The sequence below is a fragment of the Lissotriton helveticus genome, chromosome 5_1 (assembly GCF_964261635.1).
Source record: "Lissotriton helveticus chromosome 5_1, aLisHel1.1, whole genome shotgun sequence".
Taxonomy (NCBI): Eukaryota; Metazoa; Chordata; class Amphibia; order Caudata; family Salamandridae; genus Lissotriton; species Lissotriton helveticus.
Genome location: NC_136065.1, coordinates 545,332,145 through 545,404,233, shown reverse-complemented (window position 1 = coordinate 545,404,233; position 72,089 = coordinate 545,332,145).

Below are 72,089 nucleotides of genomic sequence, written 5' to 3'. Positions count from 1 at the left end.
CAACTACACCTCAGCTTTCTGGTGCTGCTCAAAGTAAAAAAACGCAGCCAGCAAATGTCTCCACAACTAATCCTCTGGCCAATAAATCCTCTGCCTCTCAGAAGCCTGTGGAGACAACCAGACCCCATCAGGGTCCTAACAAACCCAACAAACCCATGTACGATAGGTCTCAAGCGCATAGAATTGACTCACATAACCACCAAACAGCTTATCCCCACAATAACTTTAGGGGAGGATATATCGAATTGCCACCAGATGCTAGTCCATTTGTCATTGTCCTTACTGGTGTCCCCGAATTACAAAATCACAACGAGGAGAATTTTGCTTCTTTAAAAAACAAGGTGATTTATTGGTTAAATTCTAATAAACCGATTCCAAATCACATGAGAAGCAAAATTCTGATGGTACGCAGGGTGCCATGGGTTGGGCAAATGACAAAGTCAGTTCCGGGCGACTGTATAGTTGTCTCCTTTGAGGAACCATATAGTGCGGAACAAATCTGTGCATGGAAATCGTATGGAGACACATTCCCTATCACAGCTAGACCCCTTTCTTTTTTTTACCCTCCCCCGAGAATTCCAAAGTATGGCCCTGGCTGGAACACTCCCAATCTGTTTCATGGATACGTACCAAACACGGCCAGACAAGCTGAGCGTGATGTGTGGTCTGGGGTCCCAACATTCAATAGGTTCAGCAGTTTGGATGCAGTGGATTGACTTGAATCCATGCCTAACTGTATTCCTATGCTGTATGATCTGTACTGCACATTGGGAGTGGGACAGGACCCTCATAGACTAGGAACAACTATTTCACACAACCAAATCAGTTTTGAAGGTAATTCAGTATGTACCAGCAGACCGAAAGAACGTCCTGGTGAAACTCTTAATTGTACAGTAGGGGCAGTGGTATCAAATATAGAGAATCAAATTATTAATACACATTTAAATACTATTGCTCCCTTGTCTGCTTTATATTTGCCTACTGTTAACTCTAACCTTTCTGATAAAGCACTAATTCCTAAACTGAAATTCTTATCTTGGAATATTGCTGGGGTTGGCAAAAATTTGAAGGACCCTGATTGGGCGGATTATATTGACTCTGGTGAAATCTGCCTTTTGCAGGAAACATGGGCCATGGATACCCCGCATAGGATGGGCTTTAAAACCTTTGACAAAGTGGCAACTCAATCAGAGAGGGGAAGACCAGCTGGGGGTTTAATCATTTGGATTAAAATTACACTAACTGTAAAGGTCGAAAGTATAGACATAGGAACTCCTGATATCCTAGCCTTAAAGATCACTACTACAAAGGGGCATCAATATTACATCATTAACATTTACAATAGACCTATAGGTCGTTCTAGAGTTTCACCCACGCTGGAAATTTTGGATTCCTTCCTAAAAACAGTAGTCGGTGATGTCCCAGTAATTTTGGGGGGTGATTTGAATTGTAATTTCGAACCTATTTATGGCATTACTGAAGCCCTCGAGGATGAAGACCATGCCTATAATATCCCCCAGCTCGAAATTGCCAAACATGTCAAATGCACCACCCTAGCAGTCCAACTTCTAAGGCTAACAGTTGACCACGGTTTGCGAGCTTGCAATGGACGCTTTCCCTCTGACCTATCCAAACAGCCAACCTTTGTTAAATCTGAAAGTAGGCTTGACTTTATTCCTGTATCATTGAGCATTTGGCACTTTATGCTGGATTTTAGAGTATCTAACAGGGATGAGAGCGATCATTTTCCCCTGGAACTCCATATTGAAGCACATATGTTCAGTGATTTCATGCCCATTGAAGTTGCAGATGCACCATGTGAAACTGTACACATCAATAATAATAGACGCGCCCTAAAATGGCCGCATCTGCTATCAGATGGCACATCCCTTGCAGCTGCTTACTCTCTCTTTGACTCGATCTTCGGCTCCATAGCTGGCTATCCTCTCCTAACTGAGAACCATGCACATTTTGTTGAATTGCACAAAATCTTTTTTGACCAACTTAAGATTTACATGACCAAAATGCCAAAGAAGCATCAGCAAAATATAAGGATGGGTTGCCATGGGAAGCTATGGTTTAATCGTTCGTGTAAGATGGCCAAAAGGAAACTTCTGACTGCAATCAAAGAGGGCTCTAAACTGGATGTTAAACTTGCAAGGGAAGATTATAAACACGTCTTAAAGGATTCCAAGAAAGCCTGGGAAGAGCTTCTCTGGGCAGATATGCTGGCTGCTGCTAAAACTAATGACAATGTTGGCTTTTGGAGGTTGGTTGCAAATGGGGGGCACGCAGGAAGAGCAGTTAAGGACACTTTTCTGGATGAACTAACATGGGTTAACCACTTCACATCCCTGTACAAACAATATGGCAGTGCCGCTGTTGAGGACACATGGTTACCCCCACCTCCGGAATGCCTTGATTTCACATTGGAAGAAACAATGAAGGCAATTAACGAATTAAAAAGCAGTAAAGCCCCCGGTCCGGACAAAATACCTGGTGACCTTTACAAACATGCAATCGAAGTTTGGGCTCCTTATATTAATTGTTTATTTAATGTTTTGTCTAATGATTGTTCATTTCCTGAAAGTTGGCGTGCAGCAGAAGTTGTTTTAATTTTTAAAAAGGGTAGCAAATCTGATCCCTCTAATTATAGACCGATTAGCTTAATGGACACCCTGCAGAAACTCTATGCCAAGCATTTATTATTTCGAATGAATGACTGGCTGGAGGAGTCAAAATTACTTACTAAATTTCAGGCAGGCTTTAGGTCTAAGATCAGTACACTAGACCAGGTCTTCAGATTCTGCTGTATTTACTGGAAGTACGTACATATTAGGAAGGGTCATTTGTATGTAGCGTTTGTAGACCTTAGAGCTGCATTTGATCTTGTTCCTAGAAATTTGCTCTGGAGTTCCTTAAATAAAGCCGGGATGCCCGGGTGTCTGTTAAGTCAGATAATTGAGTTACATGCTAGAAATCATGCCAACATTAGATGGGGACCGAATGGCGAACTGTCGCGCGATATTCCAATTGAGCGCGGCGTTCGTCAGGGATGTGTCCTGGCCCCCACTCTATTTTCCATATTTGTTAATGATGTTCCCGAACATCTAAATGCCTGTAACAACGATTCACCTCAACTAAGTGGAGAGAGAGTACCTGCGTTGCTCTTCGCGGATGATACCATCCTTATTTCCCAGACCAAGAGGGGCCTCCAGATACTCTTAAACTCATTTAGTGGCTACTGTGAAAAAAAAGGCTTAGAAATAAATACTAATAAAACTAAATGTATGGCATTAAACCCTAGCAGACCAGATAGAGGGATTTTGACTCTGAACGGACAAACCCTTGGGGTCGTTGATAACTTTTCTTACTTGGGGGTGGTAATCGACTCAAAGTTAACATGGAAGGCCCAAATTGAGAAGAGTAGGGTGGTATATGCTCAAAATGTCAAACCTATAATGAGTAAATTGAATGCCAGTATTAGTAAGAGTGCTACACCTGCTCTTGAACTCTTTAAATTTAAAATCCAATCTGCCACTCTATACGGGGCTGAAATATGGGGTCCCTGGGCTAGAGAGTGCTTCCAAGGATTGGATAATAAATTTATGAGATCTATTGTAAGGGTTCCTACTAGCACACCCCTAATCCCCCTCCAATTTGACCTACATTTTAAACGAACTGATCACTTCACAATTTTAAGACCCATGATGTTCTGGATTAGAGTTTGGTCCACCCCAGAATTGTTGGACTATAGGAATAGCCTTCAAGAGGTATTAAACCTCGATACTTTTAATTCTATCCTATGGTTTGGCCACATACAAAAATGGTTTAGATTGCTGGGGTTGTACTCTTTTTGGGAACACCCTGAGAACCTGCCACCATCTGCAAAAACCATGGTGAAGAGAGCTTTCTGGTCCTATATGAATAACAAAGTTGTATACGAGAGTATAAATGGGACTCTAACTAAAGAATTCCTATTGTTTAAAGACGAACCTTGTTTCGAAACATTTGTGGATGAAATTGAGCCTCCTGTGGCTAAGACCCTCTACCTGAAATTCAGATATGGGAATCTTATGTTAACTTCTAATCTAGAACGATGGTCAAAGAAAAATGTGGCATGTACAATAGACAATAACAGAATATGTCCTATGTGCTCAGCCTCCTGTTTGGAGAATGAAATTCATATGCTCTTTGTATGCAATGCCTATGTAAAAGCACGAAAAAAATGGTTAAAACCTATGTGTGCTCTCCTAGGAACTAGAAGTTGTCATACTGCATATAGGATTGTTAAAACGGATACTGCCCAGTTTATTGTGTTTAGTTTAAGCAGATTTTTAACTTCAGTTTTCTTTATTCGAAAAAAATTGGGTCAAACGCTTTGAAAAGTTGTGTCAGATTCTCCAAGTAGGTATGCTCTGTATTGCACTCCTGTTGCTAAATTGAATCATGCCAAATGAACTTTCTTTGTTGTTAAATTGTGTTATAAGTATACTGCTGATTTGTGACCTTTTATTAAGAAAAATGTCTATGCATGTTTTTTATGAACTGATAATTGGAATTCAAATTCTTTTTGTTTTATGCATGTACATACATGTGTCTTTTATGGCTATTTTGCCGAAATAAAGATTTTAAATAAAATAATATAGTACTGCACGCTAAAGCAGAAAAGTCAGCACAATTATGATAGAATACAAAAGAGAAAAAAATATATATACTTCTACACTCAACAAACTCGTAAGCAGAGTACACAGTTTAATTTAAAAGCACCCTACCACAACTAGTTTTTGAAACGCATTCTACAATAAAATGCATCACAAAATAGGCTACATACATGGTGACTCAATAATGTCACAAAGAAAAAAGAAGGCCACTCTTACGCTACCAGGAAAACACAACAAAAGTACAAGGCCCAAACTTCCATTGTAGTGATTTCTTAGTTGCAGGTCTAGTTGTCAGATCGACACACACACTCCCTTATGGCTGGTATACACCCACACCACAACCATTCAGCGCATCCGTCACTACACACGTGGCCCTATCTATAACAAAAGACGGAGCGCACGTGTTGTACGCCATTTTAGAATTGTTCCCAAAGCACGGAACAAGGGGCCCACTACTACATGCATGGCCTCTTTGGTCACTGAGTTAGTGGTGCCCGAAGCACTGAGCGGGTGAAGAACCTGTGATGATGATGATGATGGGAGCACGAGTATGTTGTTAGCCATAGAGATATCAAGACTCGGCACCATATATGAGACTTCTTTGTTGGAGATCGTGACTACATCATGAAGAAACTGTCTTTTTCACAAAAGGTGAGCAGTGACACTTGAGTACGCATCAGAAGGAGTCAAACAGTTGTAGCTGACTACATACACAAATGCGACTTAATATTTTAGACGAACCCACTCCTATATAATGTATTAATTTTCCCAATAGCAGTAAGGTTTTTATAATCACTGAAATGTCCGGAATGTATTCACAATACAAACAGGGACATATTATCAAGGACCGGTGTTAAAATCAGCCGCGGCCTGTGGTGGGAGTTGCCGTGGGGCAGGCAGGCGGGGCGGGGAGATAAAGAGCAGAATCTGGATGATTGCAGGTAAGCAAACAATTAAATTAATAAATCGAATTTCGTAGTGCGCCCTGCATCGCAAAATGCGATGCAGGGCGTGGAACAAAATTCATTTTATTAATTTATTTGTTTACTTACCTGCAATCATCCAGATTCCGTTGCTTATCACCCCGACCCTGACCCTCCCCCGCCCTGCCTGCCTGCCCCACCGCAACTCCCTCCAAGGGCCGCAGCTGGATGAAATTATCGCTGTTTTATCGGCAGGAAACTGCCGATTAAACGGCGATAATGAGCTTGATAATACGGCCTTATTATTTCCCATAGAAGCCCATGTTAACACCAGAACATGGGCTTCTGTGTGAATTAACAATGGTGAATTATGAAGCTCATTATCGCCGTTTTATCGCCAGTTTTCTGTTGATAAAACGGCGATAATTTTATCGCCGGTCCTTGATAATATGCCCCCTGGTACGTAGAAATATGACAACGAACATCTATAAAAGCGCAATGTTATCTAAATCCAAATTAATGTAGCAACAATTACCAATCATAACATCTTTCTTTTAATTTCTTTTAGATGTACAACTTCACGATGAATTATGTAACAAGGACAACGGAAATAGCACAAGGTGAGCAAAGCAGCTTGTTTCTGAAACAACAAGTTATCTGTAAAAGGAGAGAATCTATAGTATACAGCAGGCGCGCAAAACAAACATTGAACTAACAAGGCTTCAGCTAGGATGACATACCTTCCCGCGCCCACACACAGTTGCACCCGAGTACGTCACAGGTCTTTTAAAGACATTTTGCTTGTTAATGAGGCTTTGATGTCCCCCCTGCTTACAGCCCCTGTAGCTCCACTCTTCTTTTTGTTTGAACTTAAGCCCCCCCGAAAATTTTGACTGTGGTTGCACCTCTGGCTACACATACCTGTCGTGTGTGTCTCCCACGTTTTAATGTCCTTTTTCCTCTTTCTCTTTCTTACTCTCTCACATCGTTTCTCTTTCTTTTTTAAAGTTTTGGACACTACAATCTCCACTCTGCTATATACAACCTTATCTGATTTGAAGTAGTTAACTGTCTTGATTACAGTGAATACTTCTTTCACACGTAGAGCACCATCTTTCAATCACCCCGATTGGCATTAGGTGACAAAGAATTGATGGCCATATTATCAAGCAAGGGCGATACATTATCGCCGCTTTTATCGGAAGGAAACTGCCAATAAAGCGGCGATAATGGGCTTGATAATATGCCCTTCTGAATTCCCATAGCACCCCAGATTCTTGTGTTAACCTGGGCTGCTATGGGAATTCACAAGGACATACTACCAAGCACATTATCGCCGCTTTATCGGCAGTTTCCTGTGATAAAAGCGATAATGTATCACCCTTGCTTGATAATATGGCCCTTTGTTTCCTAAACAACAACAAATTATTTGTGAAAGGAAAGACTAGGTACTCTGCAGCAGCTTCACTGTGTAGAAATGTATAATTACCTCCAAGCAGTAACAACAGGTAGGTTACAAAATTCTGACAAACAGATCTACAAGCTTATTACGCCACTTTTCTGTCACTTTTAACATAAGGAAAGTGACGCTAGGAGCTAGTAAATCTGCATCTGACTTTTCAAGAAAAACTCTCAACTCCAAACTCTGCGACTCAATGGGCTGCAACGGTCAACGTACGGAATATTAAGAACCCACATTAAAATTCACTTTTGACAGTAGTTTTGCAACTCAGTTTACGATGATTAATCAAAATGTCCTTTTGTTTCCTTCACCAAACATCCTTCAGAAGCAATCATAACGGCCTATCGAGCAACAGCAATGGAATTGTCGGCAATGTATTGAATATACTTTGACATATAGAAGCAGAGTTCAAGTCAATTGGTGAACTCCGGTGGCCGCACTGTTTATACAAGGTCTGCACAGCAGCCTACATATACAATCTCTTCATAGCAATGCATTAGAAATAAGTCGGCATATTTACAATCCCGTTATGCCACTTTTGCGTCAGTAACGCAGTAGGCCCTTCCATATAGACACCACTTGAACGCGGCACTAAAACAAGTGAAATGTACCAGGCACACTGCATTCGTAAAACTGTAGTGTTACCTTTATTTGTAAAAGGAGAGAGTGCTTAGTGTACAGCAGCTTCTCTGTGTAAAACCTATAATTACCTCCGAGCACTGACAACAGATAGGTTACAACAGTCTGACAAACAGATCTACAAGCTTATTACGCCACCTTTGAGTCACTTTTAACATTGGTAAAGTGACGCAAGGAGCTTGTAAATCTACGTCTGACTTTTCAGGAAAAAATCTCAAATCCAGACTCTACAAGACAGTTTTAATGTTGTTTTCTCTCTCTTTCTCTCTCTCACTCTCTGACATCGTTTCTCTTTCTCTCTTAAACTTATAGACACTGCTGTCTGCTTGTAGAGGAATTGCTCAAAACAATTTGTGAATTCAACTGGCTGAAGTGTTTGGCCGCAGTGTTTATACAAAGGTAAGCACAGAGGCCTAGATCTAAAAAGGCTTCATAGCAATGCATTAGAAATAAGTTGGCATATTTACAACAGATAGGTTACAACAGTCTGACAAACAGATCTACAAGCTTATTACGCCACTTTTAACATGGGGAAAGTGACGCAAGGATCTCGTAAATCTACGTCTGACTTTTCAAGAAAAACACTCAACTCCAGACTCTATGAGACAGTTTTAATGTTGTTTTCTCTCTCTTTCTCTCTCTCACTCTCTGTGACGTCATTTCCCTTTCTCTCTTAAACTTATATAGGCTGCTGTCTGCTTGGACGTGTAGAAGAATTGCTCAAAACAAGTTGTGAATTCAACTGGCTGAAATGTTTGGCCTCAGTGTTTATACAACGGTAAGCACAGAGGCCTAGATCTACAAAGCCTTCATTGCAATGCATTAGAAATAAGTCGGTATATTTACAACCCCGTTATGCCACTTTTTCGTCAGTAAGGCAGTAGGCACTTCCATAGAGACTCCACTTTAACGCGGCACTATAACAAGTGAAATATACCAGGCACACTGCACTCGTAAAACCGCAGTGTTCCCTTTATTTCTGAAAGGAGAGAGTGCGTAGTGTACAGCAGCTTCTCTGTGTAAAATCTATAATTACCTCTGAGCAGTGACAACAGATAGATTACAACAGTCTGACTAACAGATCTACAAGCTTATTACGCCACTTTTCTTCCACTTTTAACATGAGGAAAGTGACGCAAGGTGCTTGTAAATTTACTTCTGACTTTTCAAGAAAAAATCTCAACTCCAGACTCTGTGAGACAGTTTTAATGTTGTTTTCTCTCTCTTTCTCTCTCTCACTCTCTGTGACATCATTTCTCTTTCTCTCTTAAACTTATAGAGACTGCTGTCTGCTTGGACGTGTAGAAGAATTTCTCAAAACAAGTTGTGAATTCAACTGGCTGAAGTGTTTGGCCACAGTGTTTATACAACGGTAAGCACAGAGGCCTAGATCTACAAAGCCTTCATTGCAATGCATTAGAAAAAATTCGGCATATTTACAATCCCGTTATGCCACTTTTTCATCAGTAACGCAGTAGGCACTTCCATAAAGACTCCACTTGAACACGGCACTATAACATGTGAAATGTACCAGGCACACTGCACTCGTAAAACCGTAGTTACCTTGACTCGTAATGCTTCAGTTCATTTACTCACATCTACATAATTCTAAACTCTTATTTTCTTTTTTCTTTTGCAGATTACCAATCGGACATCTTTTGGAGTCCATTTAACAATTTGTTTATAATATTGTTTTTTGTTAAAGTTATTTTTCTAGTTGCTTCTAATATAGTTATAATTAGGTTTCGTTTACAGTTATTGTTTTAATAAAAGTTAATAAAAGAAACTACATACTTCTTTTATTTTGTGGGGGGGTATGACGATCCACAATAAAAATAATGTTGAAATACTATAGTAAGATGTTAAGATGCAATGCAGGGCGCGGAACGAAATTCCTTTTATTAATTTAATTGTTAACTTACCTGCAATTATCCAGATTCCGTTGTTTATCACCCCCCACCCTTCCCCTCCCCCGCCCCGCCTTCCTCCCCACCGCAACTCCCTCCACGGGCCGCGGCTGGCACTGTCCATTGGGGGGGAAACAGCCATTGCAACGCGGTCATAAGCACTCGTGATCGTCACCACAAAGCCATTAGCACACATATAGCTTTACCACGTAGGCCTTTACCACTCATGCTTTTACAACTAGTATGCATTTACCTCGCATGATAAACGCATAATCCTAATAATGTCTTTGTGTTGATGAACGCACGTTTTAAGGGCTGTGGCTTACGTCCTTCAAATTAGTTTTTAGGTATACGTGTGACCAACTCTGATAACATCAGAGGCCAATGAAAAACACCGTGGTGCCTATGGCAGGAAATCTTATCGATCACAGAGAAGATAAGCGGAGGGTAAAATGAAAGTAACAGATATATTAAAAATAACGGTGAAAAACTACTAAAATGGCAGTGGACGGAGTACGTAATCAACGTTTTGCGCTTCGGCACTACGTTTCAAATAAAGATAGATAAAATATGATTATTAATATATTACAAAGGTACAGCAGCGGATGACACACACGACCCAGGAAAAGAAAGCAGCAAATTTAATACCTGAAATAAAGTAAGGTTTGCTTGTTGACCTTGAAGAAAAAGAAAAAAAAACATGGGCTTCGAAACGAGGCTGCACATGCATCGAGAGTACAACTGCTGCACAAAAAGAAAACGGAAAGTTTTACATACTATCATAGAAATATAACTCTTTTTTTGACCAGTAAACTTAGGTGCATATTATTAAGGACCGGTGTTAAAATTATCGCCGTTTTATCGGCTGGAAACTGCTGATAAAACAACGATAATGAGCTTGATAATACGGCCTTGTTATTTCCCATACAAGCCTATGTTAACACCAGAAAATGCGCTTCTATGGGAATTAACAAGGACGTATTATCAAGCCCACCCTCCCAACATTAATAAAAAACCCCAGACATTGCAGGTACCCGGAGCTGGAAGGTCATTTTACATATTACTGCCCCAGAAAGGTGGCGTTCCCCGCGACGTGTACGGGGAGAGAGGGAGGGAGAGCTCAAAACACATTTTTTTTAAAAAGCCCTGAGGGGTGCCGCTCCCCGAGACTGCGGGGAGTAGGACCGGAAACACCCCACATACTTCAAAATAAAACCAGAGGAGTGGCGTTCCCCAGTGCTCGGGGCACCTTACAAGCCCCATTATGCAAAAAAATTGCCCCCGTAATTTGCCGCTCTGGGACCTAATGAATAAAACGGACTTCTAGTTTTTTTTCACCTTTTCCACCGCTTACGAATACTGCACGAGTACCCCGCGATTTTTTATTAAAAAAAATAAAAATTGAGCCTAAAGATCCATGTACCACCCCCTGAGCAAGACTATAGGGTCAGAATGTTTCTACCCTTACCCTTAACTAATTTCTCAACTTTGTTTTACTATTTTCTTGTGCCTCGGTTCTACCGAGGCACAAGATGGCTGCCAACACTTCCTGGTTTTGAGTGTTGACAGACAGTTCACAGGCCATCAGCATGCAGCTCGCGCTCGTAATTGAACGGATCTCCGTCCGCATGTAGAACTCTGTCTCTAGATATTGCTATGATTTTACTTGTAATTTTCTCAGAAACTACTGAACGGATTTACACCATTTAACAAAAAGCACAATCTGCGAACCGAACTCTACCTCTCTGCCAAATTTGGTGTAATTCCATTTGGGCTGTAGCCCTGGCTAAAGGTCCCTTTGGAAAATTGCATGGGGAAAACATGTTTTGGGACCCTCCTTTTTTCTCGGCCCCCACTTCACGAATTACCCCCAAACTTTCAGGGAAGGAGCGGACTCGAGCAGGCCATTTTCTTGGAGAAATTTACAAAGATTCGACCACCGGCGCCAAAGTTATTCCAAATAGAATGTTGTGGATTTCCAATAGAAAGTAGGTCCTAACTATAGCTACCTAAACTTAGGTGCATATTATCAAGGACCAGTGTTAAAATTATCGCTATTTTATCGGCTGGAAACTGCTGATAAAACGACGATAATGAGCTTGATAATACGGCCTTGTTATTTCCCATACCTGCCTATGTTAACACAAGAACATGCGCTTCTATGGGAATTAACAAGGACGTATTATCAAGCCCACCCTCCCAACATTAATAAAAAAACCCAGACAGTGCAGGTACCCGGAGCTGGAAGGTCATTTTACATATTACTGCCCCAGAAAGGTGGCATTCCCCGCGACGTGTACGGGGAGAGAGGGAGGGAGAACTCAAAACACATTTTTTTTTAAAAAGCCCCAAGGGGTGCCGCTCCCCGAGACTGCGGGGAGTAGGACCGGAAACCCCCCCCACAAACTTCAAAATAAAACCAGAGGAGTGGCATTCCCCTGTGCTCCGGGCACCTTACAAGCCCCATTATGCAAAAAAATTTGCCCCCGTAATTTGCCCCCCCGGGACCTAATGAATAAAACGGACTTTTAGTTTTTTTCCACCTTTTCCACAGCATACGTGTACTGCACGAGTACCCCGCGATTGTTTTATTAAAAAATAATAAAAATTGAGCCTAAAGATCCATGTACCACCCCATGAGCAAGACTATAGGGTCAGAATGTTTCTACCCAGCCCCCTTTCCTCATTTCTCAACTTTGTTTTACTGTTTTCTTGTGACTCGGTTCTACCGAGGCACAAGATGGCCACCAACACTTCCTGGTTTTGAGTGCTGACAGACAGTTCACAGCCCATCAGCATGCAGCTCGCGCTCGTAATTGAACGGATCTCTGTCTGCATGTAGAACTCTGTCTCTAGATATCGCTATGATTTTACTTGTAATTTTCTCAGAAACTACTGAACGGATTTACACCATTTAACAAAAAGCACAATCTGCGAACGGAACTCTACCCTTCTGCCAAATTTGGTGTAATTCCATTTGGCCTGTAGCCCTGGCTAAAGGTCCCTTTGGAAAATTGCATGGGGAAAACATGTTTTGGGACTCCTTTTTTCTCGGCCCCCAGTTCACGATTCACCCCCAAACTTTCAGGGAAGGAGCGGAATCGAGCAGGCCATTTTCTTGGAGACATTTACAAAGATTCGACCACCGGCGCCAATGTTATTCCAAATAGAATGTTGTGGATTTCCTATAGAAAGTAGGTCCTAACTATAACTACCTACTGGCGACCGCCAGTAGGTGATATATATATATATATATATATATATATATATATATATATATATATATATATATATATATATATATATATATATGTATATATATATATGTATGTATATATATATATATATATATCCGAACAAAAACCTGCGTGTTTCACTTCAGCCACCGGAATTCAACACAGCGACCAAGGTATCTTGCTCTAAATTATTTTATTAGCATAATCGGAGGGCTATGACGCGTTTCGGCAGGATCCCCTGCCTTGACAGCACAAAGAGCCAAATTCCCAAAATGCATTTAATTGTTTTCCTACCACCACGTGATGCTGGAAGACATAGACAAAACACTACATATCTCAGAAGAAAGTTAATTGTTTATTCATTCTTGCTCAATTGTTAACTATTCGTTATTTACGTATCACATTTTTTAAAATACATGCTCTGTTGCACTAATAGCACTGGGATTAAGTGTATACAGTTACACATACACTCTGGGTCATGTATTTTTTACAATCATTTTTCTTTTTTTCTGTTCTACTACAATGAACTCTATTGTGCCACACGAAAAAACCAGGACAGAGTGTTTCAATGATTGGATGTATTGATGTTATTAAAAAATGTCTTTATTATGCCTGGGTGTTGTGGATTTGGATAATCTTTAATTGCTATCAAGCAGCGCACACTGTATATTTACCCAGTGCTCGATGTAAATAATATCAGGTTATTACTCAAAACGAGTACGTTGTGACTTGTCTAGACACTGTTTGTATGGGTTGTGCGCTGGTGACTGGTGTATAAATCTGCGGTTGTAGTTTCTCAATGGTATTCTATGATTGTACAATTAGAGGGGAGGACAAAGGTGAAGGGCAAGTGCTATATATCAATTTGGGGGCTACTTTGTTGCGAATTCATGTCTGGTCAGCCTGCAGACTCTGCACTAATTGTCTGCCATTTGCAATCTCCATATACTTGTTTGATATCGTTTAGCACGCATAGTGATGGCAATGGCTGGCTGTTCTCATGTCTGTGGACTTACATATATTGATGTGCAAACTTGCAATTGTTAAACCCTAACATCTAATATTTATTGTTAAAATGTGCAAAAAACGCAATAAGTACAAACATGTAGATTAAAGTAGTAACTGCCTGTTCTCAGGCGTACAAAATCGCATACACTTTTGTGCAAATTTGCAATTGTCTGACCCTAAGGTCCAATATGTATCATTATAATGTACACATGTATCAATTATGTGCAAACATGCATGTTAAAATAGTAGCTGCCATAGAGAATAAAGTGCTAGTGCCCAATTAAAATCAAGTTCTTGTTTAAATGGCGTGTACTCAGTCTTCTTTTTCAAAATTTGCCACAGTACAGATGCAATTAATGTCTCCTCACACAAAATATTGTTCTTGGCCGGTAAAAACCACAAGCATATAAGTATCCTCAACCGGTTACACCAATAAATAACATAAAATTACTTGAAAAAAGTCTAAAAACACTCCTGGGCTTTACATTAAGTCACACCATGTCTAGTCAAAACATTACACATCTAAAAATTCATCCACGTTTATGAAGTAGTGTGAGATCTTCTCTATTCACTGATACCATCTATCTCCCTACTCGCTGAAGCATTGAGAAGGTATTTGACTCAGTACCCCTACTAGGCTAAATGGATGTGCAGTCCGTCATCGGAGTTGAGGCCATTGGGGCTTTTGAAGTCGAGCATTAGAATGTAGCGAGACTCTAGTTTTCTCAGCTCAACCTCCCTATTGCCTCCTCTACTCTTTTTGTGTACTGAGCCAATAGCGAAGTACGATAAGTCCTCGACTCTGCCTTTGTGGACTTCAATAATGTGGCGAGCAACTGGATAGGCTGGGTCCCTCTTTCTGACTACTCTCAAGACTTGGAGTAATCTGACGTGGGCCATATGGATGGTACTGCCCAAGTATACCATGGGGCACATGCATTGTAGCATGTACACCACATGATCGCTCCAACAGTTCAAGAACCTAGGATTCTTTTAAGGCTTGGTCATTAGCGGCAGCTGTACTTCCTTTTTGTTGACCCCATGCTTACAGGCTTTGCACTTCAGACATTTATTGAAGCCTGGATTGCAGTGGAGAAGAGCTAGCTGTGCACTTATGATTCTGCTCGTTATGCTGTGTGAAATCATGTACATTGGACATATGTCTGGGAAATTAGGCCCATATAGGGCAGAATTACTGTGTATATATATATATATATATATATATATATATACTCCTTTCAGACGTTTAAAAATAATTTTGGTTTGAGATTATATCATTGTTGTTTTCGATTGCCCATCCAGGGCTTTCTTGCAACTGTTAATCAACAAGTGTATGATGAAACTGACCACTTACAAATGGTGGCATGCCTGACTTAAGGCTAATCAGTAGTCCTTTGTTTGTGTTAATGTTTATATGTATTTAAATCTGCCTAATGGCGGCGGCGGCCACAATTTACAAAGGCGGCAGTCGAAACGCGTCTAGTGTGTACTATGGTCAAATAAAAGTTTTTTGGGTCATGTTCCTGTGAGTGCTTGGTACTTTATTGTGCTGCAAAGACTGTGGTCTTGGAGACCAGCGTGGTGTCCGTCATCCCGCAATTGAAGCACCCGGGCGAGAGTGACGGGAGCCTGACGGAAAGTGAGCTTGCATATATATATATATATTCACTGAAAAAACCATAGGTTATAGACCATATATAGTTAGGAATTAGCATTTAAAAAACCTTATTTTACTCACACAAAACCATTGAAATTCCATATATAGTTAGTTGCACTAACTATATATCGCGCACCCGCAATCCACTGCTGATCATGTCACATATTACATCATTCATGACATGGTCAGTGACATCACTGATGACATCACTGATGACATCTCAAATGACATCACTGATGACATCACTGATGACTACATCCAGTGACTGTATAATTCTGTAAAGTTAAAATATGTCTTACATATTGAAGAATGAGTGGATGTATAAGTGTCTTGATGAAGGATTTAGTAGGGGCATGGCTGACTGTATGAGTGACTGATTAAATGTGTCTCACTGAGTGCATGGGTTAGTGACTAAACTGTCTTAATTTGTGCATCATTATGTCTGTTGTTCTGTAAACTGCTGCATGTGTTGATCATTAGCTATATGATTAACTGTATGGGTTATTGATTGGTTGCCCAAGCATTTGCATGGGAGACTGAGTGTGTGTCTGGGTGGCTGGGAGGTGTATGACTCTCTGCATAGATGTGTGAGCAGTTGATTGACTAGATGTATGCGTTCAAAAGTGCATGTGGAAACAGCTGTATGGGCGGTTGACTGTGTGCATGAGTGTATTGGTGAGTGAATGGATATCTCAGTGCTACATGTCAAAGTAAGTACATATGTAAAACACAGTACATGTGAGAGTTGACATATATAAATAACTGTGCATAAGAGCCAGTGAATGTGTGAGTGGCTGTATGGATCATTGTGAACTTGTATCCAGGATTGTATAAGTGAGTAAATATGTTTTAGTATATGTTTGAATAAGTAAGGTGTGTATAACTGTATAGTTGAGGAAATGGAGGTGTGATTGATTCTTTGCATGACTGACTAAGTGTCTGAGTAACTCCATGGATGAGTGACAGTCTATGAGTGTCTGTTTACACTGAGTGTATCTAAGGTTATATTAGAGTCTGAAGAGGTTAATCGTATTATCACATGAATGATGTCATCAGTGATGTGATCAGTAATGTCAAATGAGATGTCATCAGTGATGTCATTTGAGATGTCATCAGTGATGTCATCAGTGATGTCATTTGAGATGTCATCAGTGATGTCATCAGTGATGTCATTTGAGATGTCATCAGTGATGTCATCAGTGATGTCACTGACCATGTCATGAATGATGTAATATGTGACATGATCAGCAGTGGATTGCGGGTGCGCGATATATAGTTAGTGCAACTAACTATATATGGAATTTCAATGTTTTTGTGTGAGTAAAATAAGGTTTTTTAAATGCTAATTCCTAACTATATATGGTCTATAACCTATGGTTTTTTCAGTGAATTTTCAAGGTTTTGTAAATGCTAATTCCTAACTATATATGGTCTATAACCTATGGTTTTTTCAGTGAATTTCAATGGTTTTTTAATAGCAAATATCATAAGCTGTCGAATGTCAAGTACGTGGTAAGTGAAAACATTTTCGTGTTTATGCACACTGATCTGCTTTGAATGGTGCCCCCCCCCCCTCATTTCTATTAGGAGTACTCTCTCTTTGCAGATAGTGAAAGGTAGTTAACGCAGGCCTTTGCCCCCGTTGTAATCCGTCGTGCCTGCTTCTCTCTCCATTTGATTGATTGTTATCCAAGTATTTACTGTTTTAGAATTAGTTCTCTTTGGTTCATTCTCTATTTACAAACAAACACAGAGTCGCAATACTCTGTTTAGTCTTTGCAGATAACGAAAAATCGTGTAAAAAAAAAGAAAAGGAATCGAGCAAAATCAGTAGGCCACTAATGGGATCTCTTTTTGACCTCGCTAAAATAGAAACATTAGGAACAACCCCTCATGACAAATACAAAACTAGTGAGATGAACTGAACTCCACACAATGATGGCTGCAAAACAGCTCGGCTCCGCCACCCACCCCGCCCAAAATAACGATAAAGAGCGGCTGCCATGATTGGTTGCGGAATGACCACGACGGAGCTACGAAATGGTGCTGCTCTCATGCTAACCCCAGCTTCAGTCTGAAACATCCAGAAACACTGTAGACTACCAATTCGATCAGTTCCGGTAGCGCCCCAATGTAACCCGGTAGAGAAGAACTAGCCCTCCCCTCTTTGACTGATGGTTCTTGTTGCCTGTCCCTTCTGTTGTCATTTAACAGAACTATTTAGCCTGCTGAAAGGGGTTGTGTTCCGACCGCTGGTTGGTGGAGACATTTTGACTATATTCTGTACCTGCGTTGTCACGTAATGCGTCATATGACGCGCCGCGTTAGCGCATCCGGAAGTCATCCGGGGCGCGCAGCGCGTAACGTAAGCATAACAAGTCATGTGACTTGTTAATAAAACTTTTCATTGGTTCATTTTACTTTTCTTATTGTAATGATGAAAGGCTTGGTCATATGACCTAAAAATTACGCTTTTCATTACTTCCGAACATTATTTTTTCTTAAATATATGTTATAATGTTCCAGGCTAATGTACTTTCCCGGAAATTTTACAACTGTCCTGCAAGTAAAATATATTCTTTTTTCGAGAAAAAGAGCGTTTCTTCGTCCCATGACGGAGCCGTTGAGCAAAAGAGGGTCGACCTGCTGTCTTAGTCGCCGATACGCCTGAATATGAGATTCTTATCGATCACTTTATGTTGCAGGAATAGAAACACAACAGCCCTTGACCATTTATCTTTACTGCGTTCCTTCGTATTATACCTTTTACCCTTCATGTAATTGGTCTGCTTTATTTCACTTGCCTTTTAATGATTCTAAAACAGTCACTATTATTAAAAACTTTACCAATGTATATACTACTACCATGTTTTCTTTTAAAAACCTTTATTGTGAAAATTTCATTATACAAATACGAGCCTATAACCACGTGGGCCTGCCACGGAGCAAACTGTAATCGTATATGATGAATAGACATTTACACTGTAGAGGAACGTAACGGGCGGGCCATTAGGTTGCAAGAACTAAGGTGTCTAACAGTTACGGAATCGGTGGACGTACATTTTATAATTAAAATACGACAGGGCCAGTTACAATAAAATTATCTAGATATACATTTGCGGGCAAGTACCATGGGTGACGTTAATTCGAACTTTCAACAGTACAGTAATCAATAACACATCAGAACTTAATATCAATAGGGATGTCGAAATATTCAATCAATTCTCGTCCCCGCCCGCCATGTGCTTCAAAACTGCATACGTATCTCGTGATTTCAAGGTTCTGCAACCAGTACACAACAAGGAGTTACGAGTCCCATTTATTCCGGCGCCATTTTGGGCGAGGACGGGCAGGTCCAGGATATAGTCAAAATGTCTCTACCAACCATCGACTATGATGATGTTCATATGCTGTATTTATTAGAGTAACACTCATCTCTCCACATGAAATTAATTTGCCACAATCTAAACATGTCATTTTAATCTTTCCAAAGTTCTTCTAAATATTTGGGACCGTTTCCCTTGCCTCTGAAGCTCTCAGTGCCACTTCTTTGATGAATGTACTAGCAGGTCAGGGGTTCTCCTCCAAATCTCTCTTTTATGCAGCACTATAATTAATTGGTGCCACCTCTCCATATGACGATGCATGGTATAGTTACCACAACTATATTTTTTTTCGGTTCCTCTGGAGAGTTCATCGTGGCAGATGAAGCGTGTAACGTACCGGGCATTTACCTTTTTTTGCATGTACAGGAAAGGAAAAAAAAATCGAGCGTCCGAGTTCTAAGGTGTCCCAGGGCCATTTTAGTGGACCAGGCCCAAATCCAAAGAACAGGCCGCCATTTTGAGAGTCCTCTTGCAGCCGCCTGTCGCTGTAGCATCAAGAGCAGCCAAAACTCAGCTGAATGGCAACTGAAACGGTAAAGGGGCGCCCCACTACAGCAGACGAGCCTCCACCTAGGAAGGCCCATTCACGCCGGCTCCCCCCCCCTTCGGGCACCCCACGCCGTTATTCGGAGCAGTATTGTAGGATGGCCACACCAGTGCGGCAACTTGCTAGACATCACCTCGGTGGTAATCGAATCTCAACGCCTTGTGGTGTCTTCTATTCAGAAAACATTGTTATGCTGCCTTCGACCTATTCGCCGCAAGTGCGCACACAACTCAACTGCATAGCTTGCTAGACACCACCTCGGTGCCATCCGGATCTTGGAATGTCAGCACCTTTTGGTGTCTTCTCTTCAGAAAATATTGTTGCGCTGCCTTTGGCCCCATTCGCACATCAGTCCGCTACTGACGCCATCTCACAGGCTAATGGGGCGCCCCACGCCGACTTTCAGCATTGTAGAATGACCACACCAGTACAGCAACTTGCTAGACATCACCTCGGTGCCATCCGGATCTCGGCGCCCCACTGCAGATGAAGTGCCTCTCAACTATGAAACCCCCACGGTGACATCCGGATCTTGGCGCGTTGTGCTGCCTTCGGCCTATTCGCACATCGGTCCGCTACTGATGCCATCTCACAGGCTAATGGGGCGACCCACACCGAGTTTCAGCATTGTAGGATGACCACACCAGTACAGCAACTTGCTAGACATCACCTCGGTGCCATCCGAATCTTGGCATCTCAACGCCTAGTGGTATCTTCCATACAAAAAATATTGTTACGCTGCCTTTGGCCCCATTCGCACATCAGTCCGCAACTTAGACATCACCTCAGTGCCATCCGGATCTTGGCATCTCAGCGCCTTGTGGTGTCAGTCAGAAAATATTGTTGCGCTGCCTTTGGCCCCATTCGCACATCAGTCCGCTACTGACGCCATCTCACAGGCTAATGGGGCGCCCCACGCCGACTTTCAGCATTGTAGAATGACCACACCAGTACAGCAACTTGCTAGACATCACCTCGGTGCCATCCGGATCTCGGCGCCCCACTGCAGATGAAGTGCCTCTCAACTATGAAACCACCACGGTGACATCCGGATCTTGGCGCGTTGTGCTGCCTTCGGCCTATTCGCACATCGGTCCGCTACTAACGCCATCTCACAGGCTAATGGGGCGACCCACGCCGAGTTTCAGCATTGTAGGATGACCACACCAGTACAGCAACTTGCTAGACATCACCTCGGTGCCATCCGAATCTTGGCATCTCAACGCCTAGTGGTATCTTCCATACAAAAAATATTGTTACGCTGCCTTTGGCCCCATTCGCACATCAGTCCGCAACTTAGACATCACCTCAGTGCCATCCGGATCTTGGCATCTCAGCGCCTTGTGGTGTCAGTCAAAAAATATTGTTACGCTGCCTTTGGCCCCATTCGCACATCAGTCCGCTACTGACACCATCTCACAGGCCAACAGGGCGCCCCACGCCGACTTTTACCATTGTACGATGGCCACACCAGTGCCACAACTTGCTAGACACCACCTCGGTGCCATCCAGATCTTGGCATCTCAGCGCCTTGTGGTGTCTTCAAATCAGAAAATATTGTTGCGCTGCCTTTGGCCCCATTCGCACATCGGTCCGCTACTGACGCCATCTCACAGGCCAACGGGGCGCCCCACGCCGACTTTCAACATTGTAGGATGGCCACAGAAGTGCGACAACTTACTAGACACCACCTCGGTGCCATCCGGATCTTGGCGCGTTGTGCTGCCTTCGGCCTATTCGCACATCGGTCCGCTACTGACGCAAACTCACAGGCCAACGGGGCGCCCCACGCCGACTTTCAGCATTGTAGGATGGCCACACCAGTGCACCTTACTAGACACCACCTCGTGCCATCCGGATCTTGGCGCGTTGTGCTGCCTTCGGCCTATTCGCACATCGGTCCGCTACTGACGCAAACTCACAGGCCAACGGGGCGCCCCACGCCGACTTTCAGCATTGTAGGATGGCCACACCAGTGCACCTTACTAGACACCACCTCGGTGCCATCCGGATCTTGGCGTGTTGTGCTGCCTTCGGCCTATTCGCACATCGGTCCGCTACTGACGCCATCTCACAGGCCAACGGGGCGCCCCACGCCGACTTTCAGCATTGTTGGATGGCCACACCAGTGCGGCAACTTACTAGACACCACCTCGGTGCCATCCGGATCTTGGCGCGTTGTGCTGCCTTCGGCCTATTCGCACATCGGTCCGCTACTGACGCAAACTCACAGGCCAACGGGGCGCCCCACGCCGACTTTCAGCATTGTAGGATGGCCACACCAGTGCTGCAACTTGCTGGACACCACCTCGGTGCCATCCGGATCTTGGCGCGTTGTATTGCCTTCGGCCTATTCGCACATCGGTCCGCTACTGACGCCGCCTCACGTGCCAACGTATTTTCTCCGCATTTTATACCCTATGCCGCATAACAGGTCATGTGACTTGTTTATAAAACTTTTCATTGGTTCATTTTACTTTTGGTTTCCTAATGATGGAAGGCTTGATCATATGACCTAAAAACAACACTTTTCATTGGATGAAAACTTCTTTTTTTTCCCAAACGATGAAAGCCCCACCTTGTTTCTGGATGTTTCAGACTAAACTGGCGTCAGCATGAGAGCACCACCATCTCGTAGCTCCGTCGTGGTCATTCCGCGAGCAATCATGGCAGCCGCTCCCCACCAGAAGCCTGCAGGAGTCGGGGCCCCCAAAACTTTTGATGAATTCTCAAGGCGGAGGGGACGCTTTCGAGAATGGGGTCCAAGACCTAGCAGACAAGCGTCCGATTTCCAAGGTGTCCCAGGGCCATTTCAGTGGACCAGGCCCAAAAAGGAAAGAGCCTGCCGCCATTTTGAGAGTCCTGTGACAGCCGCCTATCGCTGCACCGCAAGAGTGGGCGCAACTCAGCTGAATTGCGGCTTTTGACACAGTGGACCAAAAACGGACGGAATGGCAACTGAAACGGTAAAGGGGCGCCCCACTACAACAGATGACACTCCACCTGGAGAGGCCCGTTCACGCCGCCTCCCCCGGGGCGCCCCACGCCGTTATTCGGAGCAGCATTGTAGGATACCAAAACCAGTGCGGCAACTTACTGGACATCACCTTGGTGCCATCGTTCTGCTGCCTTGGAACTATTCGCACAACAGTTTGCTACTGATGACCCACCCCCCGCGACGCCCCACGCCGTTATTTGCTGGGTGGCAACTTACTAGACATCACTTTCGTGTCATCTAGATTTCGGCGCGTTCTGCTGCCTTGGAACTATTCGCACAACAGTTTGCTACTGATGACCCACCCCCCGCGACGCCCCACGCCGGAAATCTGGACGTTGTGCTGCGTTGGGACTATTCACACAGCCGACCGCTACTTCGTTTTTTTTTCCTTAAAAATGTTTATATGTTATTACTATTTTTGTTTTCTTGTATATATTTATAAATTATTAAAGTTTTATAATCTTACTACTTTGTCGGAGTGCTATATATTTTTAATGTGACACATAATTGTAAAAACTTTGATGTACAAAGAGTCATCCCTGGAATCTTCCGCTTCACGCTCGGTCCCCTCCCCAATCACAATACAGGATGGTTTTCAGATAATAGCAACGCTTCTGCTGTGACGGATCTCATCGAGTGTGGGCCTTGATCTACTATAACTCCTTTGAAGAGGGGTGATTCTTTACAGCTGTGGCCATAAACTACATCTGCAGGGCTAGCTGATAGCCTAAGACCGGCCTGGACAATCGGACACAGAGGAAAAGGAGTGTCAGAGGGTGCGGTAGTGAATAGGGCGAAAGGGAGGTGTCGTGCGGGCACAGGGTGTGATTCTCAGGGAAGAGCAGCGCAGACGGGGGAGGTTTATTACCCATGCATAAGACAGAGAGCGGGGTGACCACTGCCTGGGTGAGATGCTGGCGAGGGTGGGGAGCCATGCTAAGGATCTACAGCGTGCACAGAGTGGGTCTGGTCAAGGCATCTAAAATGGCTGCCAGGCACGACAAAAGTGTGGCATTTGAAAAAAGACAAGATGGCGCAGACAATGTTTTTCAACACTTCCTGATTTCCTTCGAATCGAACGTTAACAGACGTTGGGGCATATTACCAAAGTTAAGCGATATTTATCCCTAACGATGCATTGCAAAAATTTTTTTACCGTCAGAAATTATCGCAGATAAACCTTGCTATTATCAAGGTTTATCGCAAATACGATAAAAAACGACCGCAATGCATTAATATCGCTGAAAACTCAGCGATATTCATGCATTACCGAGCTAATGCTCTTAGCCATGTTATCCACCTCCCATTGGATAACATGGCTAAGAACTGCTCAGGGCAGCTGTTACTTTTTGGAGATATTCGCGCTTATCTCGAATATTTCCAAAAGTTGATAATAGGAGATAGCGATGTTAGCGACTGTTTCCAGTCGCTAACATCTTGGCATGCCCACTTTGCATGTCATTAGTGATAAATATCACTCACATGCAAAGTGGGGCCCAAGATGGTCGCTATCTCCTACTAGCCGTCGCTAACTGGTGTTAGCAACAGCTAGGTAATACAGATATAATTTTATCTCCGCGAAGCGGAGCGCTGTTACAGATATATATCTTGTTTTTTAACGTTAATTTCTCAAAATGCACTGAAGCACATATATTGAGACCTAGCAAAGGCACATCGGGCTACCAGTCCCTAATATTTTACCAAGTTTCGTGCAAATCCATTCAGCCGTTCGATTATTATTATTATTTTTTTTTTTTGCCCGCGGGGCCCTTTTAAAACCTCCACATCAAACCTAGGGGGTCAGCGAGGATCTACTATGCCCCCTTATGGTCATTTGCCCCTTCGCTTTGGCCTCCTCTTGTCTCTCGATCCTACCGAGAGACAAGATGGCGGCCGCTACGGACTGTTTGGAATGTTTACAGACACCGGAGAGCCAATCAGCTTCGCTTCGCAAAGCTCCGTAACGCGAAAAGTACGCGAAGCGGTGCGCTGTTACAGATATATATCTTTTTTTGAACGTTAATTTCTCAAAATCCACTGAAGCACATATATTGAGACCTAGCAAAGGCACATCGGGCTACCAGTCCCTACAATTTTGCCAAGTTTCGTGCAAATCCATTCAGCCGTTCGATTATTATTATTATTTTTTTTTTTTGCCCCGCGGGGCCCTTTAAAACCTCCACATCAAACCTAGGGGGTCAGCGAGGATCTACTATTCCCCCTTATGGTCATTTGCCCCTTCGCTTTGGCCTCCTCTTGTCTCTCGATCCTACCGAGAGACAAGATGGCGGCCGCTACGGACTGTTTGGAATGTTGACAGACGCCGGAGAACCAATCAGCTTCGCTTCACAAAGCTCCGTTGCGCGAAAAGTACGCGTCCTGGAGCGCTGCCCGGTCCGCTGTTACAGATATATATCTTTTTTTAAACGTTCATTTCTCAAAATCCACTGTAGCACATATATTGAGACCTACAAAAGGCACATCGGGCTACCAGTCCCTACAATTTTGCCAAGTTTCGTGCAAATCCATTCAGCCGTTCGGGCTAAAAGTGAGGCCAACCGCCCTATGGAAAACTCAATGTTAAAAACACGTTTTGGGACCCCCCTTTTTTCTCGACCCCCCCTGGACGAACCCCTCCCAATTTTCAGGGGCTGCTCAGAAACAAAATGTGCCATTTTCCTGAAAATTTCAGCCAATTCCGTCCACAAACGCCAAAGTTATTAGACATAGAATTTTCAAAAAACCCATAGAGAAAAAATCCTAACTATATATACCTACTGGCGACCGCCAGTAGGTAATATATATATATATATATATTCACTGAAAAAAACATAGGTTTCACACCAGTTATAGTTAGGAATTAGCATTTGAAAAACCTATTAAATTCACTGAAAAAACCATAGGTTTTACACCAGTTATAGTTAGCTGGAAATTTTACTCGCATAAAACCATTGAAATTCCCTCGTTATAGTTAGTTGGACTCACTATAACTTGCGAGTGCAATACACTGCTGATGACGTCACATATTACATCACTCATGACATGGTCAGTGACATCACTCATGACATCACTGATGACACCATCCAGTGAATGTGAGTCTTTCTGAAAAATAAATATGTGTTATATATGTATATAAAAGTTGATGGAAGAATAAATGTTTAAATAAGTGTTTATATGGATGTTTTTTTTTTTTAAATTGATTGGTTAAATGGTTTATTAAGTGTATCTTAGTGAATACATATATTAGAGAGTAATGTTTAAATATTTAAATATATGTATTAGTGTTTCACTTTGTGTATAAGTGGCTGCATGGGTTGGTGAGTAGGTACATGTGTATGTATATAGGTAATTAGATGTTTTTCTTAGTATCAGTATGAGTGTTTGTATGGTTTGGTGGAGGTATTACTTAGCACATAGATGCATGAATGACTGACTCTCTCTTTGTATGTGTTTTGAAGACAGGATATGTGCAGGACTGTATGGGTGGATGACTGTGTATATGTGTGTGTTACTGAGTGAATGAGTGTCTCACTAGTTTCTTTATCAGTAACTACATATGTTTTAATCTAGTGTATGTGAATATTGATGTATATAAGTGAGTATATCTGAGAGTAAGAGATTGTAAGAGTTCCTATTTAAATTAGTATGTGTTTCTATAAGTGATTGTTTAAGAGAGTAAGTATGTGTATGTTTCCTTCGAAGTAAAGTAGTAGTGTGTGTATAGCTGTATATGCAAATAAATGGATGTTGAATAATTAATTTGCATGTGTGAGTATGTGTGTGAGTAACTTTTGGATGACTGTCGGTGTGTAACAGGATGTATAGGTGTATCACTACATATGATGAGTCAGTATATGTATGAGTGACTATATTGAACTGTTGGTGAATGAGTGCATATGTGTATAGATTGTGGAATTATTGAATTGGTTGTTGTAAGTGATATTGCTAACTCCATTTTTTTGTAAATTTTTGTTTCTATTTTTAAATATTTGTTTCAAGGGTTACATTACAGTGAAAGGAGGTCTGTGACTCTGTCACAAGGATGGTGTCATCAGTGATGTCATGAGTGATGTCACTGACCATGTCATGAGTGATGTAATATGTGACGTCATCAGCAGTGCATTGCATGCGCAAGTTATAGTGAGTCCAACTAACTATAACTTGGGAATTTTAATGGTTTATTGCGAGTAAAATTTCCAGCTAACTATAACTGGTGTAAAACCTATGGTTTTTTCAGTAAATTTAATAGGTTTTTTAAATGCTAATTCCTAACTATAACTGGTGTGAAACCTATGGTTTTTTCAGTGAATTTCAATGGTTTTTTAATAGCAAATCTTTATAGGTATAAAAAATAATACATTTTAAAACGAATTTTATATTGTATAATTATGTCAAAAATTATTATTATTTTTTTTATATTTAACTTGGGGCGCGCCCTGGGGAGCGTACCGGGGAGCGTCCCGGGAGCGCTATTGCCGCGAACGAAAACAACATCGTGACGTATCGCGTACACGCGTGATGCGTCATATGACGCACAGCGTAATCGCAACCGAAAGCACGCGATCGCATACGATCGCGAAATGTCCTGACGCGCTTACGCTACGCACCCGTGGGCGCGCCCCGGAGCGCGACTACTGGCGCGCCCCAGGGCGCGTAGCGTAAGTGCGTCGGGTCATGTGACTTGAAAATAACACTTTCTATTGGTGCAGAACAGGTTTGGTTTCTAAATGAGTAATGCCTGGGTCTTGTGACCTGAAAATAACACTTTCTATTGGTGCAGAACAGTTTTGGTTTCCATATGAGTAAAGCCTTGGTCTTGTGACCTGAAAATAACACTTCTGATTGGTTCAGCACAGTTTTTCTTCCAAATGATAAAAAAAAACACCTTTCTTCCTCACTCTGACTTTGTCCTTTGACTGAGGAAGACCTGTTTCATCTACAGAGACAATTCTTTTGAACTTTGAAATGGCTACTGTAGCAGCAACAGCTGGAGCATCTGCACCACCACCACCACCACAACCCCCAAGAGGACCACCACAACAATATATTGCTGGTGGAGAAGAAGAGGAGGAGGAAGAGGAAGAGGAGGAGGGGAGCAGATGGCTGCCGGAAGAAATTACCCCATACAAGCCAAAAGAACACATTGTATGGGAGTTTTTTTCACTTCCAGAGGGCAAGAAAAAAGTTAATGCGGCTAAGGTAACATGTCGAATCTGTAGTGCAGAACTCTCAAGGGGCAATCCAGATAAAAAATATTCATTTGGTAATAATACCATGATTCGGCACATGACCCGGAAGCATCCTGCTAACTATTCTCGTGCAGAGATCAGGGAACTGGCCAGTCACCTCCCCCAGTGTTCAAGGACCAGCTCCAAAAGAAAGCAATCCACTCAATCGGGACCAGAAACATCAGAGGTGATGCCTTGTATCCAGGAACGATTTGGTACTTTTAGAATCACTTGTACTGAATGTGGCAAGCTCATCGTCTATGGTGAAAAGAGCGTAAAGCTGATCGTCCTTGCTGGTGAGAATCACATTTGCCTAAAAAAAAATAAGTAATTTTTTCCGTTTTTTGTTTTTTGCTCCAATTGAGCCATTTTCAATTCCCTTTCTCTTTGTTTCTTCCCATAAAAAATAAAAAAAAATATAAAACTGTTTTGAAAAGCCAAAAAAAGTACAAAATGTTCAAAAAACATTCAAAAAAATATAAAACAACAAAAAGAATAAAAAAACTGTTCTTTTTAGAACTACCTTTCATTTATAAAATTAAACCTATATTTTTAAAGGATCTCTGTCAATTTTTTGTCCTTAGGGTACGCGTACCGGGGCGCGCCCCCCAAAAAAATAGATTTTTTTTTTTTAATGAAGCAGTTAGCATGAGGGAAGGACACAAAGAGAGTTATGTTAAGAGAAAAAGAGCCTACAAGATGACCACAGAGGAATTGTTTATTACATAGTAAAAAATAGAGAAGGTGTAATTGGATGAAAGTGAGAAAAGTAAAATGACTAAAAGAGCGAAAGAAAGGAAGAGAGAGGAAGAACACTAAAGTAGAGATAGTGTGAGACTGTGATTGGCTGTTAAAAGAAAAAGAAAGGACAGTAAAAAATGGAGAATGAAGGGTAGTGGCGGAACCATGATAAATGAAGAACGATGAGGGAAAGTGAGAAAAGACCAGGTAGTATAAGTAAAGAGGGGTGAAAGAGGGAGAAAAATTAAATTAGGATAACACATGGGGAGTGACAAAGAGAGAGGACAAAGAGAGTAAAGGAAACAGTACCTGAATGGGCTTGAGTAAAACAGCAAAAAAAGATAAGTAATGCAGTGTGTGTGACTTATAGGGAGTCAGTGGGTATAGGTCGGGGTGTGGGTGTGTAAGGTGTGTCTGTGGGTGTGGTTGTGTGGAGTGTTTCGATGTGGATGGAGGTGAGGGTGTGTGAAATATGTGTGAGAAGTGTATGAGTGTGGGGTGTATATGTGTTCGATATATGTGTGTGTATGGAATGTGTGTGTGTGTTTGAGGAGTGTGTGTGGGAGGATTTTTTGTGTGTATGAGGTGTGTGTGTGGTGTGTGTGTGGGGTGTATGTTACAGGTGTGTGTATGTGTTGGGAGGGGGATGAGGTGTATGTGTAGGAGTAAGGTAAATAATTAAGAATAAGAGAATGAGTGAAGAAGCAAAGGAAGGGAACAGAGGCTAAGTGAAGTAAAGAATAGGGATTGAAATAAGTTGAATATGAGAGGGGAAATAGGGAAAGGGGAGTAAACATGTACAATAAGAATAAGTGAGGGAAGCAGAGTAAAGACACAGGAGTGAGGTAGATTGAGAAAATGTTAGTGACCTTAAAGCAAAGGGTGATGACAAACTACATTTTTTTAGTCATACTTACCATATAATAAATGTAACTTTAATTAATTTTTTTTACTACACTTTGTATCTGTGAAAGAGAGAAGAAAAAATAAGTTATAATTAGTAAAATATGTATTTTAAATTAAAAGATACAAAGGAAGAGGTTAAAAATCATAACGTTCTATTTAGAAATAAAGTTAGAGTGAAGGACACAGAAAGGGAAATAAACTAAGGTAGAAGGACAAAAAGAGAGAAAAATAAATAGAAAGAGAGCAAATTACAAGGAGTAAGGCATATAGATTCACTGACAAAAAGAGAGAGAAGAACAGAGAAATGAACTGAAGTTAAGAAAGATACTAAAACAATGTGAGTTAGCAAAACTAAATCAGGAAACAGAAGTAAGTAAAAAGATAATGACTGAGACAGAAAACAGTCTAATTAAGAATGCATTTAGAAGAATGCGGATTAGAAGATAACTGAGAGTAAGTGAAGAACAGTCATAGAGTGAAAGGATGAAGGGAGACAGGATAATATACAACGATTGAGGGAAATGGACTGAGGAAGTTATAAGGTAGACACACTAAGATAAAAACTGAGTGAGGTGGAGTACAATGAATGAGAAAAGGAAATGAGTAAGTGAGCAAAAAGAAGGAAAGAGAGGAGAAGACGACTAAACCAGTGGTACTGAGAGAAAATAATTTGGTGATGAAAGTAAAGAGAAGGACATTGAAAGAAAGGAAATGAGGGATAGTAATGGAACCAGGGGAAAAGAAATGGGATGAAGAACGATGAGAGAGGCGCAGTGAAGTTGTTGTAAAAGAAGTGATAGAAGGTAGATAAACACAAGTGAACATAACACAAGTAGAGTGAGGCACTGAGGACATAGAAGTAGTGAACGAAAAATAGAGAGAAGTGGTCAAAAGTAAGGAACAAACAAAGATAAGCGAGGGAGAGTGGATGATTTATAGTGATAGAGTGCAATAATACTGCTGAGTGAGTAAACAGGAATTACTAAAAGAGCAAAGGAGGAAAATACGGAAAAGAGAAGTAAAGCAGAGAGACTGAAAGCTAAAAAGTAATGCAAGGGAGAGACGGGATGCACACAGTTGAAATGAGAATGAGGGGTTGTTAAAGAAGTGGAGTAAGGGAACGGGGGTTACAGAGAGTGAGAGAAAGACATTATAAGTGAGTAAAAAGAGCTGAAAGAGGATGGAAAAAGGAAAGTAAGTGTCAGAGAATGGGAATACAATTTAATTTACACAATCCAAAGTATAAAATAACTTGTACAACATGTTACATAGTTTATTTTTGCTGTTCTCAGAATATATTGAATTTCACTTAAAACAGTGAGTTCAAATTACTCATCATATGACAGCGGGAAAAAAAAACACAATTTAAAAGATTGTGTTTTAAAAAAAAACTTAAATACTGACAAATGTACGCTAAACTTAGATTGACTTACTTTTCCTTGAGGCCAAATACTGTATCATGGTGGTCCTTTTCTTGTTGGAAAGTACTTTGCTGTTCACTTAAAAATCCATTTCATCGACTTTCTATAAGAAAAGCTCCAAGAACATCTGAAATATTTTCAATATTTTCATATACTCCTTTTTTTCAGTCATGACTCTTTACTCATTCCTGCACCTTTCCATTTGGCCAAATAGTGTCAGATGTATGAGTATATGTTCAAATTAATTCTAAGGCACTCTGAAATGACCTTTTTCCCGACGTTCTGAAAGAAAGGCTCTACAACATTTTCACAATATTTAAGTATTTGTAAAACCATCTCTGACTCACTCATGTTCATCATTTTGTATAATACTAATATCACTTACTATGAGATCCACTTACAGTACCTATATGACAAGTCAATTTTTTATATTACCTGGATCACTTTTACTCAGAATATGTTTTTAAACAGCAAAATAACCTTTATTAACTGCTTCCGTCTTCATTGGCCAATTACTTTTACCTAAATTTGGCTGTAAAAACACTAGGTATGAATTTATAAAGCCAAAAGGCAAACGTTGTTTGAAAGTCAAATGAGTGTCGTTACATTGGGTCCAACCTTTAGAAGTTTTTAAATAGCATGTGTAATGCCCTGAGGTTGTAGAAGGACCATCATGAAAAATAATAGCTACAGTTGCAAAGGTTCTTCCTGATATCGACAACTGAGAAGCCACGAAATTTTTAATAGAAGTTGTCAATTTAGTTCCATCAGGCTACATCGTTGGAACATTAAATTGACATAGTGACCATAATTTTGTAGAAATAATGTGGATAGCATTGTAGACTTACATTGGGTACACACCATATTGTGATCCGCTGCTTTAACTAGATTATTAAAAGGCACTGATTTGCAGTCTGTCAGGAATTTTTAATGTGTATGTTTGCTGTATTGGAAGATGAAGGTGTAGATGTAGAAAATCTTTTTGGCCTTTCTTATCAATGGATGACTGATGGAATTAAATTGACAACTTCTATTAAAAATTTCGTGGCTTCTCAGTTATCAATTTCAGGAAGAACCCTTGCAACTGTAGCTATTATTTATCATGATGGTATTCAACAACATCAGGGCATTACACATGCTATTTAAAATGTCAAAAAGGGTGGCAGCTGTGTAATGATACTCATTTGACTTTCAAACAACGTTTGCCTTTTGACGTAAAAAATTCATACCTAGTGTTTTTAGAACCAAAATTTAAGTAAAGTTAATTGGCCTATGAAGACGGGAGCAGTTAATAAAAGTTAGTTTACTGTTTAAAATTATATTCAGAGTAAAAGTGATCAAGATAATATAAAAAAATTGAGTTGTCATATAGGTACTGTAAGTGGATTTCATAGTAAGTGATATCAGTATTATAGGAAATGTTCAATATGAGTGATCCAGAGATGGAAATATGAATATTTAAACATTGTGAAAATGTTCTATGAGCTTTTCTTTCAGAAAGTCGGGAAAACGGTAATTTCAGAGTTTGTTTTGAGTAATTTGAAAACATACTGATACCTCTGACACTATTTGGCCTTAAGGAAAAGTGAAGGATTGAGCAAAGAGTCATGACTGAACACAAGGAGGAAATGAAAACATTGAAAAATATTTCAGATGTTCTTGGAGTTTTTCTTATAGAAAGTCGATGAAATGGAATTTTTAGAGAACAGCAGAGTACTTTCCAACGAAAAGGACCTTCATGATGTACTCTTTGGCCTAAAGGAAAAGTAAGTAAATCAAAGATTAGTGTACATATGTGATTTGTAAGTTGATATGTTTTTTTTAAACACAATCATGAGTGATGTCACTGACCATGTCATGAGTGATGTAATATGTGACGTCATCAGCAGTGCATTGCACGCGCAAGTTATAGTAAGTCCAACTAACTATAACGTGGGAATTTCAATGGTTTTATGTAAGTAAAATTTCCAGCTAACTATAACTGGTGTGAAACCTATGGTTTTTTCAGTGAATATATATATATATATATATATTCACTGAAAAAACCATAGGTTATAGACCATATATAGTTAGGAATTAGCATTTAAAAAACCTTATTTTACTCACACAAAACCATTGAAATTCCATATATAGTTAGTTGCACTAACTATATATCGCACACCCGCAATCCACTGCTGATCATGTCACATATTACATCATTCATGACATGGTCAGTGACATCACTGATGACATCACTGATGACATCTCAAATGACATCACTGATGAGATCACTGATGACGTCATCCAGTGACTGTATAATTCTGTAAAGTTAAAATATGTCTTACATATTGAAGAATGAATGGATGTATAAGTGTCTTGATGAAGGATTTAGTAGGGGCATGGCTGACTGTATGAGTGACTGATTAAATGTGTCTCACTGAGTGCATGGGTTAGTGACTAAACTGTCTTAATTTGTGCATCATTATGTCTGTTGTTCTGTAAACTGCTGCATGTGTTGATCATTAGCTATATGATTAACTGTATGGGTTATTGATTGGTTGCCCAAGCATTTGTATGGGAGACTGAGTGTGTGTGTGGGTGGCTGGGAGGTGTATGACTCTCTGCATAGATGTGTGAGCAGTTGATTGACTGGATGTATGGGTTCAAAAGTGCATGTGGAAACAGCTGTATGGGCGGTTGACTGTGTGCATGAGTGTATTGGTGAGTGAATGGATATCTCAGTGCTACATGTCAAAGTAAGTACATATGTAAAACACAGTACATGTGAGAGTTACCATATATAAATAACTGTGCATAAGAGCGAGTGAATGTGTGAGTGGCTGTATGGATCATTGTGAACTTGTATCCAGGATTGTATAAGTGAGTAAATATGTTTTAGTATATGTTTGAATAAGTAAGGTGTGTATAACTGTATAGTTGAGGAAATGGAGGTGTGATTGATTCTTTGCATGACTGACTAAGTGTCTGAGTAACTCCATGGATGAGTGACAGTCTATGAGTGTCTGTTTACACTGAGTGTATCTAAGGTTATATTAGAATCTGAAGAGGTTTATCGTATTATCACATGAATGATGTCATCAGTGATGTGATCAGTAATGTCAAATGAGATGTCATCAGTGATGTCATCAGTGATGTCATTTGAGATGTCATCAGTGATGTCATCAGTGATGTCATTTGAGATGTCATCAGTGATCTCATCAGTGATGTCATTTGAGATGTCATCAGTGATGTCATCAGTGATGTCACTGACCATGTCATGAATGATGTAATATGTGACATGATCAGCAGTGGATTGCGGGTGCGCGATATATAGTTAGTGCAACTAACTATATATGGAATTTCAATGGTTTTGTGTGAGTAAAATAAGGTTTTTTAAATGCTAATTCCTAACTATATATGGTCTATAACCTATGGTTTTTTCAGTGAATTTTCAAGGTTTTGTAAATGCTAATTCCTAACTATATATGGTCTATAACCTATGGTTTTTTCAGTGAATTTTCAAGGTTTTGTAAATGCTAATTCCTAACTATATATGGTCCATAACCTATGGTTTTTTCTGTGAATTTCATTGGTTTTTTAACAGCTAATATCTGTAGCTGTAAAATGTATTCTTCTTTAAATCCAAAAATATATTTTATATATTTATGAATAATTTTTTTTTAAAATATTTTTTTTTCTTCGTTCCGGCTTCGCAAATCGGGAAGCTTCCCGTTAGCTGACCTTGATGCCGCGAAATAGACCGCGAGCCGGTAAACGTTTCTTTACCGCAAGTGCCGCGTTACAAAACAACATCGTGACGCCTCCCGTCCGCATGACGTTTCACGTTGTCGCGTGATACGTCATATGACGTACTACGTTAGCGAACTGGTACGCGAAGCGAGTCGCAAAGCGCAGGTTTCTGGAAGCAAACCGGGAGGCCCTGCAAAGCGCTTAACGTAAACACAGCAAGTCCTGTGACTTGGTAATAACACTTTTCATTGGTTCATTTCACTTTTGGTTTCCTAATGATGTAAGACTAGGTCATATAATCTAAAATGAACACTTTTGATTGGTTGAGAACTCTTGTTTTTCCCAAATGATGAAAATCCCTCCTTCTTTCCTCACTCTGACTTTCATCATTGTGAGAGAAAGACCCTTTGTGATCACTGAGCAATGGCTTCTTTAGTAGCTTCAGCTGGTGCTTCCCCACCACCTCCACCACATCCAAGGAAGAGTGGACCACCTGCTCAAGTTATAATTCAACAAGAAGAAGAAGAAGAGGAACAGGAGGACGAGCACGAAGAGAGGCAGTTTTTGCCTGAGCAGCCCAGGACGTCTCACCGGAAAGAAAACTTCATTTGGCAATTTTTTAAAATTCCCAAAGGTCAGAAAAAAGTAAATGCAAGATACGTAACTTGCCTTATATGTCAAGATAGACTGTCCAGAGGGACCGACAAAAAATACAGTTTCGGAAACTACACAATGCATCGCCATATGACTAGGTGGCATCCTAACAACTACAGTGCTGCACAGTTTCGGAACGACCTAGATAATCTCCCTATTATGGCCAGAAGATCTGTTGTACCGGAAGTAACGGGACCAGAGGGCAGGGAGATGGTGCCAAATATACAAATGAGATTTGGTGATGTAAAACACATCTGCGTATTTTGCGATGGATTCATTTCCTACGGAGAAAAAAGCATCACTCTGATCAACAGAGCTATTGACTATCATATGCAAGTTTGTACGAAACGCCCAAAATAATAAATACTTCTTTTTTTTGTTTTGTTGCTCCTGTTGAGCCCTTTACAATGAATCGTTTTCATTGCCCCCTCCAAGAAAAACCCAAAAAAATATAAAACTGTTCCGAAAAATTCAAAAACAGTAAAAAAAATGTTCAGAAAAAAAAAAAAAAAAGTTCTTTTCAGAACTACCTCCCCGTTATTAAAAAATTGGTACAATATTTGGAACTGTGCCAACCTCTATTTCTCTTAGTTCGCTTCCCAGTTCGCTCGCCGGTACGCGAACCGGAAGCGAACCAAAAACAGTAAGTATAAGGGAAGGAAACAGACACTTATGTTAAAAGAAAGACAGCTATAGGGGAGTAAACTAGAGATACTATTACCCGTAATCCACTGCTGATGATGTCACATATTACATCATTCATGACATGCTCAGTGACATCATCAGCAGAGGATTGCGGGTTTTTTGGCAACATGCCTTATCCACGGTTTAATAACGCTGCCTTTTGCTTTATATAAGTTTTCAAATTGTATGAAATATATACCAATAGGTCGTTATGAACCTTTAGGTAGTGCTTTTCTTCATGAGGTCTGGTCGCTTCCATACACATACAGATGTTTCAAAGATGATCAAGAAGTTTATCTGAATGGAGAGGAATGCACTGAGACGCCAGATCATTCACTAATGTGTAGGCACATACAGTTACACGGTTCATGCAACAAACACCGACCAAATATGGCTTGCGTGTTGCAAGGCACGCCAGTTCCTGCTATCATCCCCACGTTCAAGTTGTTGGAAAATGGTAGTTATTTGATGCTCAATAATGAAGATTGTTCTGAGTTAATTAAAAGTATTCCTTTTATCGTAACAGTAAGTGAACGGGTTATTTGCTGCAGAAATGTTCTATTTCCTCCCACACATGAACATAGGGAGTTTTCAATCTGGCCACAAATACCAACCTTGGGACACGTTTCAACGGCATGGCAAGAATAAGAGCTCTTTTGTCTCAGAGAGAGGTGGCCTTGAGTTCGGCCCGTGAAACTTTCGTACTTCACATAGCGAACACCCGTACAGAGGTGCACACCCTTTTCAATTAAGATTTGCCTTTCAATTTCAGCAATATGTTTCCGACTATCTTTAACGCATCCTCCACAAAGTCCCTGGCGCACTTTTTTAAAGTTGTTACCAGTGGTCTCGTGACTTCATTTGAGAAAATCTTTGGAGTCATCCCTGCTTCCTTTCATTCTATTTTCTCCACTCTGGTTCGTGGATTGGCATTTTTACTTGCATTACCAGCGGACGCTCTTGTGCTTTTTTACATTTTTAAATATGGATGTCCCTCCTATGCAACCTCCCACCCTGCAGCTGCTGACACTGTTCCGCAATCGCATGCTAGAATATTATGGCACAATGCCGTTGGCGATATTAAGCACGGCATATGGATTATCTTTTCGATTCTCCTACTTCACCTGTGTCCAGCCTGTATTTCACTGCCTGACCTGTGATTTCGATTGGGCCATTGATTTGTGTCTCTGCGGACCGGTTTCTCCTGACGTCGACTTTAATCAGCTGATGACTCCTATCATTACTCACGAGTTGGTTTGTCCTGGCGAAAGGATTATGGCTGTGGCATTGATGCATGGACTACTTGGTCCCTGGAATTTACTGGCGGCAGCACAGTCTTTCTTGGAACAGAGCTTTCTTGAAAACCCACCGAGCTGTCCTCTGATGGCGATAGAGGATCCGGTGCTGGGAGAGCACGTATGTTCTTTTCCGCTTTTAAATTGGATGGCTGAACTGTTTTCGGATGAAGACGGTGACTTCCTATTGGAGGCTGTTGCAGCTTATTTTGCATACACAGTTATGTCATAGACCTTTTTCATGTTTGATATGCTGAGTACTAGCATTTCATTGACAATTCATTGACTTATTTGTCAAGTTTTTATTATTTACCTTGCCTATTGGCTTAAGACTCGATAAAGTACTTGGCTGTTTTATTTTTCTTTAGCATTAAATTTTCCTAGTTTTTAATGCTTTACCTTGCGGACCGTCCACATATAAACTTGCAATCTGCTCTCATGAGATGGCACTTCTATTATCTTATTCAGTTCGTTTCCGGATCATGTGGAGGTGTCATCTAGGTCCTGGATATCTTTACACCGTGTTAAGTTAGCATGGGCTCATTACCGGTTTAAACGCCATTTTTCCTTTTTTGCAACTTCTGCACACGACACTTAGTTGTTGCTTAAGCTTTCCACCTAGTAGTTCATCGTGGTTTACATGAGAATAATATGTTATTGGTCTACTATCTGCTTTACTTGTTAAACTATATCTGTACAGCGAGTGCTAAAGTTTCAAGAACAACACGATACAGAATTGTTATGAGGTCTGATCTCCACGACTTCATACTCATAACATAAGTGCAACTTCTGCCAATTCTGGGCATGAGGCGGGTTTTATATTGCTTTGCCGAACACACATACACAACAGTTGATGCGGTTCACATGAAGAGAGAGCTGGTGTATGCTGATGTGATTCCTTCAAATCTAAGACACTAAAGTATGGGCACGCCCTAAACCAACACAAGGAGACCTTCTTAGCAAATAATATAATATGTGTATTAGGGAGGGTGAGATATAAGCAGCCGCGGGCCGTGGAGGGAGTTACGATGGGGCAGGGAGGCGGGGAGGGGGAGAAGCAGGGTGGAGCCCTCTCTACCTTGCCCCTCCCCCTCCCCGCCTCCCTGCCCCACCGTAACTCCCTCCACGGCCCGCGGCTGCTTATAAGTGTTGCTAACTCTTATTCATTTACAGCATGTTAACATACTGTCACCATTCGCTTTTTATGTACTAGTAACTATGCTGGTAATTTTGCTACTGATAATATGTGTACTTGTATTCTCCACCCTGCTTCTCCCCCTCCCCGCCTCCCTGCCTCACCGTAACTCCCTCCACGGCCCGCGGCTGCTTATAAGTGTTGCTAACTCTTATTCATTTACAGCATGTTAACATACTATCACCATTCACTTTTTATGTACTAGTAACTATGCTGGTAATTTTGCTACTGATAATATGTGTACTTTTATTATCTAAGGTACTACGCCTGAGAAGACGGCATTAGTAAATAAACATTTCAAATACACATCTGTTCTTCTTAACTCCATGTTCTGGTTTCTAAGAAATCTATAACGACCGACTGTTCATGAGTTCCACGTATCCTGAGGTACTATAAGTTCATATTCTGGATTGTCTAAACATTGAGAGTTTGTTATATCCAATGTGACACTGTACCTAGCTTGCTAAGGAGTTTTTCATTACTAACGTGAGTTTTGGGACACCCTAATTCGCCGAGGTTCCAATCCTCTGTCCACAGTTCTGTGTGAGAACAGAAACCCTGCGACAGGGGCACCCCCGACCCTTGCTGGAGCTTCATCACACTTGCGATACAACTCCAGCAATGCATTCGCCGAGGTTCCAATCCTCTGTCCACAGTTCTGTGTGAGAACAGAAACCCTGCGACAGGGGCACCCCCGACCCTTGCTGGAGCTTCATCACACTTGCGATACAACTCCAGCAATGCGCCACCTTTACGGCACAGATACATCACGCATCTGTGCTGTTTTTGCCCCATGATGCGCCGCATTGTAAATGCAGCACACCATAGGTGACGGAACAGCGGCACAGAATGACTAACACATCCCTGGTGATGCGCCAGTCATCATAAATGTATCCCTATGCTTCTTATCTTGTTAGAGATGAACCGCCATATGTATCATCAAAGTTTTTTGCATTTCCTAAATAGCGAACTTTAAGGAATAAATAGCGATTCTTTACCATTCCTAGTTTGCGATGAGCTATTTGCTAATTAGCCGAATGTAGCCCAATGAAGCCCAATGTAGCCCAATGTAGCCCAAAGATGGCCGCCAGACACACAAAAAAACAAATGTAGCCCAAATATCAGCCAGAGGTAGCCCAACTATAGCCCAGTGACAGAATGACCAATCAGCTTCGCAAACCGCCGTTACGCGAAGCGGAGCGCTGTTACAGATATATATCTTTTTTTTAACGTTAATTTCTCAAAATCCACTGGAGCACATATATTGAGACCTAGCAAAGGCACATCGGGCTACCAGTCCCTAATATTTTGCCAAGTTTCGTGCAAATCCATTCAGCCGTTCGATTATTATTATTATTATTTTTTTTTGCCCCGCGGGGCCCTTTTAAAACCTCCACATCAAACCTAGGGGGTCAGCGAGGATCTACTATGCCCCCTTATAGTTATTTCCCCCTTTGTTTTGACCTCCTCTTGTCTCTCGATCCTACCGAGAGACAAGATGGCGGCCGCTACGGACTGTTTGGAATGTTGACAGACGCCGGAGAACCAATCAGCTTCGCTTCACAAAGCTCCGTTGCGCGACAAGTACGCGTCCTGGGCCGCTGCCCAGTCCGCTGTTACAGATATATATCTTTTTTTAAACGTTAATTTCTCAAAATCCACTGGAGCACATATATTGAGACCTACAAAAGGCACATCGGGCTACCAGTCCCTACAATTTTGCCAAGTTTCGTGCAAATCCATTCAGCCGTTCGGGCTAAAAGTGAGGCCAACCGCCCTATGGAAATTAACATGGGAAAAACGCGTTTTGGGACCCCCCTTTTTTCTCGGCCCCCCCTTGACGAACCCCCCCAAAATTTTCAGGGGCTGCTCAGAAACAAAATGTGCCATTTTCCTGAAAATTTCAGCCAAATACATCACGCATCTGTGCTGTTTTTGCCCCATGATGCGCCGCATTGTAAATGCAGCACACCATAGGTGACGGAACAGCGGCACAGAATGACTAACACATCCCTGGTGATGCGCCAGTCATCATAAATGTATCCCTATGCTTCTTATCTTGTTAGAGATGAACCGCCATATGTATCATCAAAGTTTTTTGCATTTCCTAAATAGCGAACTTTAAGGAATAAATAGCGATTCTTTACCATTCCTAGTTTGCGATGAGCTATTTGCTAATTAGCCGAATGTAGCCCAATGAAGCCCAATGTAGCCCAATGTAGCCCAAAGATGGCCGCCAGACACACAAAAAAACAAATGTAGCCCAAATATCAGCCAGATGTAGCCCAACTATAGCCCAGTGACAGAATGACCAATCAGCTTCGCAAACCTCCGTTACGCGAAGCGGAGCGCTGTTACAGATATATATCTTTTTTTGAACGTTAATTTCTCAAAATCCACTGGAGCACATATATTGAGACCTAGCAAAGGCACATTGGGCTACCAGTCCCTAATATTTTGCCAAGTTTCGTGCAAATCCATTCAGCCGTTCGATTATTATTATTATTATTTTTTTTTGCCCCGCGGGGCCCTTTTAAAACCTCCACATCAAACCTAGGGGGTCAGCGAGGATCTACTATGCCCCCTTATAGTTATTTCCCCCTTTGTTTTGACCTCCTCTTGTCTCTCGATCCTACCGAGAGACAAGATGGCGGCCGCTACGGACTGTTTGGAATGTTGACAGACGCCGGAGAACCAATCAGCTTCGCTTCACAAAGCTCCGTTGCGCGACAAGTACGCGTCCTGGGCCGCTGCCCAGTACGCTGTTACAGATATATATCTTTTTTTAAACGTTAATTTCTCAAAATCCACTGGAGCACATATATTGAGACCTACAAAAGGCACATCGGGCTACCAGTCCCTACAATTTTGCCAAGTTTCGTGCAAATCCATTCAGCCGTTCGGGCTAAAAGTGAGGCCAACCGCCCTATGGAAATTAACATGGGAAAAACGCGTTTTGGGACCCCCCTTTTTTCTCGGCCCCCCCTTGACGAACCACCCCAACATTTTCAGGGGCTGCTCAGAAACAAAATGTGCCATTTTCCTGAAAATTTCAGCCAATTCCGTCCACAAACGCCAAAGTTATTAGACATAGAATTTTCAAAAAACCCATAGAGAAAAAATCCTAACTATATATACCTACTGGCGATATATATATATATATATATATATATATTACCTACTGGCGGTCGCCAGTAGGTAGTTATAGTTAGGATTGATTTCCATAGGGAAATTGCAACATTCTATGTGGAATAACTTTGGCGCCGGTTGAGGAATCGGCCTGAATGTTTCAGCAACTTTGCCTCGCGGCGCTCCGCTCCTTCTCTGAAAGTTTGGGGGGGATTCATCAAGCGGGGGCCGAGATAAAAGGAGGGTCCCAAAACGTGTTTTCCCCATGTTAATTTCCACAGGGCGGTCGGTCACACTTTTAGCTCGAACGGCTGAATGGATTTTCACCAAACTTGGCAAAATTGTAGGGACTGGTAGCCCGATGTGCCTTTGCTATGTCTCAAGATATGTGCTCCAGAGGATTTTGAGTAATTTAGGTTCATAAAAATGTATATATCTATGGCAGCGCCCCGGTACGCGCACCGGGGAGCGCTCCGGGCGCGCCACGCGACTTGCGCACGGGAAGCTGATTGGCTCTCGGTAGTACCGAGACACAAGAGGTGGCTAAAAACAAAAGGGGGAAATGACCAAAAGGGGGCAGGGTACACCCCCCCTCACCCCTTAGGTTTGATGTGGGGGCCATAAAACGGTCCCGCGGGACAAAATATATATATTTTTTTTCGATTTTCACGGGGGGAGCGCCCGGTACGCGCACCGGGGAACGTACCGGGGAGCGTACCATGGGGCAAAATAGTGAAAACAATTTGTGTAAAATAATCATTTTGAGTGATCAGAGGTAGGGTAGCTCTGAAAAGAGCTTTTGGGTGCTGTGGCTGATTTAGGTACCTACAAGTACATCCCACACATACCCACACGCACACACCCCACACACACACCACACACACACCCACACTCACACTCCTCACACACACACACACCCACACATCTCACACACACACACACACACACCCCACACACATAACCCTACACCCCCACACCCACACACTCCCCACACACACCTAACACACACCCACACCTCCACCCACACCCAAACAGCCCACACACCCACCCCGACACCTTACACATCCACACCCACACCCACACACCCCACACACCCACACTCACACACACACCTCACCCCCCCACACCCACACACCCCCCACACACACCTCACACACCCACACCTCCACCTCCACCCAAAAATCCCACTCACCCACACCCACACACACACCTTACACACCCACACCCACACCCCCACCCACACCCACACACCCCACACACCTACACCCACACACACACCTCACCCCCCTCACACACACACACACACACACCTCACAGACACCCCCCCACACCCCCCACACACACCTCACCCCTCCCTCACACATGGGGAAAACCCAGTGACACAGTAAAATAATAATTTAAAGTGCTTAGAGGTAGGGTAGCTCTGCATAGAGTTGTTGTGTTGTGTGGGTGATTTAAGTACCAACATGTAGGTACCAATGCAGAGTCTTAAATTCAATGTACACCTTTTTTATGTAGATATCTAGCATGTTGGTATAGAAGTTATTGTGGCATATGGAATCCATACCATAGTCTGTCAGGAAAGCAGAAAGAACATGGAGGCAGGAGATGAAAAAGAGATGTCAAATACACATTGGAGATAATATAGTGGGAGAAAGGAAGTATCTATGAGCAAAATTACTATGTAATACAAAAAAGTTGCACGGTATACTATAAGTCTGACTTTACATTATAATCAATTTGGTACTAGTTTAAGAATTACATATAAAAATGAATAATGTCTCAAACAATTTTAGAATTATTAAATATACATTTATTTTTCAGATTCTTTTTCTAAATTAAACATAACTTCTATCATTTGACTGTCAGAAATGTCCTCATATTGAATTTACAAATCCACAGATTCTACACATTGTAGAAGTTCATGGTCCCGTGATTCATCCATGAATTCCGAGTCATTGGGTTCAATGATTTCTTCATTGTTCGTCTTTAGGACAATTTCAAAGGAAACGTTTTGTTCTCCTTCCATTTTGGTGCTGAAATTTGCATTAAAAAAAATCAGTAGAAATATGGCACTGTTGGGTTTAAGTTTAGACAGGTAGTTTGGATTTTTTAACAGTGAATTTATCTTTGGGTAGTGTATGGTATCAGACTGGAAGTAGAAATATAAAAAAGTGTATGTGATGAAGCCTAAATCCATCCATAACTATAACAGAGAAGTCTATCTAAATCTATAACTATTACAGAGGGATAGTATAAAACTATCAGAAAAAGTTTTCCAAATTAACTTAAAGTGCACAACATACTTCAGTTTTCAAAATAACAACTTACCTTTCAAAAAGCAGTTTAAGTTCTCAGTGAAAATTTTCTTGAAATCTACTTCAGGAGGGAGTAGTCAAAATGGCTGGGTGTTCCACTCTTTCTTTATATATATTAATGTATATAACCATTCAAATGTCAGGAAAAAAAAGTAGAAAATGAAAGTAACATTTTAATTGGATGTCAATTCTAACACTTCAGATGTGTTTTTGTGAAGTAATTTACCTCAGGATATTTAGACAGTGCTACAGCTCAAATGGCTCAATGGAATTCCACCAAATTTGGGAAAATGGTATGGACTGGTATGCAGTATGGCCTAATCTATATTTGGTGAAAGTGTCTCCAGTGGTTTTTATGTAAATTAACTTTTAAAAAATTTTGGGAGCGCTTCCCGGTGCGCGCCCCGGTACGCGTACCGGCAGCGCTACGGGAGTCCTCCATTTTGTGTTTCGGTAGATTTGAGTCAGAAAATGGCGGACAAACAACATTGGGAATGGGTATAAGGGGGCACAGTAGGCACTCCCTGACCCTCTAGGTTTTCTGAGGGGGTCTTAGGAGGCCCATATAGGCCCAAAAAAGATATATATATATTTAAATCTTCGCGGGGGAGCGCCCGGTACGCGCACCGGGAAGCGTACCAGGGAGCGTACTTTGGTGAAAAATAGTGAAAAAAGTTAGAAAAAGATAATCATTTGGAGTGATCAGAGGTAGGGTAGCTCTGAAAAGAGCTTTTGGGTTCTGTGGCTGATTTAGGTACCTACAAGTAGGTACCAATGCACAGTCTAAAATTCAGGAGGAATATTCTATTCCCCTCATCTGAAAAGTGCACACCATCTCCTCTGTAGATATCTTGCATGTTGTAACGCAAGTTGTTGTTGTATATTGAACCCATTCCATAGTCTCTCATGTAAGCAGAAACAGATTTATTCACATGTTTCCGTGCTTTCTCAAATTGTGGACAAAATTGTTTGGACCACTTCCATTTCTGCCTTTGGCATATATTGGAAAATACCAAGGCAGTTTGAGGAAAAAGTGCCATCAGTTGTTCAAAGGTGTCCTTTAAAAGCATTTCCAGACCTACCCCAGTCAAAGTGCCTAAGTCATTTCCACCACAGTGCAGAATTATGAGGTTAGGGTGTGGCAAATGCAAAAAGGTTTTCACCAATGGTATCAATTGGTGTCATTTCAATCCTCTCTGGCCAATCCATTTAAAATTTCTGGTAGCTGCATACCTTTGAGCCCAGTGGATATAGCTATGTCCAATAATCCAGACAGAATACATGGTAGAGGAGGTTCTGGTGCAGTCAGATGAAGTGTAGGAATAAAATGGCAGTTGGAACAGTAGGAGTTTGCAAAAAAAAACTGTAGAGTTTCAGTGCTCTTGAATCACAAGCAATGATTGGTAGATTGAGTTAGTTGAAAACTGAAAGTTAGGGTGCATGGTTGTGTTCTGTGTAAGAAGTAATTTGAATGGTTAAAAAAAAGTAATTTAAAGAAACATTGCACCAGATAAGCTGGTGTATTGAGAGGTCAAACACCCTTGCTCATTTGATTTGCAACATTGTAGAATAAACTTTTAACCCTGGGAGCTCAGTGAGGAGGGAGTTGCTATGGTAACAGGTGGAAAGGGCTGAGGGGGGGAAGGGTGTTGATTTGAAAATAGAGAGGGAAGAGTTTTGATTGGTTACCATGAGGAATATGTGTGTACAATTAGAGGTTTTCTGTGCCATTAATGGTTGCAGTACCTGGAGAACATACCTTTTGCTCTGCTAAAGAAATATTGGTGTGTGTATCTGACACTGTTATGGATCTCCTAGAGCATTTGTAAAGGTGAGTTATGATTCATTTAATATATATAGAGACTTGTATACTCTACGGAGAAGATTTGGAAGCAAATTGTGGTTTTTTAATGTTGCTTTGTGTCATGCTTTTTGATAATGCTTGGTAAAAAGTTTTTACTGCATAGAGGAATTGTATTTTGTAAAATTGTGAAGTTTTAGTAGTGACATGGAATGCTTGTACATAGGACCTGTGCTGTGTTTCTTAAATGTGATGTCAAAAACGATTTTGGGAAAAATGAATGGCTTTTACATTTTTTAAAAGGAATAAAGAATGTGTGCATGTTTAAAGAAATAAATTTGACTCTTTACAATGATGTTACCTGTGTTAACTCAGTGTAGGAAGCATATTGAGTTTGTTTGCATAGAGGAATTGTATTTTGTAAAATAGTGAGGTTTCAGTAATGACATGGAATGCTTGTACATAGGACCTGTGCTGTGTTTCCTAAATGTGATGTCAAACACGATTTTGAGGAAAATGAATGGCTTTTGCATTTTTGAGTATAACGTGGCGCAGAGGTTTAAAAAGTGACGCATCTACCTACATGCGTCACTTTTTAAATATGGCAGAAAAAGGTACATGTTTGGGCTTTCCTGGGGAGCGTAGGTGGTGAGGCTTGTGTCTAAGAGTGCACTGGACTAGGCTTCAAGAAGCCTATCCCCGACTGCACTCTTAGACAATTTGACTCTTTACTATGATGTTACCTGTGTTAACTCAGTGTAGGAAGCATATTGAGTTTGTTTGCATAGAGGAATTGTAGTTTGAAAAATAGTGAGGTTTCAGTAATGACATGGAATGCTTGTACATAGGACCTGTGCTGTGTTTCCTAAATGTGATGTCAAAAACGATTTTGGGGAAAATGAATGGCTTTTACATTTTTGAGTATAACGTGGCGCAGAGGTTTAAAAAGTGACGCATCTACCTACATGCGTCATTTTTTAAATATGCCGCAAAAAGGTACATGTTTTATGCCGCCGATGCGTCACAAAAAGTGACGCATCAGCAGTGCAAAACTGACGCAGGGCCTCATAAATGAGATTCTTTTTTTTTTTGCACACTACTCCAGTTTAGTCCTGTCCACTGCACTCTTGGACACAAGCCTCACCTTTTGTGCTCCCCTGGACAGTCTTCATCTCATCTGCACTCCTTCTTAGGTGTCAGAATCCTATCACATGGGGAAAGCTCCATGTCAAAGCGTTTGCCTCAGTCTTATCCCTGCTGTGATGCAGATGCTTGTACATAGGACCTGTGCTGTGTTTCCTAAATGTGATGTCAAAAACGATTTTGGGGAAAATGAATGGCTTTTACATTTTTGAGTATAATGTGGCGCAGAGGTTTAAAAAGTGACGCATCTACCTACATGCGTCACTTTTTAAATATGGTGCAAAAAGGTACATGTTTTGGCTTTCCTGGGGAGCGGAGGTGGTGAGGCTTGTGTCTAAGAGTGCAGTGGACTAGGCTTCATGAAGCCTATCCCCGACTGCACTCTTAGACACAGGCGTCAATTTGACTCTTTACAATGATGTTACCTGTGTTAACTCAGTGTAGGAACCATATTGAGTTTGTTTGCATAGAGGAATTGTATTTTGTAAAATAGTGAGGTTTCAGTAATGACATGGAATGCTTGTACATAGGACCTGTGCTGTGTTTCCTAAATGTGATGTCAAAAACGATTTTGGGGAAAATGAATGGTTTTTACATTTTTGAGTATAATGTGGCGCAGAGGTTTAAAAAGTGGCGCATCTACCTACATGCGTCACTTTTTAAATATGGTTGAAAAAGGTACATGTTTGGGCTTTCCTGGGGAGCGTAGGTGGTGAGGCTTGTGTCTAAGAGTGCAGTGGACTAGGCTTCATGAAGCCTATCCCCGACTGCACTCTTAGACACAGGCGTCAATTTGACTCTTTACTATGATGTTACCTGTGTTAACTCAGTGTAGGAAGCATATTGAGTTTGTTTGCATAGAGGAATTGTAGTTTGAAAAATAGTGAGGTTTCAGTAATGTTATGGAATGCTTGTACATAGGACCTGTGCTGTGTTTCCTAAATGTGATGTCAAAAACGATTTTGGGGAAAATGAATGGCTTTTACATTTTTGAGTATAATGTGGCGCAGAGGTTTAAAAAGTGACGCATCTACCTACATGCGTCATTTTTTAAATATGGCGCAAAAAGGTACATGTTTTATGCCGGCGATGCGTCACAAAAAGTGACGCATCAGCAGTGCAAAACTGACGCAGGGCCTCATAAATGAGATTCTTTTTTTTTGCACACTACTCCAGTTTAGTCCTGTCCACTGCACTCTTGGACACAAGCCTCACCTTTTGTGCTCCCCTGGACAGTCTTCATCTCATCTGCACTCCTTCTTAGGTGTCAGAATCCTATCACATCGGGAAAGCTCCATGTGAAAGCGTTTGCCTCAGTCTTATCCCTGCTGTGAGGCAGATGCTTGTACATAGGACCTGTGCCGTGTTTCCTAAATGTGATGTCAAAAACGATTTTGGGTAAAATAAAAAAAAATAGATGCGTCACTTTTTAAACCTCTGCGCCACATTATACTCAAAAATGTAAAAGCCATTCATTTTCCCCAAAATCGTTTTTGACATCACATTTAGGAAACACAGCACAGGTCCTATGTACAAGCATAGGCTTCATGAAGCCTAGTCCACTGCACTCTTAGACACAAGCCTCACCAACTACGCTCCCCAGGAAAGCCCAAACATGTACCTTTTTGCGCCATATTTAAAAAGTAACGCATGTAGGTAGATGCGTCACTTTTTAAACTTCAGTGCCACATTATACTCAAAAATTTAAAAGCCATTCATTTTCCCCAAAATCGTTTTTGACATATATTTAGGAAACACAGCACAGGTCCTATGTACAAGCATTCCATGTCATTCTTGAAACCTCACTATTTTACAAAATACAATTCCTCTATGCAAACAAACTCAATATGCTTCCTACACTGAGTTAACACAGGTAACATCATTGTAAAGTACATTACACTTGACAGAGGTATAATGTGGTGCAGAGGTTTAAAAAATGACGCATCTACCTACATGCGTCACTTTTTAAATATGGTGCAACAATGCATATGTTTTATGCCGCCAATGCGTCACAAAAAGTGACGCATCAGTAGCGCAAAACTGACGCATGGCTTTATAAATGAGGCTCATCTTTTTCTTGCACACTACTCCAGTTTAGTCCTGTCCACTGCATTCTTGGACAGAAGCCTCACGTTTTGTGCTCCCCTGGACAGGATTCATCACATGAGCAATCCTGCTTAGGTCTCATAATCTTTTTATAGAATGACATTTGAAAAACAGAGATAAGGTGATATTTATAAGCTTTTCATTACACTACTGAAACATTTATAGGGCAAAGTAATGTGTTTTACATTTTTGAGACAGAATAAATTGTGTGTGCATGATTACATAAAAAAATTTGATCTTTTCACAATCATGTCACCTGTTTCACCTGAGATTAGGAAGTACATTGTGGAGATGAGGTGAGGCATGTCCAGAGGGATAGAGGAGGTGAGATCTATGTTTAAGACTGTAGTGGGAGAGAGGCCTTTCCTGGGAAGCATAGGTGGCGAAGCCTTTGTATAAGAGTGCAGTGGACTAGACTTCATGAAGTCTATCCCCTACTGGACTCTTAGACACAGGTCTCACCTACTTTGTACCTGTGGACAGAGCTGTGTTCCACTACATCTTCAATACAGGCCTCACCTCTTCTGCACCCCTGGAGAATCCTGACTTGATCTGTAAACCTGAATAGACTGTTTGGTTTTTGTCATTGCTTTGTTGTTTGATAATAGTGATCTATAATGTGCTATTTTTTTCTTTAACACAGATTGAAATCAAGATTTCAAGAGTAAGACAAAATGTCTTCAAGGGAAAGGCGAAGAAAAGAAGATAACCGCAGAAAAACAAAAAGAGCAACGGAATTACAGCACTCTTCCACAACAGATACTTCAAAAAACAGGAACAAAGCTCCTGGTAAGAGAACTAAGTCTTTCATACGTAACATATGTACATCACAAAAAAATAATGGACAGCATGTAGAAAAAGAGAATGAGAGAGTACATTTGAAAAGGAAAGAGAGACCCTCAAAGAATTCTACAACTGGAGCAGGAGAGAATAATATGTATAGGAATAGAAGGCAGAATCAGTTTGGAGATATTCGTAAACGAATGTTTCGCAATAGGGTGGTTTTAAATTTGTTAATAAATATTAGGAAAGGTAAACAGAGAGCTGCTTTTTATAAGAAAAAGAAAAGTGTAGAGAAGATTGTTGATCAGGCTTTTGAAGTTAAGAAAAAATAATTTTTTTAATAATCAATAGAATTAGGACACTTAACAAGACAATTGATGTTTTCAAATCAAACAGTAGATGGAAAAGAGTAATTAATCGGACTAATATTTGTAAAGTTTTTTCGGGAGAATGGATGCACAGTTCAAGTTGTGAGCAATTTTTTAATGAGGAGAGTTACTTCCAGGATAATGATTTAGTGCATGCAGTTGACACCAGTGGTCGAGCGTATGAAGTGATTGACGGTTGTCCGATTGAAAAAGAGAAACTTGTGCCTAGAGAACTAGAAGAGGTGTTAACTAATTAAGTTTTAGGGAGACATACTAAGGGTCCAGTGTACACTTGGAATTGTAGTCGTATTTGTAGTGTGCGACAGGAATCAATTGATTTGTTTTGTAATTTCTTACGTACATATAGTAAGAAAAGTCTAAAGCAGAAAGTGAAGTTGTTGCAAGACTTAGATCCTTGCAGAGTGAGAGAAAACACAGGTTTGCAAGGGCATTCACTGGCTTGTCTTTCTAGAAAAGTCTGTCAGAGTGTTTTTCATCATTTTAGGATGTTAGCAGTGCATCATACCAAAATGAGGAAATGAGGATAACCGATCAGAACATTCGTATGCTCCAATTTCTCGATGCGACAACATCTTCAGACTGAAACTGTATAATTTTTTACTTATACTCTTTTCATGTGAAATGTCCTCCCACATTTCCTTCAGTTCTGTCTTTTCTTTTTTTGTGATGTAAGACGTCACATATCGAGCCACAGCAATAGAGTTGTCAGCAACGTACTGAATATCCATGTTAGCATTCCACATGGACAAAATCACTGGGTTGCAGTCGTTGATGTACTTGGACTCTTCGTTTCTTTTTAAATTGTATGTATTTTTTGGTGATTTCCTCGTCACAGTATGTCGCAGAGAAGACATCAAATTATTTACTCTTCCTTTAGAAATCACTGGTCGTGCAAACCGGAAACGACATTTTGTGTAGAACTTGTCCTTGTTTCTAAATTTTCGACGACAGTACTTTCCACAACGATGGGATTGAAAGCGTAAAACTTGTTGCCTTAAACTGTTTTCTTTGGTAGTTTTCGGAACAGCACATGCTGAATACTCTTCAATGAAACTCATCACTGTGTCATCCGAATCTGTTCCAAATTTGGGTGCATCTTTAATCCATAAAAACATATGTATAAGAGGAGCACCTCTCGCTTGATACTCCTTTCTCCAAAAGAAATCCAAAACCTCTCCAAGGGGAGGATTTTTTTTGTTGGCAATGAAAGACATCATAGCTTCAAATCTATGATTGAAATATCTGCATACATTCACTGGATCCAAAGAACACAGTTCTCCAGGTGTTTTGAATTCTATATTTTGTATGTTTGCATTTGCCTCTCGTAGAAATTGAAGTAAGTCGTCCCATGCATACTCAGCACAACTAAGAGAGAGGAACCTTGTAGGAGTTCCTAAGTTTCTTAGCATACATTTCAATTCCCCATGACTACGGTACCAATACTTGTCTGTACCACACTGACATGCCATGAGATTGATTAGATGAGATTCGAAAATATTGTCTTGCAGATTGACTTTCTCCATAAAGTCCCTCGCCGAAACATTTTGCAGATGTGCTTCACTTTTCAGTATATGGTTTACTGCATAAGAAAGCCCAGACAAGTCACTTTCATACAGTAGATGAAACAAATATGGAATGCATTGACGAAACCTTGGATCTTCAGCATATTATCTTAAAGTCCGGTATTCAGATGCAGTCGCACTCTCTGGCACTCTGTAGTCCTTTTCTTTATTGCATTATAATGCAAAGGTGCACCATATATTGATTCAATCATTTAATTCAAAATAATCAAACAGTCCAGAATGATATTTCAAAAATTGCGTATAAACCTTCTTTTATTCTGTTGTTACTTGTATATAACATTTATGTACAGCATAAAAACAGCCAAAATATTGTGCAAATCTGCTGGGGTCCTTCCAATTCACTTATTCAGGAGACAAAGCAGTCTATTGTCTTGAAACATAATGTGAGTCGTATCTATATATAAACCAGTCAAATAGATAAGTGATGCTGTATATACGGACAGAATATGAAGCAAAAAAGTGAAAAGCGTGTAAAGTCCAACCATTTTCAAATTCGAAATCAAGGAGAGGTAGGGTTCATCAACCCCAATGCAGGCACCAGATCCCTGCCAAAAGCCACTAAGCCACATACCTGTTATATAAAAGCAACAATAGAATAAAAGAAGATTTAAATGCAATTTTTGAAAAGTCTTCTGGACTGTTTGGTTATTTTAAATGAAATAATTGAATCATATGGTGCACCTTTGCATTGGAATTCCATTTGTATAATCCTCTGGTTGGACTGCACCTTGGCAGCAGGTGCCCCATTTAGTGCACATGTCAAATACAATAGCATCTTGTAACAAATTGGGTATAATAGGCCAGGTGCAGCACCCATGCGAGGTCATGCTGTCTAGTCCTTTTGTTAAGTCCTTTTCTTAATTATTTACATATTCTTGTATAAATCCATTTATTAGTGAGCAAGCTCTCTGCTTGACTGAAACACGTAGGGACATCGTTAAATTGATTTATACAAGCATATGTAAACAATAAGGAAATGGACTACTGAGTGCCCATGAGGACTACCCGTTTATACTGCAGTAAACTTGTTTGGATAGTAATGGTGAGGCTCTGCCGTATGAGGAAAACGCACAGCATGAGAGCACCGATACTCCCAGCGAAGTTGAGCCAACAAGATATTACCTACTGGCGATAGCCAGTAGGTATATATAGTTAGGATTTTTTTCCTATGGGATTTTTAAAAATTCTATGTCGAATAACTTTGGCGTTTGGGGACAGAATTGGCTGAAATTTTCAGGAAAATGGAACATTTTGTTTCTGAGCAGCCCCTGAAAATCTGGGGGGGTTTCGTCAAGGGGGGGCCGAGAAAAAAGGGGGGTCCCAAAACGTGTTTTTCCCATGCAATTTTCCATAGGGCGGTTGGCCTCACTTTTAGCCTGAACGGCTGAATGGATTTACACCAAACTTGGCAACATTGTAGGGACTGGTAGCCCGATGTGCCTTTGCTATGTCTCAAGATATAGGCTCCAGTGGTTTTTACGAAAATTAACTTTGAAAAATATATATTGGGCTACATTGGGCTATATATATGTTGGAGCCCAAATGTAGCCCAATGTAGCCCAATGTAGCCCAAAGATGGCCACCAGAGACAAAAAAAACAAATGTAGCCCAAATATCAGCCAGATGTAGCCCAACTATAGCCCAATGACAGAATGTCCCAGAGTGTTCTAAAGAACAACTAGAGTGCTAACAGTCCTACTTATTACAAAGGTATGGCACACCTGAAGCCATCTTGATTGGAATAAAGTGGTAACTCTTAAAACATTTAATTTAAAAAGGAACAAAATGAGGGGGTTCATTTTGCCATAGAAAGTATGATTAGCGAATATATGACGAAATCCCGCATACCATCAGTCCGCAAAAAAAATCCCGCATGTACTATTAGGCCGCAAATTAAAATAACGAAAACCTTTAGAACGAATATGCCTTTAGCATACACTAAACAACTAAACTACCCTAAACCCTAAAACACTACCCCCAGCATGACCCTACACTACACAAACAGTACAACACTACCCTAAACCCTAAAACACTACCCCCAGCATGACCCTACACTACACAAACACTACAACACTACCCTAAACCCTAAAACACTACCCCCAGCATGACCCTACACTACGCAAACACTACAACACTACCCAAAACCCTAAAACACTACACCCCAGCATGACCCTACACTACGCAAACACTACAACACTACCCTAAACCCTAAAACACTACCCCCAGCATGACCCTACACTACGCAAACACTACAACACAACCCTAAACCCTAAAACACTACCCCCAGCATGACCCTACACTACGCAAACACTACAACACAACCCTAAACCCTAAAACACTACCCCCAGCATGACCCTACACTACGCAAACACTACAACACTACCCTAAACCCTAAAACACTACCCCCAGCATGACCCTACACTACGCAAACACTACAACACTACCCAAAACCCTAAAACACTACACCCCAGCATGACCCTACACTACGCAAACACTACAACACTACCCTAAACCCTAAAACACTACCCCCAGCATGACCCTACACTACGCAAACACTACAACACTACCCAAAACCCTAAAACACTACACCCCAGCATGACCCTACACTACGCAAACACTACAACACTACCCTAAACCCTAAAACACTACCCCCAGCATGACCCTACACTACGCAAACACTACAACACTACCCTAAACCCTAAAACACTACCCCCAGCATGACCCTACACTACGCAAACACTACAACACTACCCTAAACCCTAAAACACTACCCCCAGCATGACCCTACACTACGCAAACACTACAACACTACCCTAAACCCTAAAACACTACCCCCAGCATGACCCTACACTACGCAAACACTACAACACTACCCAAAACCCTAAAACACTACCCCCAGCATGACCCTACACTACGCAAACACTACAACACTACCCAAAACCCTAAAACACTACCCCCCAGCATGACCCTACACTACGCAAACACTACAACACTACCCAAAACCCTAAAACACTACCCCCAGCATGACCCTACACTACGCAAACACTACAACACTACCCAAAACCCTAAAACACTACCCCCAGCATGACCCTACACTACGCAAACACTACAACACTATCCAAAACCCTAAAACACTACACCCCAGCATGACTCTACACTACGCAAACACTACAACACTACCCAAAACCCTAAAACACTACACCCCAGCATGACCCTACACTACGCAAACACTACAACACTACCCAAAACCCTAAAACACTACCCCCAGCATGACCCTACACTACGCAAACACTACAACACTACCCAAAACCCTAAAACACTACCCACAGCATGACCCTACACTACGCAAACACTACAACACTACCCTAAACCCTAAAACACTACACCCCAGCATGACCCTACACTACGCAAACACTACAACACTACCCAAAACCCTAAAACACTACCCCCAGCATGACCCTACACTACGCAAACACTACAACACTATCCTAAACCCTAAAACACTACGCCCAGCATGACCCTACACTACGCAAACACTACAACACTACCCTAAACCCTAAAACACTACCCCCAGCATGACCCTACACTAAACAACCACCACAACTCTACACTACACTAACACAACACTACACTACACAACACTACACTACACTACACAATCACTAACCCACGAAAAAATTAACACAAACCCACTTACCTCTCTCGTCATCGTGGTTTTCACAACGCAAATGCATTTACCATACATGCCTTTAAAACGTAATTCTTTGTAAAGGCATGCGCGATAAATGCACATGCGTTTTGAAAAAATGCGGGATAATGGTATGCGAGGTCAATGACCTTGCGGGATAATGGTATGCGGACTGAAAGTCTGCGGGATAAAAAATGCAGGAAAATGGCTGCAAACCATGATTAGCAGCAGACTTCCCTGGTGAGCACTAGCTTTACTACAGTGATCTAATGAGCAACTAGAGTGCTAACATTCAGAATTCATGGCAAATGTGTGACACATCTGAATGCCTTCTTGATAGAACCAAAGTAAACAAGCATTGAAAATGCAATAGATCTCGCCCTCGTTTAAGTTAAAGCCATTATGTTTGTAATGAGGTGGCTTTTTAGCTTTGCTTTTATTAGTGTTTTTAAAACTTTCATGTAAATAACATGCATATGTATGCATATATGTATATGTATGCATGCATTTATATTTATATAGATATGCAGACTATGGGGTCGATTAGGATCGCGGACGGACTTGAGTCCGTCCGCGACCCCTGAGGAGGAGGGAACGTCCGCATGGGCTGCGGCGTTCCCTCCGATCTGATTAGGATGTGACCGCCAGGGTGGCGGTCACATCCTCTATCTCTAACATTGCGGCAGGTGCACCCGCCCCAATGTAAAAAATGCATGCACAGCATTTGCATGCACAAAGCGGCAGGCACCGCGCGGTGCCTGCTGCATTGTGCACGCAAATGCAGGGGGGTACCATAGGTACCCCCCATGTGCACCCACCACCACTCCTTCACCCAGGGGGCCCGCAACGGGCCCCCGAAGTGAAGGTCCGTATGCTTTTCCATGGCGGCAATGCCGCCGTGGAAAAGCATATTTACACACACATCATGATATGGCGGACGGTGTCTCATAGACACCGCCTGCCATGTTATAGCTTTTCCGCCGCTGTCGGAAGCCGACCATGGCGGAAAAGCGGCGGACGGAATTCCAGACCCACCAGCCATCCTAATTTGGCGGTGGGTCTTTGGAGTCTCCGCCGCGGTTTTTCCGCATCCTCCAGGCCGGTGGACACTTCCGCCGGCCCAGAGGATGCGGAAAAACCGCCATCCTAATCGGCCCCTAAATATGTTTATATATGTATATTACCTACTGGCGATAGCCAGTGGGTATATATAGTATGGGATTTCTGAAAATTCTATGTCTAATAGCTTTGGCGTTTGTGGACGGAATTGGCTGAAATTTCAGGAAAATGGCACATTTTGTTTCTGAGCAGCCCCTGAAAATTTGGGGGGGTTTCGTCAAGGGGGGGCCGAGAAAAAAGGGGGGTCCCAAAACGTGTTTTTCCCATTCATTTTTCCATAGGGCGGTTGGACTCACTTTTAGCTCGAACGGCTGAATAGATTTACATGAAACTTGGCAAAATTGTAGATATGGTTTGCCCGACGTGCCTTTGCTATGTCTCAATATATGTGCTCCAGTGGATTTTGAGAAATGAACGTTTAAAAAAATATATATATCTGTGACAGCGCTCCGGTTAGCGCCCCGGTTCGCGTACCTGACGCGTAACGGAACTTCGCGAAGCGAAGCTGATTGGCTCTCCGGTGTCTGTCAACATTATTATTATTATTATTATTATTAGCTGTTTTATAGCGCGCTCAATTACTCCGGAGTATCCTGGCGCGGAAATTCTAAACAGTCCGGAGCGGCCGCCATCTTGTCTCTCGGTACGATCGAGAGACAAGATGTGGTGAAAAACGAAGGGGGAAATGAAGGAAAGGGGGCAAGGTAGACCACTCCTGACCCCCTAGGATTGATGAGGGGGATATTAAAGTCCCCCGCGATTTTTCGCGGTAGAGGCGCCTCCCGGTACGCGAACCGGGCAGCTAACCGGCAGCGTAACGGGAGTCCGCCATCTTGTGTTTTTGGAGCGTCCGGTTTGCGTACCGGGTAGCGTCCCGGTAAGCGTAACAAGGGGAAAACCAAGAGAAACAGTAAAAAAAAAATTAAGGCAATAGATTTCCAGCAAACTTGGCAAAATTGTAGGGACTGTTTGTTTGATGTGCCTTTGCAAGGCCTCAAGATATGTGCACGTGTGGATTTTGTCTAATTAAGGTTAAAAAAAATATATATATCTGTAAGCGTGCTCCGGCACGCTTACGTTACGGGTTTTGTTTGCGCTGCTGAGCCGATACGTCACGGTTATGCGACGCGTCATGAGGCGTCTCATGTGGCTACGTGATACGTCACGTAATAAAGAATATATTTTACAGCTATAGATATTAGCTTTTAAAAAACCAATGAAATTCACTGAAAAAACCATAGGTTATAGACCATATATAGTTAGGAATTTGCATTTACAAAACCTTGAAAATTCACTGAAAAAACCATAGGTTAGAGACCATATATAGTTAGCTGGACATTTTATTGACATAAAACCAATGAAATTCCATATATAGTTAGTTGCACTAACTATATATCGCGCACCCGCAATCCACTGCTGATGATGTCACATATTACATCATTCATGACATGGTCAGTGACATCACTGATGACATCACTGATGACATCTCAAATGACATCACTGATGACATCACTGATGACATCTCAAATGACATCACTGATGACATCATGACACACCAATACCAGTTACTACATACGCACTCACTGATTCCTACGTCTACACACACATTCACTCATTCACCCATACAATCACTCATACATACAGTCACTCATTATTACAACACTATCATATGCACTCATACACCTATGCAGACACTCACACACTGCCACTCATCCATGGAGTTACTCACACACCTAGTCAGTCCTGTAAAGAACCAATCACACTTCCATTTCCTCATCTATACAGTTAAACACAGAACACCATACTTCAGTGACATCACTGATGACATCACTGATGACTTCTCAAATGACATCACTGATGACATCATGACACACCAATACCAGTTACTACATACGCACTCACTGATTCCTACGTCTACACACACATTCACTCATTCACCCATACAATCACTCATACATACAGTCACTCATTATTACAACACTATCATATGCACTCATACACCTAGTCAGTCCTGTGAAGAATCAATCACACTTCGATTTCCTCATCTATACAGTTAAACACAGAACACCATACTTTTCACACATATACTAACACATACTTACTCTCTTATACAATCACTGATACAAGTACACATTGATATGCACAGAGTCACACACCTCCCAGCCAGCCACACACACACTCAGTCTTCCATACATCCACTCATTCTTCAATATGTAAAACATATTTAAACTTTACAAAAACACACAGGCACTAGATGATGTCATCAGTGATGTCATTTGAGATGTCATCAGTGATGTCATTTGAGATGTCATCAGTGATGTCATCAGTGATGTCACTGACCATGTCATGAATTATGTAATATGTGACATCATCAGCAGTGGATTGCGGGTGCGCGATATATAGTTAGTGCAACTAACTATATATGGAATTTCATTGGTTTTATGTCAATAAAATGTCCAGCTAACTATATATGGTCTCTAACCTATGGTTTTTTCAGTGAATTTTCAAGGTTTTGTAAATGCAAATTCCTAACTATATATGGTCTATAACCTATGGTTTTTTCAGTGAATATATATATATATATATATAACATTGTTAATATTTCTTAATTAAATATAAACACATATTCTTAACTTATTAGCCCATTATAAAATTTGCTTAAAAAATGTAAGGAAATAGAAAAAATATTAAATCAAAATACACTATTTTTTGACAGACGTTCAATATGATTTTCGACTGAGTGTTGGTACAGTTGAGCAAACCCAAAACTTGCTCTCGTTAACAGGGAAATATGTTCAAGCTAGGGGTGGTGCCTTTCATTTAGCATTCATTTATGGACCTTTCCAGCGTGTTCGACCTTATAGACAGGTCCAAGCTATGGGATATGATGGGTAAGGCAGGTATTGTCAAAACACAGAATGGGCCAGAGGATGTTTATAGACCTGCAGGGGTTTACTCCACAACTTAGAAACCAAAAACACAAAAGAATCCCTGTGTCTACAAAGTGCGTAAGAGTGCTAATGCAGTGTCCCTTTTCAAAGACAGTTTCCCTCGCCCACCCGAAGGAGGCATGCTTCTTCATAGGGTAACCTCCTTGCATTATGTACCTAGTTATATTGTGGGCTACAACTCCTTCTCTGAGAGGGATGAGCCTAGGGATATTTTCTTTGATAAAAAGAGGTATACTAAATACATTAGGTAAGCTGGATGTAAAGAGGGGTGCAAAACAAAAATGGGTGTGAAGTAAAACTAGTTCCAGGGTACACAACTGACTTTATTAGCGAGTCCCTGGACCAGGATTGAAACCAGGCCATTACTGGATATGATTGAACCAGTCATAGAATGAAGCGTAGGTTCACATGCTTAAGCCTGGTACCCGCATAAAATGTGTGGGGGCCTTCTTCATGGCCTCATGTGTGCTGCTAAAATATGTGTGTAACCAAACATAGTGCAAAGCAGAAGAAAACTGTCAAAATACAAAACTAGTGGATGGAGTGGTAATCCACTCAATCAGGAGTCCACTGGTACTTATTGCATGAAAGAGACTGCTTCAAAATGACATGCATTTATTTGTGGCACTCATTCAAGCAGTTTCTAACAATTAGTACTTCTTGTAGGGGACCAATACATCAATATGATGTGTACGATCAACAAATATGAATTCCCTTACCTGCAAATCTCAGTTAACATACCCCAATTTTACTTTGGCACAATACTCAAGGTGGCATCAAGTCCTACAAATTTAAGAGGACAAGAGCAAATAAATTACTCAGGATACAAACTAGGTTAGTGAAACAAATAACTCACTTGCAGACCACATACAATTCCCCATTGTGTCAATATAATGTGGATTATGGTTAAAAGCACAAAGTATGAGAGGACATATACACTATGACTAGGTAGCAGAGAAGAAATTGGTGCATGCTGGTGCCACAATGTTGAAAGGAGCACAAATATGTACGAGCCACCTAGATTAGGTGCTGCAGGTAGAATAAATGCAAAAACAACAATTGATGGACCGAATGCGTGGATAGCACTGGACTCACGTCTGAGCATACCCGTCCCACTCGGGGTGACAAATGCAAAAACAACAGTTGATGGACAGAAGGCAGAACAATGTCATACAATCACCCCAGTTCAGACATGGCCATTTGCAAATCAGCCTTGACCCTGTGCCTCATGGGAACAGTCCATCCCAAACTGCCAAGCCATGTCTTCCCTGGCCGGAAATCAAGCATCCTAGGACCAGTTTCTGGCTATCAGCCATCATCAGCCACGATAGCTTGACTCAAGTGGCGTGGAGAGCATGGGACTCACGTCTGAGCATGCCCTTCCCACTCGGGGTGACAAATGCAAAAACAACAGTTGATGGACAGAAGGCAGAACAATGTCATACATTCACCCCAGTACAGAGATCTGGGCTTAAATCCATTGTTTTTTTGCTCCCCACACCACCCCAGTTCAGACATGGCCATATGCAAATCAGCCTTGACCCTGTGCCTCATGGGAACAGTCCATCCCAAACTGCCAAGCCATGTCTTCCCTGGCCGGGAATCAAGCATCCTAGGACCGGTTTCTGGCTATCAGCCATCATCCGGCAGAATAGCTTGACTCCAGTGGCGTGGAGAGCACGGGACTCACGTCTGAGCATACCCGTCCCACTCGGGGTGTTAAATGCAAAACCAACAGTTGATGGACAGTAGGCAGAACAATGTCATACATTCACCCCAGTTCAGACATGGCCATATGCAAATCAGCCTTGACCCTGTGCCTCATGGGAACAGTCCATCCCAAACTGCCAAGCCATGTCTTCCCTGGCCGGGAATCAAGCATCCTAGGACCGGTTTCTGGCTATCAGCCATCATCAGGCAGAATAGCTTGACTCCAGTGGCGTGGAGAGCACGGGACTCACGTCTGAGCATACCCGTCCCACTCGGGGTGTTAAATGCAAAAACAACAGTTGATGGACAGTAGGCAGAACAATGTCATACATTCACCCCAGTTCAGACATGGCCATATGCAAATCAGCCTTGACCCTGTGCCTCATGGGAACAGTGCATCCCGAACTGCCAAGTCATGTCTTACCTTGACCGGAATGAAGCATCCTAGGGCCAGTTTCTGGCTATCAGCCGTCATCAGCCAGGATAGCTTGACTCAAGTGGCGTGGAGAGCACGGGCCTCACGTCTGAGCATACCTGTCGCACTCAGGGTGACAAATGCAAAAACAACAGTTGATGGACAGAATGCAGAACAATGTCATTCATTCACCCCAGTACAGAGATCTGGGCCTAAATCCATAGTTTTTTTGTCCCCACCCCAGTTCAGACATGGCCATATGCAAATCAGCCTTGACCCTGTGCCTCATGGGAACAGTCCAACCCGAACTGCCAAGCCATGTCTTCCCTGGACCAGAATCAAGCATCTTAGGACTGGTTTCTGGCAAGAATAAGACAGAAAATGTCGTATGACCAATGATAACAAGTATGTGATATGTATCAAATCTCTTGTGACTTGGATTGGTGCTACAGGTTGAATAAGGTATCAAATCTCATATGGCGAATAAAAAAAAGAATACAAGATCTATATCACATTCCTCGTGACCCCTTAGCAGAAAAAGATGGTTCTCACTATAGTGTGTGATCCCATAATAGAAAAACGCAGGTCAAGTACATCGCCGAATCATCCTCATCTTACGTTAAACAAACTGCAAGGGCAGCTAGCCCAGTATCCACTGTGCGGTACCCTGAAGACCCAACTGCGATTCACAGGTGCTCGTCTCTAAAGACCCCCTGGGGGGAGTTAAAGTGCCCATCTTTAAGGTCTAAATAAACATCATGAGAGAGAAATGATAGATTGTCGACCGCCATGTAAAAAAAATTAATGACCGCTGTGTAAAAGACTGCTGTTGATAAAATACGCAATGCTAGGCAGAGCACTCCAGCTGTTAGCACATACCTGAATGACCAGATAGCAGGCGGCGCGGATTGGGCTGAGGGAGGTGGTGACTTGTGGCGTTAAGGAGAGTCAGGAGAGTGTCACATTTCAAGCCACACCCCTTTCTTTCAAGCCAACTACTAGGCTGTTAGAGAACTACAAAATTGGGGGGACCTGTTGTTCTTCGTTGGATCGCCCAAAGTGGCAGTGTTAAAGTATACTGGGAACAAAGTCCCAGTCCATGTTAGAGAGAAAGCAAGTGAGTTGACTTGTTTCCAAGCCACAGGTATTCTGGCAAACTGGGAAACATGGTCCTGAGCAGTGTTAGAACAGGTACAAGTATTGACAATTGCTCTGTTTAAATAACTTGGTAAACAGTTATAATCAGTGTATAGGCTAAAGAGACCATATGTGTTTCATTTAGATAACTACTGAAGCGTAGATATCTCTTCTTGGTATGTATATATGTAACAAAAGAGTGTGTAATGATTATGTTGCTATGTTATCTGACTAGAAACCTTCAGAGGAATTATATATTCCAGATTGTCATCATGCTATGGTCCCCTGTTTGACTTAAGGTCTGTGATAGTGTGGATCAGGGGATGTCGTCATTAAGGCCTTGTTTGTCACTATATAGTCTAAAGACCCATCCTTGTTCTCTCTTAAACAAATATTGAGCCACCTTTAGGACAAACTGGGGAGTGGGCTTGTCCGTCACAGAACGTGACAGATCATCTGCCTGGTGACCCTTCTCTAAGGAGTGTTTAGTCAGTTTTGTGGCTTGCTAGTTGCACCTTATGGTGCTCTTGGGTTCCATTATCCACGTCTTAACCTTGCAGGTCATCATCTCAATGTACTTTAAACTACAGGGACAGAAAATTAGATATATTACCTGTTCACTATTACAGTTTGTATGTTGTCGCTGTTCCCAGGGTTTGGTAATGCCAATATCAACATGTGTGGAATGGGATGCCTGGGAACTTAATCCACAGGGGCCACATAGGAAATTAGGTTTTACAGTTGGTAGACCTCAGAAAGTGTTTTGTTTTTTCACATTCAAGGTTCTAGGCCTTGTGTGCAAGGGGTATGTTTCCTGACATTCACAGGCAAACTAATACATTGTAGTTGATAGCGCACAGCATATTGATGTATTGGTCCTCTTCTAGAGGTGCAATTTCAGGCAGTACCTACCAGTGGACTCCCGATTGAGTGGATTACCAGTCCAACCACTGGTTTTGTACATTGACATTTTTCTTCCACTTTACACTATATTTGGTTACACACATTTTGTAATAGCATACAAGAGGTCCTGAAGAAAGCTGCTCTACACCTCTTATGAGGCTGAAACATATTGACATACTCTTCACCTTATGACAGGTTCAATCCCCTCTGGATATAGCCTGGTTTTAATCCTGGTCTAGGGATGCCCTAATAAAGTCTGTTGCGTACCCTGGAACTAGTTTTTCTTCACACCCATTTTTATTTTGCACCCTTCATCCCACCCAGCTCACCTAAGGTATTTAGTATACCTCTCTCTGTCAAAGAAAACATCCCTGAGCTCCTCCCTCTCAGAGAGGGGATTGTTGCCTACCGTATGGCTAAGCTCATAATGCGATATGGTTACCCTATGATGAAGCATGCCACCTTTGAGTGGGTGAGAAAAAGTGTCCTTTAAAAGGGACACTTCATTGGCACTCTTCCGCACTTTGCAGACCATGGGGTTCTTTTGTGTTTTTGGTTCAAGGCAGGTATTGATCATGCCTTGATTGACCTTTTGAAGCGCTTGCACAGGGGAATGACCACACAGGTTCGTTTTGGTTTAAATGGTGAATGCACAACCCCTTTTAATTCTAGTAGAGTTGTTAGACAAGGTTGCATTTTAGCCCCTTTTTTGTTTCATTTTTTATAAAACTCCTTTGAATCATAGTTGGTAACCACAGATAAGGATTTACATATAGTTGGTAGCCGCCCAGTCACTATTTTACTTTCCACTGATGATGCAGTCTTCATTGTTCATACCGCAAATCGGTTGCAGTTACTCCTTGACTCCTTTAAAGAATTAATGGAGAACTAAACTTAGAAATACATCACCAGAAGTCATTTATAATGATCTGTGGTCCAAAAAAACTTTCACTTGTAAACATAATATTGGTGGAGGTGGAATACCAATCACCAAGGTGCAGAATTTTACCTATTTTGGGGGTTTTCTGGAAGATAATTTGAGATGGGACAAGCTCATGAGCCAGAGAGCTTGCAAATTCGCCGGGGCAGTTGAAACAATTTTTTTATTTCCAAGTAAACTGGGCCATAAGCCAAAAAAGGAGTTGATTTTGATGTACCAAGGTAAATGCCAAACCTTGGATACATACAGGGCAGTGTTGTGTAGTTCCCACTAATCCGTAGGATTGGCGTGTTGGTGGACAACATAAACTTTGAGTGAAGTGCCTAGACTGATTCCATGCACTCCTGTTATATATATATATATATATCATCATCATTTATTCTTTATTTTTGGTCACTTGGACCATAAAAGATACAGTTCATAAAATCATTGCAAGTCAATGCAGCTTCTACATATTACATTTCCAACATATAGTCAGTATGTGGCACTGGGACAAAAATATCTTAGGTAAAAAAGAGAGCATATATTTTTTTACTCTCAGCCTCTGGACACTCGCAATTTACTAGATCATAATACTTTAATACATTAAAATTTAGTTTTAAAAACGATTATAAATATTACATCATTAAAAAGATCATAGACAAAGTGGCCTCAGAGTGTGGATGGGGAAGGCTAAAAATAAATTGTCACACAAAAAGTTAAAAAAGTTAAAAATAGACCTTGGGTTAATATTTTGGGCTACATACAGCCCTAAAATGTCAACCCCATTCTTTTCTTAATCAGGAATACATTAAATAGGAATCTACTTACAGAAAAGACAATAGTTTGTGATGAGTCAGTTTTCAGTATGCGCTCAACAACACTATAGCTCCTTATGCCTAAAAGCTTACATAGGGGTCTAATCCAACGGTTTCTAGCAGTTGTATACACAGGGCAAAACAATAATATATGGGCTTCATTTCTATTTCTGATGATACACAATTAGGACATATGTCATTTCTTGAACCAGCCCATTTTCCATTCCAACTAACCGTGTTGGAGCCTATTTGCAGAATACTATATCTGAACTGTAAGTATAGGGATTTAGCTAAGGGAGGTTCTATCTCATTCAAAAATGGTACCAGAGAAGCTACATCTTTGAATGCTCGAAATTTCGCAGTTAGAGGCCCCACAGATGAATTGTGTATTGAGTTGTTATTTATATGGGCCCAAAATATCCTTTTTAGCTGCTTTTTGTTTACTGATTGTAGCTGTTGTGGGTCGTCCCAGTAATGTGGTAGGTCTATCTTTTGCAGCCACGTCATAACGTGATTTAACCATGGAATATCCTTGGTTCGATTGGCCTTTAAAATTTCAACTAAGCCAGTTTTATAATGGATCAGTTCGGGAGTAGTCCAGATCCTAACCCAGAACAAAAGTGGTCTTAAGGCCGCATGATGGTATGTATGTTTTATATTTAAATCCAAGGAAACTGGCAGCAAAGGGGTCCTGTTGGGGAGCTTTAATATTTGCCTATAAAATGTATTTTCTTCCCGCTGAAAGCTCTTCCTACACTAGGTGCCTCGGATCTCAGCTCCGTAGAGCACAGCGGATTGTGCTTTGAATTTGAATACCTCCAGTGCAGGGGAAACAGCTCTGCATGTGCTAGCCTCATGTTTTTTCAAAATTGGTACTTAATTCTGGACCATCGTAATCCTGCTTTTTTCAATTTGACCTTTCCATGTCATTTTGCTATCCAAGTTGATTCCTAGATAATTGAAACTGTCTACGTATTCCAGTGGCTGATTATTTAAAACAAGGTTTTTTTTAAAGATTTGTGGGGGTTTAGTGACATATATTTTGTTTTACTGGAGTTTATTTCAAGTCCCTTTTGTAAACAATATCTATTGAAAGAGTCTACTAGTGATTGTAGTCCCTTTGGTGTTTGAGATATTAATATTGTATCATCGGCAAATAATAAAGCCAAAACCACCTCTCCTCCCAGGCGAGGAGAATCGTGCGTTCTTCCTGATAGAAAGTCGGGGATATCGTTTACGTATAGCGAGAAAAGGGTTGATGCCAATACGCACCCTTGCCTTACTCCTGTTCCCATCGGAATTGGTTTTGTTAGTTCTCCCCCTGGCCCCCAACGCACTGTGGCATAGTTCCCATGATGTAGCTTGATTAGTTGATTTAATATTTCCAAAGGGACCCCAATTTTCTTTAAGGTCTCCCATAACTGGGAGCGAGGGACTAGGTCAAATGCAGCCCTTAAGTCTATAAAAGCGACATAAAGGCTGCCCTTCCTAATTAAAATGTATTTCCAGTAAATACACATGTACCTAAAAACTTGCTCAAGTGTGCTTGTTTTCACTCTAAACCCCGCTTGAAACTTCTTTAAAATGTCCACCTCATCCATCCATTCTGTCAGTCTGTTTAAAATATGTCAGGTATAAATTTTTTGTAGTAGGTCTAGTAAACTAATTGGGCTGTAGTTAACTGGATCTTGGCGATTGCCCTTTTTAAAGATCGTAACTATCTCAGCCCCTTTCCACGTATGGGGAATTGGTGTCCCAGCGGCAATCGAGTTGCACAAAAAATTTACATAAGGGCCCCAGACTTCTAACTCATGTTTTATATATATATATATATACCAAAGGTCCACAAAGACCTTCAGTATCCACCGGGACGACCCATCGTTTCTTCGAAGGGAAGTCTGACGGAAAATCTATCTATATACATTGATTCCTTTCTCTCTGGTTTTGTTTCTGATTTAAAATCCTATGTTAAGGACACTAAGGACTTTATCGGACAAATCGATCAAATTGTTTGGGATCCATCATATATTCTGATCACTTTGGACATAGCCAGCCTCTATACTAGTATACAACATGATCATGGTATAGAGGCCACAAAGTATTTTTTGGATAAAAGATCAGCCAAATATGCAGTTCATGGGAAGATGTTAATAGAATGCTTGAATTTCTGTTTAAGAAACAACATCTTTCTTTTCCAAAATGATCTATTTAGACAAACCAGTGGTACGGCAATGGGAACCTGCTTCGCCCCCAGCTACGTGAATCTCTTCGTGGGCTGGTGGGAGGAGCAGGTTGCCCTAGCTGGCGAAAATCAGCGGTGGGCTAAGTACATCGTTGTCTGGCGTCGATATATCGACGACCTCTTCCTGGTGTGGAGGGGCTCCACCACACAGGCTGAGGAATTCATTAAGGATCTTAACCATAACCAATTGAACTTAAGGTTTACATCTGACATAAGTGAGAGGGAGGTGCACTATCTTGATCTAAGGGTTTTTGTTCACAAAAGCAGGCTGGAGACGGCTCTTTATAGAAAGCCGACAGCCGGCAACATATTACATGCTGGAAGTAGCCAGCCCCCTAGTCTGATTCGTAGTATCCCCTATGGGGAACTACTAAGATTAAGACGCAATTGTTCCTTGGAAGCTGATTTCATTCTAGCAGCCAAGGAATGTGTAGCTAGATTCCTGGTCAGAGGATATGACCGATCTCTTTTGGATGATACCTTTAAGAGAGTATTGAGAATTCCTAGGAAACATCTACTAGCACAAGCGTCCAAGATCAGTGATGAGTCAGAGCTTAATACCAAATTTCGGATGATTACCACCTACTCTGATGAAGTAAACAAACTAAGACAACTCCTTACAAGGAACTGGCACATTCTCCGCACGGATCCCATAATAGGGGGTGATGTTCCAGAAAAACCTTTGCTGACGTTTAGGAAATGTAAGTCAATAAGGGATAATCTTGTACAAAGTCACCTTATGCCACCTCATCCTAATCCTGCGGGTACCCTAAAAGATATGAGGGGGTTCTTTCCTTGTGGAAAATGCCGTGCCTGTGAGAATAGCAGGCGGACATTAAGTTATAATGTTCCAGGTCTTAGCAAACCAAGAGTGATTAACAAATTCATCACCTGCACGATGTACTGTCTGGTCTGCCCCTGCGGATTGCAATATATTGGTAGTACAATTAACAACGTCAAACTCCGTATATTGGAACACCAAAGGGCAATCACCAACAAGGACGCAACCTATTCGGTTGCTCGACATTTCGCCAAAGTACATGGCAGCAACAGAGAATTGCTACGTTACTATGGCATTGATCATGTACCCCTGTATCCGAGAGGGGGAGACAGATTGTTGAGTCTCCGTAGACTAGAGTCAAGATTCATAATAGATTTGCAAACTAGGAATCCATCTGGGCTCAATACAGGGGAAGAACTAACAGTACACTTGGGGAGATGATCCCTTAATTATATCTTGATTATGTCTTTTTCCAGTGACAGATTATGTCCGAAATGTTCCTGATACAATGAAATGTCTTGATGTGATTCTGAATCTGTGTTCATTGGACAAGGCATTTTCATCTTTCTTTCCAGCTTTTCAATTTTTCAATTTTTCTTTCTTATTGCATTATCAATTTCTAATGTTGAAATGTTTCTCACAGTATGAGTAATGTATACCGTAAATAAGAACGATGAAAACTGGTATCATGCCTCATACTGAGAAATAATCAAGAGTATGTCTTTCTCAATTTGAAGCTTTTTAGAAGTTGATTGAATGAATTTTTTGTTGAAATTTATCTCCGGAAGCCATTATGTTTTGTGATTCCGGAGCTATGCCGATACACGGCTGGATTGTAAATTGCCCCTGGTTATAGTTTTTGGTGCAAAGTGTTTTGGGTTTGACGTTTGAAGAACACTTTTCTTTGGTAAATTTAGCCAGTGCAATTCCGATACACGGCGATATTTATTAATTTGTGGCAGTGGCTGCTAGCTTATATAAAAAGTACATAACATGCAGACATAGATCCAAGGCATTTGCTTAATGAAAAAGGTTACCTATATGACTGCATTTGTAAATATGTAAAAATGGCTGCCACGTTTTACCAGCGTTTCGTACAAAATGCGTAAACACTGAAATTATGTCCGCCCTCAATTTCTACGAGGGCGTTTACTAAAGTGAGCTGGAAGCAGCATGTTGCTGACACTGAGGAAGGACTATTGTCTGAAACGTGTCTGTCATCTCTGCCGTACACTTTGAATAAACTTTGTTGCCGTACACGGAGTGCTTAAGTTCTTCTTTTTCAAGTTGTGAAGGGGACTACGAGCTTTAATATATATATATATATATATATATATATATATATATATATATATATATATATATTCACTGAAAAAACCATAGGTTATACACCATATATAGTTAGGAATTAGCATTTAAAAAACCTTATTTTACTCACACAAAACCAATGAAATTCCATATATAGTTAGTTGTACTAACTATATATCGCGCACCCGCAATCCACTGCTGATCATGTCACATATTACATCATTCATGACATGGTCAGTGACATCACTGATGACATCACTGATGACATCTCAAATGACATCACTGATGACATCACTGATGACATCTCAAATAACATCACTGATGACATCACTGATGACATCTCATTTGACATTACTGATCACATCACTGATGACATCATTCATGTGATAATACGATGAACCTCTTCAGACTCTATTATAACCTTAGATACACTCAGTGTAAACAGACACTCACAGACTGTCACTCATCCATGGAGTTACTTACACACCTAGTCAGTCATGCAAAGAATCAATCACACCTCCATTTTCACAACTATACAGTTATACACACCTTACTTATTCAAACATATACTAAAACATATTTACTCACTTATACAATCCTGGATACAAGTTCACAATGATCCATACAGCCACTCACACATTCACTGGCTCTTATGCACAGTTATTTATATATGTCAACTCTCACATGTACTGTATTTTACATATGTACTTACTTTGACATGTAGCACTGAGATATCCATTCACTCACCAATACACTCATGCACACAGTCCACCACCCATCCAGCTGTTTCCACATGCACTTTTGAACCCATACATCTATGCACAGAGTCATACACCTCCCAGCCACCCACACACACACTCAGTCTCCCATACAAATGCTTGGGCAACCAATCAATAACCCATATAGTTACTCATATAGCTACTGATCAACACATGCAGCAGTTTACAGAACAACAGACATAATGATGCACAAATTAAGACAGTTTAGTCACTAACCCATGCACTCAGTGAGACACATTTAACCACTCACTCATACAGTCAGTCATGCACCTACTAAATCCTTCATCCAGACACTTATACATCCACTCATTCTTAAATATGTAAGACATATTTTAACTTTACAGAAAAATACAGTCACTGGATGTTGTCATCAGTGATGTCATCAGTGATGTCATTTGAGATGTCATCAGTGATGTCATCAGTGATGTCATTTGAGATGTCATCAGTGATGTCATCAGTGATGTCACTGACCATGTCATGAATGATGTAATATGTGACATGATCAGCAGTGGATTGCGGGTGCGCGATATATAGTTAGTACAACTAACTATATATGGAATTTCATTGGTTTTGTGTGAGTAAAATAAGGTTTTTTAAATGCTAATTCCTAACTATATATGGTGTATAACCTATGGTTTTTTCAGTGAATTTTCAAGGTTTTGTAAATGCTAATTCCTAACTATATATGGTCTATAACCTATGGTTTTTTCAGTGAATTTCATTGGTTTTTTAAAAGCTAATATCTATAGCTGTAAAATGTATTCTTCTTTAAATCCAAAAATATATTTTATATGTTTATTAATAATTTTTTTAAAATATTTTTTTTGTTTCGCTCCCGGTCCGCGAACCGGAAAGCTTTCCGTTAGCTCAAATTGATGCCGCGACCCGGTCCGCGAACCGGTAAGAAATCAACATCGTGACGGTATCGCGTTGCCGCGTAATGCGTCTTATGACGTACCGCGTTAGCGCACCCGGAAGTGCTCCGGGGCGCGGACCGAGGCGCGAAACGAAGCTCCCCGGAAGCGATCCGCGACGCGTCGCGAAAGCGCGATGTATCGCGTTGCCGCGTAATGCGTCTTGTGACGTACCGCGTTAGCGCACCCGGAAGTGCCCCGGGGCGCGGACCGAGGCGCGAAGCGCAGCGACCCGGAAGCTAACCGGGGCGCGTTCTGCAGCGCGTAACATGAGCGTGAGAGGTCATGTGACTTGTTAATAAAACTTTTCATTGGTTCATTTCACTTTTGGTTTCATAATGATGTAAGGCTAGGTCAGGTGACCTAAAAATAACACTTTTCATTGGTTGAGAACTATTGTTTTTCCCAAATGATGAAAACCCCTCCTTCTTTCCTCACTCTGACTTTCATCATTGTGAGAGGAAGACCTTTATTACTACTACTTCAGAAATGGCTTCAGTAGTTGCTTCAGCTGGTGCACCCCCACCACCACCTCCACCTCCTCATGGGAAGAGAGGACCACCTCCCCAGGTCATGACCAACACAGAGGAGGAAGAGGAAGAAATGGAGGAAGAGGAGGGAGAAGAACCACAGTTCTTTGAAGAGGTGCCCCGGGTTTCCCATAAGAAAGCCAGTTTCATCTGGCAGTTTTATTCAATCCCTCCTGGCCAAAAAAAAGTGAATGCGAGGTATGTCACCTGCCTCATCTGTAAAGAAAAATTATCCAGAGGGACGGATAAGAAATATAGTTATGGGAACTATACTATGCATAGGCATATGACCAGGAAGCATCCACTCAATTACAGCCGGGCGGAAATACGGGATTTGCAGGAA